Genomic DNA, 72089 nt, shown 5'->3' on the forward strand with positions numbered 1-72089 from the left:
GCCCACGCACAGGGCGGCCCGGGACGCGAACCGCAGACCGCCCGGGGAGGAGGCCGGAGAGCAGCAGGAGCCAGCGGCTCCGGCCAGTCCTCGCGGGACCACGAGGTTTCGCCACGGGGAACGCTCCAGGGGCTCGCGGTGGCACTGCCGGCCCTGGCCAGGGCGCCCAGTGCCTCTCCCCAGGAAGCCTGCAACACAGGACAGCTCTCCAGCCTGGCCCTGGGCTTCCTCTCCAGCCGGAGGCTCCGCCCGCCGCCTCCTCACCAGCTACAGACGGAGGAAAACTCAGGACTCAAGGACTCAGAAGGCGGGGAGAGGAAGAGGCCGGACAGAGGGGAGGAGGGACGCGGCCGGGGGCCAGTTAGAGGGGAGGAGGGACGCGGCCGGGGGCTGGGTGGACGCAGCGGTGGGTTTTATTCCATGCGTCCACACCAGCGTGTGCAGCCGGGTCCCGAGGAAGCTGTGCTGTGCACACTTGATGGTTTCAGGGTGGAAGAGAAAGCTGAACAAAGCCCACCAGGCCGGGAGCCCGGCGTTTCCTCCTGCTCTCATTTTAGTCTGTGGTTCTTGGCTCGTGTGTGTGTGTGTGTGTGTGTGTGTGTGTGTGTGTGTGTGTGTGTGTGTGTGTGTGCGTGTGTGTGTGTGTGCGTGTGCATGTGCGTGTGTGTGTGTCTCTCGTTTACTCTGTGGTTTTTGGCTCGTGTGTGTGTGTGTGTGTGCATGTGTGTGTGTGTGCGTGTGTGTGCGTGTGTGTGTGCGTGTGCATGTGCGTGTGTGTGTCTCTCGTTTACTCTGTGGTTTTTGGCTCGTGTGTGTGTGTGTGTGTGCATGTGTGTGTGTGTGCGTGTGTGTGTGCGTGTGTGTGTGCGTGTGTGTGTGCGTGTGTGTGTGCGTGTGCATGTGCGTGTGTGTGTCTCTCGTTTACTCTGTGGTTTTTGGCTCGTGTGTGTGTGTGTGTGTGTGTGTGTCTGTCTGTCTGCCTGTCTGTCTGTCGGTGCTCACCCTCCGGCTCTCTTTTACTCTGTGGTTCTTGGCTTGTGCGTGTCAGTACTCACCCTCACACTCAGTTATCAGATAAGTGAAACCACGGAAGGAATTTCTACGCTTTTCACGTGAGCCCCGCGGCCGTGGCACAGGGTCGCAGTCCCTTGAGCTGGGAACGCGGTGGAGGGGAGCGTGTGTGAAGGGCAGGGAGCGTCTGTGGACTCGCCACACGACCCATCTGTGACTGACACACGCAGACTCACAAAGCAGAGACAGGCAGCAGCCGGAGCACGCGGCCGGGCTGCATGAAGGCCCAGCTGCCTCCCAGCGGCTGTGGGAGCAAACGCGTCCAGCCCACCCTCCCCCGCCCCCCCCCCGCCCACCCCCCGCCCCCTGCCCCCCCGCCCGCCCCCCGCCCGCCCCCCCCCCGCCCACCCCCCGCCCCCCGCCCAGCAGGCTGAGCACCACCACACCACACCGCAGCGGAAACCAAACCGATCTCTATTTTTATAATTCAAAAGAAATTATACTAACAGGGCTTCAAGCCATGAAACATTATAGTTCATAATGACCAATTTTAGCATGTTTTATAATCCATCAAAACGGGAGTATTACCTCAGGGTACAATTTATTTTTCCCTTATCATAAAACTCTGCCACACATAGAACAGTCCTATAAATAAAAAGACGGGTCCCCACCCAGCAGGGAAGCAACGGCGTCCACGCTCCTTCCCACACCCCGTCCTTTGCTCTGTGGACCGCTGAAGATACCAGAGCCTCCGGCAGTCATGAGAAATGCACGCACTGAGCAAATCTGGCCACACAAGTAACAAGTAAAGTGATCCGATTCAGTGGTTTATGTAATACAAGAGTCTAAGCGAACTTAATCTGGAATATCAACGCCAAAGAACCATGCTCTAGAAAGCAAGCAAGGGCATGTTTACCGCTTTTCTATCTAGGTTTGTGTCATCTGTATTCAATTCATCTTCAAAGAAGTAAAGGCACAATGCCTGTAGCTTTGTAAAAGAACGTTCCTGGTCTTTCTTCTCTGGTGCTCTGCAGAAGTATGTGAACAATCCAGCTCTCTGGGTACAACCAGCGGCGTCATGCACAAGAGGGAGGAGGCCAGGGCCAGGACAACACTCACACTCTAGTAAAAACCATCTCACCAATAAGCAAGCAGCACCAATACTCCCCTTTAAAAACAAATTCCCAGGGGAACTAACAGGAAAAACAAAACAGAACCCGGTTCACACTGGGGTCATGTGATGAGATTAATCAGGATGCCACTGGCTCATAAATGAACCGAGAAGGAGTGAGACAAAAAGGTTGAAATTGCAGCATGAGGAAGCGCTGTGCGGGTGACTCAGTGGCTCAGACACGTCAGATGCTGACTGACCACTGGGGGAGGAAATCGTGCCGAGAAGGGGGGATGGGCACTGGAAACAGCCATCAGCTCCGTTCTGGCCATCTGCTATTGTCTCAGTGATGAATTAGGACAATACAAATAAAATATTAATTCTGTATTTTCACATATTTTGAACATCATGTTCAATATATATGTCCTTTATCTCACTGAAATGAGTAGAGATTGCTTATAGTATTTTATCCATGTGGGTTAAGCAATTTCTTCTCTTTCTGAAGCAAATATAAGTTTGGACAGATAGAGGAATTATTTGTTCCATAGAACATGATCTTGCCCACATAGTAGTTCATGTACATTCTTGTCCCTAAACCTTTGGTGCAAACTTCCTGTTGAGGCCGAGGCTTAGACGTGAAGTATACTAGCATATTTACAGTTATTGCATGTGTTATTTAGAAACTGTTCCTTTTAAATATACTTTAAGTATGCTTACTAGGATACTTGGCAAAATTGCTATGAACAAATAAAAAGGACCAAAATATTTTAATTCCTACACTCAAATTACTTTTACTCTTTTAGTTATAATAGTAAGTGCTTGTGCTGAGTCAGTGAGGGGACATTCACACGCAGGAGCGATGTCTTATAAAGAAGAGAGCAGGAGTGGCGCTTCATGCCTGTAACCTCGGGGACCAGGAGGTTGATGCCGGAAGATAGAGTTCACGGTCAGCCAGAGCAGAGATGGCCAGGCCCTATCTCAAAAACACAAACAAAGAAAAGCAAAAGGGCTGGGGTAGAGCTCAAGGTGTAGCGTTCACCTAGCAAATAGGAGGTCCTAGGAGAAGGAGGATGAAGAAGAGGAGAAGAAAGAGGAAGAGAAGGAAAGGAAAAGAAGGAGAAGGAAAGAGGGAGGCAGGCAGGGAGGCAGGGAGGGAGGCAGGGAGGGAGGGAGGCAGGGAGGGAGGCAGGGAGGGAGGCAGGGAGGGAGGCAGGGAGGCAGGGAAGGAGGGAGGCAGGGAGGGAGGGAGGCAGGGAGGGAGGCAGGGAGGGAGGCAGGGAGGGAGGCAGGGAGGGAGGGAGGGAGGCAGGGAGGGAGGCAGGGAGGGAGGCAGGGAGGGAGGCAGGGAGAGAGGGAGGGAGGGAAGCAGGCAGGGAGGGAGGCAGGGAGGGAGAGAGGGAGAGAGGCAGGGAGGGAGGCAGGGAGGGAGGCAGGGAGGGAGGCAGGGAGGGAGGGAGGCAGAGAGGGAGGGAGGCAGGGAGGGAGGGAGGGAGGGAGGCAGGGAGGGAGGCAGGGAGGGAGGCAGGGAGGGAGGCAGGGAGAGAGGCAGGGAGGGAGGGAGGCAGGGAGAGAGGGAGGGAGGGAGGGAGGCAGGGAGGCAGGGAGAGAGGCAGGGAGGGAGGGAGGCAGGGAGAGAGGGAGGCAGGGAGGGAGGCAGGGAGAGAGGCAGGGAGGGAGGGAGGCAGGGAGGGAGGGAGGGAGGGAGGGAGGCAGGGAGGCAGGGAGGCAGGGAGAGAGGCAGGGAGGGAGGGAGGCAGGGAGGGAGGGAGGGAGGCAGGGAGGCAGGGAGGCAGGGAGAGAGGCAGGGAGGGAGAGAGGCAGGGAGAGAGGGAGGCAGGGAGGGAGGCAGGGAGGGAGGCAGGCAGGGAGGGAGGGAGGCAGGGAGAGAGGCAGGGAGGGAGGGAGGCAGGGAGGGAGGGAGGGAGGGAGGGAGGGAATCTTCCAACCTTGCACAGTAGACACACGTAAGACCGCTTACAATGGGAAGCTATATAAGCATTGGGACTGTGATTGGCACTGATTGTGACTGTGGTTTCTGGGGCTACAGATCAAACCTAGGATCTCATGAACACACGCAGTGGTCTACCTGCTCTATCGCTGCGCGCATCGTCTTTATGTTGGAAGTATTAACATTCCTGATAGCGTCTCTACAGGTTCATCTTTGCTCTCCACCTAGTATCAATAAATGTCTCAGAGAGATCAACGTGATCATCCATTGACAGCACTAGCATGGCAGTCAGAACATGGATACACCCTCTTTCTCTCCCTCTCCCTCTCCTTTTCTCTCTCTCAATCTATGCTCTTCCAGACATCATAAACAAGCAATATTATAGCAACAACAAAATACTCAAAGTAATAAAAAAGTAAAAACATTTAAATGTTATCAATTTTGGACAACTTAAGGCCAAATCATAATTAGAGATCCGCCTTTATAATGTAGAACCCTTCACATGAAATGAAGGACAGAAGTGTGAGTTTCTCCTCATAAAACCAGAAATGCATCTGAAAGTATCCAACACTGCAACATACCTATTGTTATCAGTGGCAATATTTATGTAAAATAAATTCTTTTTTCCTTTAGGTCATTATATTCAAATAATAAGCACATTTTTAAATGTTAAAGTTAAAAAATAATTACACCATTTTTTTAAAAGCACATGTAACCAGGCTTTTTGTAAAAAAAAAAAAATGCTTGTTAATTCTAAATGTGAAAGAGGTGTTATTTTGTAATAAAGGTCATTCAAGGATTACAGGCTTGCCTTAAGATGCAAAGATTTCTTTCAAGACCCACTCGAAGGTTTTAATTATTTCTTCCTGAAAGCACTGGATATGGACTTCTCTCAAGTGGCTCTTGTATGGTATCAGAGCGAGAGAAAGCCTTCAAATCAGTGGCTCTGACATACTTACGTTATTTGTACTCTTCAGGGGAGAGCACTTGTGTTTCTAGTAGGTTTGCAACCCTCAGGGCCTCTCCGGATGAGCTGACATTTGGTAGGGAAGCTGGGTTGGAAGGTAAACAATCGTCCTTGAAGCCTCAAAACCTCACCTACGCTACAATCTCCCACCACTTTAACAAGCTTATTCAATTACTGAATTCTATGTTCTCATATGTGAAATCAAAACAGTCCTTCCCATAAGAAATGGCAGCTAAAATGATTGGATGAGTTCCTATATGTGAAGGCATTTTTAATTCATATGAAGCTTCCAAAGGGCACTGCAAATGTGATTGTAATAGGGCAAAAGGGTTATCTCAGAGCGTCTTGCAGGTTTTAAATAAGTTTAGATGTGTGAGGGGTTTCTAGTCATTCGTGAACACATTCGAGCAACAAATGACACAGAGAACCTGCAGTGTGTCGCATGATAGTCAAGTCAGGAAAGCAATTTCTTGAACATCCAAATGGAAGAGGAGCAAACACATACCAAAAATCATTTGCCAAATGGACATGTTGCTCTAGAAACCCCTAACATGGCTGAGAACTTCACAGAGCCATGATGGAGCTGGGCCACACAGGGACAAGGAGCAAGAAGGAGAGAGAGGAGACGGGGGCAGAAAGGACACAGAGGCCACGCAAAGCTGAGGCATCGTGGGACAGAACACCGGATAAATAAGCAGAAACTCGTTTGCAAATCATCTTCCTTGTCACAAAAATGATTTTCAGCTCCACCTTGACGTGACCCGTCCTTGCTGAATTATTAAATGTAGATTAGTGGTTTTAGTAGTGGCACGGTGTGTGGCAGGAAGGGTCACCCGCGTAGAGAGAAAACAGAGCTTCACAATCAGTGAAGCGGCAGATGCAATAAGCAAAGGGAAGCATTATCGGGATCCAGGCCACAGTACCAGCGCTGAGTCAGGGAGACAGGAGAGCAGAAGACAAATCAGCAAGAACCAGAGGGACGGAGCAAAGAGCAAAGTCAAGGGTGGTGTGACCCTGGAAGTGGAGACAAGCAAGCACGGGGAAGACCTCTGCGGTGCGGGGAGAGCACCAGCACACACACCTCCTCGGGGCTGTGGACAGGCTGCCTGGATTTCTCCTGCCTGCCCAGGACAGACAGGCATGCCCAGATTCAAGAACATTCTGCAGGTCCCTCGGCTCTGTGCTGTTCCCAGGGCCTTTCCACATCAGCCCCCCACCCTCAGTTGCACGGATGCCCACGTCCCACGCAGCTTGCATTCGAGTGAAGACCTCAAAGACCCTCTCTTTGTAAATGAAGTTTAAAACTAAAGATTCGTCTTCCTGCAAAAGAAGTCATCCGAGAAATACCACCTCTGCCCCGCTGTTACCCTCGAAGCCAGAGTTGTTCTGTGACTGCCCGGCACACAGTTCTGCCCTGGAAGGGATTCTACTTAGTGCCTTGACTCTTGGCAAAAAAAAAAAAAAAAGAACTTCCGTTTAGAATCTGATCTTTACAAACCTCTGCCACTTAGCCAGCAGCGTGAGTTTTCCTATTCTTTCCAGCTTTAACCTCTTTGAGTTTTAAAACTGAAAAAGTTTATATTATAAATCAAGGGAGCAATAATATTATTTTATCAAGAGTAGGTTTCTTTTAAAAAGAAAAACTCATGAGTAGCTTCTGACTCAGGAGAACTACACAAACCAACAATGTCAAGGATAGTTATTGCAGCATGTTAGTTTAAAGGCTTGATAAAATGATCAGTACTTAAGTCCATACTAAGTAGTGATTGGCTAAATGATTAACGAGCAGATGTCGGTGTCGCACTGCAACTGGTTATCTTTATTTGTTCAGTAATCCATTGTGGGCCCATGTGGCAGTACATAGACACAACTGAAACATCGTTGTGGTGTTGGCTGTGGTTGTTGCTGATGTACATGAAGCCCGGCTCCGTCCTGAGTACATGCAGTGTTAGGCACCATCTGTGGTGCCCACCTAACAGCTATTCTGCGTGCACACCCGTGGACTGACACAGCTACTGGAATGTTCCATGCTGCTCTTATGCAGGCCGCCCTGAATCCTGATCGTCACAGCTATGCATGCTCTCACAGTGCTTCCTGGGGGAGGGGGAGGGGCATGATTGCCTGAACGCTGGCCACGTGTCACCTGGGCAGGCATAGCTGAGCTGGCACACCTGCGCTCACACACCTGGGCTGGCATGCTGAGCTGACACAACTGTGCTGCCACACCTATGCTCACACACCTGTGCTGTCACACCTGAGCTGACACACCTGAGCTGAGACACCTGTACTCACACACCTGCGCTGACATACCTGTGCTCACACCTGTGCTGGCACACCTGAGCTGACACACCTGGGCTGGCACACCTGTGCTCACACCTGTGCTGGCACACCTGCACTCACACACCTGCGCTGACACACCTGTGCTCACACCTACGCTGACACACCTGAGCTGGCATAGCTGAGCTGGCACATCTGTGCTCACACACCTGGGCTGTCACACCTGTGTTGGCACACCTGCGCTCACACACCTGGGCTGGCATGCTGAGCTGACACAACTGTGCTGTCACACCTGAGCTGGCACACCTGTGCTTGCACACCTGGGCTGGCACACCTGCGCTCACACACCTGAGCTGGCAGACCTGTGCTCACACACCTGGGCTGGCACACCTGGGCTGGCACACCTGAGCTCACACACCTGAGCTGACACACCTGAGCTCACACACCTGGCTGACACACCTGGGCTGGCACACCTGTGCTCACACACCTGAGCTGACACACTTGCGCTGACACACCTGGGCTGACACACCTGTGCTGTCACACCTGAGCTGGCACACCTGTGCTTGCACACCTGGGCTGGCACACCTGGGCTGGCATACCTGAACTCACACACCTGGGCTGGCACACCTGTGCTCACACACCTGTGCTCACACACCTGAGCTCACACACCTGTGCTCACACACCTGAGCTCACACACCTGGGCTGGCAAACCTGCGCTCATACACCTGTGCTCACACACCTGTGCTCACACACCTGGGCTGGCACACCTGCGCTCACACACCTGAGCTGACACACCTGGGCTGGCACACCTGTGCTCACACACCTGAGCTGACACACCTGGGCTGGCACACCTGTGCTCACACACCTGGACTCACACCTGGGCTGGCACACCTGGGCTGGCACACCTGGGCTGGCACACCAGTGCTCATACACCTGTGCTCACACACCTGTGCTCACACACCTGTGCTCACACACCTGGGCTGGCACACCTGTGCTCACACACCTGTGCTCACACACCTGGGCTGGCACACCTGGGCTGGCACACCTGTGCTCACACACCTGCGCTCATACACCTGTGCTCACACACCTGGGCTGGCACACCTAGGCTGGCATACCTGGGCTGGCACACCTGTGCTCACACACCTGGGCTGGCACACCTGTGCTCACACACCTGGGCTGGCACACCTGCGCTCACACACCTGCGCTCACACACCTGTGCTCACACACCTGTGCTCGCACACCTGGGCTGGCACACCTGTGCTCACACACCTGTGCTCACACACCTGGGCTGGCACACCTGGGCTGGCACACCTGTGCTCGCACACCTGGGCTGGCACACCTGGGCTGGCACACCTGTGCTCACACACCTGGGCTGGCACACCTGGGCTGGCACACCAGTGCTCATACACCTGTGCTCACACACCTGGGCTGGCACACCTGGGCTCACACACCTGTGCTCACACACCTGGGCTGGCACACCTGGGCTCACACACCTGTGCTCACACACCTGAGCTGACACACCTGGGCTGGCACACCTGTGCTCACACACCTGGGCTGGCACACCTGGGCTGGCACACCTGTGCTCGCACACCTGGACTCACACCTGGGCTGGCACACCTGGGCTGGCACACCTGTGCTCGCACACCTGGGCCGGCACACCTGTGCTCACACACCTGGACTCACACACCTGGGCTGGCACATCTAGGCTGGCACACCTGTGCTCACACACCTGAGCTGACACACCTGGGCTGGCACACCTGCGCTCACACACCTGGGCTGGCACACCTGTGCTCACATACCTGCGCTGACACACCTGCGCTGACACACCTGGGCTGGCATAGCTGAGCTGGCACACCTGCACTGGCACACCTGAGCTCACACACCTGCACTGGCACACCTGAGCTCACACACCTGCGCTGACACACCTGCACTAACACACCTGGGCTGACACACCTGGGCTATCACACCTGGGCTTACACACCTGCGCTGACACACCTGCACTCACACACCTGCGCTGACACACCTGAGCTGGCACACCTGGGCTGGCATAGCTGAGCTGGCACACCTGAGCTGGCACACCTGGGCTGGCACACCTGAGCTGACACACCTGAGCTGGCACACCTGGGCTGGCACACCTGCGTTCACACAGTGTGCTCGTGGGGCCCCTGGCTGGCTCTCTGGTGGGCACCAGAGAGGAAGGGCAGCCCCCAGAGCTGCCCACAGTGGAGGCAGGAGGAGACGGCGCTCAGGACTCTGGGTGGTGTTTCATGGAGCCTCAGGACTCAGTGGGTGGTGTTTCACGGAGCCTCAGGACTCTGGGTGGTGTTTCACGGAGCCTCAGGACTCTGGGTGGTGTTTCACGGAGCCTCAGGACTCTGGGTGGTGTTTCACGGAACATCAGGACTCAGTGGGCGGTGTTTCACGGAGCCTCTGGACTCAGTGGGCGGTGTTTCATGGAGCCTCAGGACTCTGGGTGGTGTTTCATGGAGCCTCAGGACTCAGTGGGCGGTGTTTCACGGAGCCTCGGGACTCAGTGGACGGTGTTTCACGGAGCCTCAGGACTCAGTGGATGGTGTTTCACGGAGCCTCGGGACTCAGTGGGCGGTGTTTCACGGAGCCTCAGGACTCAGTGGATGGTGTTTCACGGAGCCTCGGGACTCAGTGGATGGTGTTTCACGGGAGCTGGAGGCGCACCGGTTGCCAAGGCCACGCCTGCAGTCCACACTCACTCCACAGTAGGTCACTGTGATGGGGGCCACACACAGCTCCAGCCCTTCCAGGGACCCAAGCCAGGGAAGACGCCGAGATTCTAACAAGCAGCATCAGTTAACTCCAGTAACTCTAGTTACCAACACATTTCAGGTCTACTATCTGCACTTTGTGCCTAATGGATGCCCCAAATAAAGTAAGAATTCACACAGAATTCTTTGGACATTTCTTACCTAATTACTTCTTAAGAGCCCATAACAATAGCTCCTGGTCAAAAGGGTCTGCGAAAATTTAACAAGGATTTCATTTTACTCACCCCAAATGACTCTGCCTTTTGGTCAGAGGAACCCTGGCTCGGGAACCCTGGCATGCCGGACCTACTTGGGAACTGTGCCCAGGAGTCATTTGATGTTTCAGTCTGCTGGGCCTGAGGGTGCGTAGGGCCATCTCTTCTAATTTCCTTTTCTGTTGATAGTTTAATAAGAATGTCTGTGCCCCTCTGCTATCTCTGTCTATAAATTGTTTGTGGTTTTATATTTGTGGCCTGCTTAAAAAGGAACAGTTGGACTCAAATTACATCTGAAAGCTCAACATTGGGCCAAAAATTCAATTATGTAAATGAGAAGATAAATGCCAGAGAGAAGCGAGGGAGCGAGCTCCCCTCCCCCTCCGAGTCCCCGGCCCAGCAGGGATGGAGCCAGGGCACCAACAGCAGGAGGATGGGAGAGAGTTCCCCCAGGTGTGGGCAGGAGTTGACATCGCCGCCATCTTGCCCATGCTGGCTCTGCAGCTGTCCTCTGAGTCCTGGAGCTGCAAGCGCGTGCTGCTGTCCGCGGGCCCGGCTTCCCAGCGGCCCTGGCTTCCCAGCGGCCCGGCTTCCCTGCGGGCTTCCCAGCGGCCCGGCTTCCCTGCGGGCTTCCCAGCGGCCCGGCCCTCCCTCCCTGAGTGCAGAGCTCTTCTGCTGAGCCAAGCAAACAGGGCAGAAAGCAAAGTCCCCAGAGTGGAGAGTGCGGGCAGCGGGACAGTGCCTCGCGTGGTCAAACAGGCTGTTGGGAGCTGTGAGTAAAAGCCTACTTTCTGCTGAAAAAGATTCCCAGGAAGTTGGTTTTGGGTGGACTCTAAGAAGAGAGTTTTCTTTTATCGTTAACTCTGGCTTCTGTGGAATTCTGTGTGGTTCACGGTCTGCTTTCAGGAAGGGAAACAAGGAGCAGCAGCCCAGGCATCCGGTCAGCTCGCCGCGCTGGCTGCGGCGTTTCTTGCGTGTGGAGCATGCTACGCTCTTACGCTCCGGCCAGGAGGACCCGGCTGCCCGTGAAGCAGCAGACCGCTGGCCCTGCAAAACCCTGCCAGCCTGCAGCCTACAGAACAGGTAAGACCCGAGGGCCGCGGGTGGGGTGCACGGGCAGAGCGCTGGCCCCGCCAGCATGGCAGCCTGCGCTCGGTCTTCGACCTCTCCACAAAGAGTAACAGCGGGTAAGTGGAGGCAGAGCGTGGCAGAGAGAAGAGCAATGAAGTGCAAGGTGTGCTTGCAAAGGAGAAGTCAACTGTGCTTCCTGACAGAATGGAACGCTTTGCGGGCCAGGGCCACAGGAGGGCGCGGAGGAGAGGAGGCTGGCTGGGAGGAGGACGCAGGGGAGGAGGCTGGCTGGGAGGAGGACGCCATCCGGCCATCCGCAGCGGTGCGCGCGGGTCACTGCGCGGCGGCTGCACAGAGAGCACTCGGCCCAGCACAGAGAGCACTCGGCCCAGCACGGAGAGCACTCAGCCCAGCACGGAGAGCACTCGGCCCAGCACGGAGAGCACTCTGCCCAGCACGGAGAGCACTCTGCCCAGCACGGAGAGCACTCAGCCCAGCACGGAGAGCACTCGGCCCAGCACAGAGAGCACTCGGCCCAGCACAGAGAGCACTCGGCCCAGCACGGAGAGCACTCGGTCCAGCACGGAGAGCACTCAGCCCAGCACGGAGAGCACTCAGCCCAGCACGGAGAGCACTCAGTCCAGCACGGAGAGCACTCGGCCCAGCACGGAGAGCACTCGGCCCAGCACGGAGAGCACTCGGTCCAGCACGGAGAGCACTCGGCCCAGCACGGAGAGCACTCGGCCCAGCACGGAGAGCACTCGGTCCAGCACGGAGAGCACTCGGCCCAGCACGGAGAGCACTCTGCCCAGCACGGAGAGCACTCAGTCCAGCACGGAGAGCACTCGGTCCAGCACGGAGAGCACTCGGCCCAGCATGGAGAGCACTCGGTCCAGCACGGAGAGCACTCGGCCCAGCACGGAGAGCACTCGGCCCAGCACGGAGAGCACTCGGTCCAGCACGGAGAGCACTCGGCCCAGCACGGAGAGCACTCGGTCCAACACGGAGAGCACTCGGCCCAGCACGGAGAGCACTCAGCCCAGCACGGAGAGCACTCGGCCCAGCACGGAGAGCACTCAGCCCAGCACGGAGAGCACTCAGCCCAGCTTCTGCTGACAGAACATTGGCTCCTCCCACGCCATCGAGGCTCCTGGCCTCGGTCACCTGAAGGGCTGTGTGCCTCTGTCCGTCCGTCGGTCTGTCCTGCCCACCCCGCACACGCTCTGCCGTCTCCTGCAGCGGGCGCATCCCACGCCGCTCAGCTTCGCTCAGGCAGGCTCTGTGTTCACACGGTCTTCAGGCAGCTGTGCAGACCCCGCTAAAGGTCATTTATTCAACGGAAGCCTGGAGCACGCAGTGAGCGGTGAGCAGACATCTGACTCGAAGGTTTAGAGTCCAGCATGGTGCACACACATGCACACACGCATGCACACGCATGCACACACACATATACACCTGTGCAGTGTTCAGAAACACTGCATGTGCAGATGATCTCTCTTTGTAAATTGACAGCTTCATCCTGAGTAAGGCAAGCCTTAGATAGTCAGTGTTCGACCACAGATCCTCCATCCTCAGATCAATGATGACGCCCTTTAGAAAACACAACCCTAGGTAAAACTGGATAAATAAGGAGCCCAGCAGCAGGGCGCTTCCATTTTTCTTTCACTCAACTTTGCTAAATGGAATTTTTTAATCTAAAAATAACTGGGGTAATAGGCAGCAAAAAACCTAATGGTCTATAAAGACATGCTCCGAGTGCACTCTAGAACAATTATTGAAATCATTCACATATGCTTGTTCATATACTGAGGCTGAAGCGCGTCACCCCAGCGGGGGAGCGGAGAGGGAGCCGGGCACTGACTGACCCGCAGCCGCTCCACACTCGGCGTGGCCAGCCCTCCCGGGGAAGGGGACCAGCCTGAGAGCCACCAGGAGGAGGAGCTGCGTCCCAGGAGCCATCCATTTGATCTATGCTCAGAGACAGGAAGAAGGCTGTGGTCTCTCCGTTACTGATCTGCTGGCTGGGCTATTTAATGTGCCATACTTAACGCGTGGCCGTGGGAATGAACAGAGATGGTTCGCCTGGCTGTGCACGTGCACCGCAGCCCAGGGGCAGCACCGCGGGGCGCGGCCCTCGGAGGAGAGCCGTGGCGGTGGCTGGGCCTGGCCGGGCGCCGTGGGCTCCTCGGGGCTGCTACGCAAGGGCTTCACACCACCACGCGCACAGTAAACACGGGTGGACCGCGTTACAAGCGTGGGACTAGCGGGACATGGAGGGACGGGCCCCTCGTCCTGAGGAGTAAACACTCAGCCACCGCGTCCAACCGCTCAGCATCAGCGTCCGTGGTGAAACTCCTCTCCACAGATCCCAAACTCCCACGCGGTGCCGGGGCCCGCACCGCACCCTCGCAGGACTCCCCTGCCTAGCGGCACAGCTAAGCCCGCTGCCGGGGCCGGCCTCAGCTCCCAGGCTGGGCCGGGCGGGGCCAGCTCACGACCGGCCAAGCTGCAGGTGCGAGTCCTGTGCTGTGATCCCACGGTCACCACTCCACACAGCCCCTGGGCTATCTATCTCAGGACCTCCACACAGCCCCCTGGGCTATCTCAGGACCTCCATGCAGATGGCACTGTCTGAGGACTTCTTTGCAGCTCTGGGCCAGCTCAGTTTCCCCCTGGAGCTGGCCTGGTCTTGGCAGGTGGAGCCTACTCAAGGCTGGGACTTTATTTATTTTTAAGTGAGGACTATTAATTTTTTAAGAAACTGTCTAGAAAATAAACCTTCCCTGTCCGTGGTGAATTTTACTTTTCAGGAGCCAGTAAATGACTCAGAAGAAGGTTGATTCCAGAAGAAAGTTCAGGAAGGATTATAAGCTTCCTGTGAGTTCTGGGCGTGCAGGTTGAGGGCATTCAGGGCGTGGGTGGCATTGGGGACTATGGTTTAAATAACTCTTCCTTGAATAACACATTCTTAAATCGCACACACCAATGACTCATTGATCTGCTAAGCAATGTTTATAATTATTTAATGTAAAAATAAGACCTACTGCATGGGGCCAGGTTGTGGTCTTCCATTTTTATAGACCTTTGGGCACACATCGTAGCGATCTGTGACCAAACCTTGCCATCTAGTGATCAACACTTCAAACTGCAGGCAAAAGATCCTATAGGATTTTGCATTGAACAAAGTATCATAGGTCTGAGACACATGGTTACCAAGGACACTCACAGAAAGCAAACTAGCGTCCCTCCTCCTGAGGACTCTTCTGAGATAAGACAGATGCAGTCACACACCGTAAGAAGTGCTATGATCATTTTTATTAGGTCCTAGTTGTTAAACCTACGAAGTCTGGAGGCCGGTGGGGCGGGGGTGCGGTGGGGGGAAGGCCCTGAGGCCGGCGGGGGGGTGGGGGTGCGGTGGGGGGAAGGCCCTGAGGCCGGCGGGGGGGGGGGGGTGCCGTGGGGGGAGGGCCCCGAGGCCGGGGGGGGGGCGGGGGGAGGGGGAAGGCCCCGAGGCTGGTAGGGTAGTGCGGGGGGGGGGGGGGGGAAGGCCCCGAGGCCGGCAGGGGGGGGGGTGCGGTGGGGGGAAGGCCCCGAGGCCGGGGGGGGGGAAGGCCCCGAGGCCGGGGGGGGGGGGGAAGGCCCCGAGGCCGGGGGGGGGGGGGGAAGGCCCCGAGGCCGGTGGGGCAGTGGGGGGGGGGGAAGGCCCCGGGACACCCACGCCGCCGCCCCTGTGCTTTCAGACGGCTCTGCCGCTCTGGGGTCTTAGCAGAACCTAAAGAAGCTGACTTGTCACTTCACATCGGAAACGTGAAAGACGGCTTCCTACGCCCGGACGGGCCTCACCCGAGTGTGTCAGTGCGCACTCGTTGGAAGGACCAGACTTCTAGGCCTGTCTCCGTGGCTTGTGGGATCCTCGCACAGGCCACGCCCGGGCTGTGCAGCACGCCCGTGTGCACATCTTCCCTAGGTGAATCAGAGGGTTAAAGACCTAAACGCCCATCTTAAGGAGAAAGAAACCCGTGGTCCCTACCTACTGTTCAGCACTGCCGCTTGAGCCCTGCCGACCCGAGGCTGGAGATGGACGGAGGCGGTCGGTCAGGACTCCAGACAGAAGGAGCATGGAGCTGTTTGCTTCGGACCCCAGGCTCTGTCTGGGGCGGTGCCGTACAAGGGCACACGCGTGGGGAGTGTGTAACTCACCCATCCTACCCCGAAGGTGAGCACGCCTCCAGCAACGCCTAAGTAATCATCAGCGGAATCAGATGTCCAGATGGTTCCAGAAGGGAGGGTGGACTGTCACGCCCAAACCGTGTCCCCGCCTCCAGCTCAATCGCCGGACTGTCCACGTGACACGGTGCCTGTGGAACAACACGTGTCCTGAACACCAACTCTGCCAGATTCCACGCCAGCTCTTCCCCACGCCACGGCTGATTTTGTCCTTGAAAGACGCGAAGGGAAGGAGCGTGGGGTTTGCAGCCGCTCCCTTTAGACAGAGAACAACCTGAGAGGACGGCCACCTGCTTTCCGCGGGGGTCCCAGCCTGCAGCGGAGCCTTCCTTCCCCCGCCCGGCATTCCCACGCCCGGCATTCCCACGCCCGGCATTCCCACGCCCGGCATTCCCACGCCCCCGGCATTCTCTCGCAGGGAGGGCCTCTGCGGGAAGGGCGGGCTGTGGAAACTCGGAAGCTCCGTCCAGCGCTGATGCTCCCGCCTAGAACCCTGAGGGACTTGCAGTGGGAGTCGCTGGGTTGTTACTTCGGCTTTCACGGCTAGAAGGATGGCGCCGCCATGTACGTCCAGCAGCTGTGAGACGTCACGGCTCCGTTTGTGACAGGCCAACGGCGAGCGAGCGAGCTCCCTGTGCGACACGCACAAGTGTCAGCGGACGGTGGCACTGCACACTCCAGTGTGGCCTGGAAATGCCGCGTAGCACAGAGCACGCTGCTGACCCGGGGTAGAAGGGATTTCCCAAGAAGGCGCATGACATTGCAGGAAGACCGAGCCAGCCAAACCAGGCTGGAAGCGTGGAACGCGAGGAGGAAGGGGAAGCGGGGGTCTCGGAGGCAGGGAGGCGGCGGCGCGGGGTCAGGCTCTCAGACGCGCCTCCATCCCCGACCAAAAGACGTTTCCATGCGTGGGACGCAGCTCCAAATTCCCTAACCGCATCCCTCCCTTCCCTCCCCCGCACCCCGGCCCGGCCTGTCCTCAAGTCTGGGTGGCTGGAAGAGATCCATGTTACTCACGGCCACTCCTGCCGTGCAAGGAGGCCACTCGGGTCACCGCCAGATTCTGAGGCCTTTGTTTTGGACATTTGAGATCACTGAAAGTTGATTTGGTAGCTCACTCACTCTCCTCCCCCTCCTCCTCCCCTCTCTCTCTCTCTTTCTCTCTTTCTCTCTCTCTCTCTCTCTCTCTCTCTCTCTCTCTCTCTCTCTCTCTCTCTCTGCATGTATACAAGTCTCTGTGCATCTCCAGTTAGTGTCTCACTCAAAAGAAGTATCTGCCTTATTCAAACCTGATCATTGAACACATTTGACATAAGATTTAGAAACGCTCCTTTGACCAACAGAAAAAAGACTCCACCCACTTACTGACACCCAATTAAGCCACTGAATTTGGCTACCACAGGTACATTATGAAAAGTGAATGTAATACTCTGTGAATGAAGCAACGATTTACTGTAGCACAATTTGAGCCAGAAGCAAATAAGGGAAATGACTAATACCGGAATAATTTGCTGCATATACAAATAGCAGAGTAATTGGCCCTGAGACTGGAGAAAAACGAACATAAAAGTCTTTCTAACACTCCTAATTGTGAAAACTATGGCTTTGTGGCTGAAAAAAAGGAAACATAATTCAACCTTCCTGTCGACTGCGGGCAGCGGACTGGAAGTGAGCCACACGCCGCACACGCCATGCAAAAGGAGCTAGCACACATGCACTTACTGGGCTTTAACTTATTTCTGATATTTACAAAGAAAATTCTCACTCATCTCTTATTTACAAAGGAAGTTTAACAAAACATTGTAAAGTGTCCTCCAGAAAATATGACTGTGTGTGGACGCTGGCACATCCTGTGTGTATTAGTAATAGAAACCATTCCAGCTCCCGAGTGGTGGACGCAGAGGCGTGGCGGGTTCCAGGCCAGGCCAAGACGGAGACACGAGTTCAAAAGCAAAAACCCGAGCAGGAGGTGTGGCTCAGCGGTGGAGTGAATAACCTGCGATGGGGATGTCTCAAAATAGTCCATTCCCTGATTTGTCTCTTGAAACCAACCAAGAGCTTTTGTTCCCTTTCCTCCTGGTTTACGTTAACAGAGTAATAATGAATAATAATGAAATAATGCTTCATCCGCATCCAGAGCATATGACTGAAACACCCCTCTGCTTCCTTTCTAAACTTTAACCCCCTACTCTGAAATGACAGAAAGCATAGCTGAACTCCCGCAGGAGAGAAATCCTCCTTGTTGAGCACTGTGGCATCACAGTGCCAGGTACCCGCCACCGCGGCAAGGCCTCGTCTTCTGCAGAGCAATAAACGGAGGTGTGAGCGGCACAGATAGGAGCAGGCTCAGCATGATTTCAAGTGTAAGAACAAAACCTAGGGGCAAATCACCTTGAAAATGCCGACACGGCCACCATAATCCTTGCCAGTTATCGGGCCATGAAAGTAGAGTGTGTGCATTAAGAACCGGAACTATAATTGGGGTTTCAGTCGCCGTGGCTTAGTAAATGCTAGTGGAAGAGGAGAGGAGAGAGCAGGGGCCTGTGATCACCCTCAAAGCCTGAGGCGTGCAATGAGGGGCCTCAGGGAGGGGCACGCGCTTCAAGGACTTCCTGCTTTAACTCATGTCCTGAGCAGCTCCTGTTCCAACCACATTCATGAGGTTAAATGGATGCACCAGAAGTGGTGCTGTGGCTCAAGTGGTAGAGCACTAGCCTTGAGCAAAAGAGCTGAGGGACAGCGCCCAGACCCTGAGGTCAAGCCCCAGGACCGACAAAAATAAATAAATAAATAAATAATGGATTCACTTTAGTGAAATAGTAACAGTAGTAATAATAATAGATTCCCTGGCATTTGACAAGTTGAAATTATATTTTCTCTAGGGCAGGAAGATTTAAACTACTTTTCAGACACCAAGTAGAAGATAGAAGGAGATTTGCAAATAAAAGCTTCAAGAGATGAATAGTATCTCCATCTATTAATCTCACTAAGATGACATTGGTGATATAATAACAGTAGAAAGTAGAAGGGAATTAGAGTCACATTAGATATATCTGGAATAAATTAAGATGAATATGTGTATATTCAGTCAGAAAAACACAACACTCCCAAAGATATATAGGCTTATAAATATAGACCTGAAATAGAGAGCAAAGGAGAGACACGCGAAGAGCTCAGACACCCGGGGCTGGGGGCAGGGCGCGAGGCTGCCCACAGCGCGAGTGAGCACGTGCGTCACGGAACCGGCTGAGAGGAGGAGGAGGCCACCGGACCCAGACGTAACCAATGGAGACAATAACCAAAACTGCTGCCAGTGTAGGATCCAGTTCATCATCGCGAGGAGTAAGTGGCAGACGTGAGCACACAGCGGTGCTCATGGGAGGGGAGACGGTAGACCTTAAAGCTGAGTAATGTATGCACGCGCATCGTTAAAGCCGGCGTTTACTAAGGATTTACACCTCGCGTCAGGCGGCCTGCTACACGCCTGACAGATAACTTCTCGCTTAGTTCTAATAACAACTGCATTATGAAGATGCTCTCCGTCTTGTGTATGAGTAAACTATGGGTTAGAGGGCCACCTCCCAGGCGAGGGGGACAGCACGCCACACTTTCTAGTTTCTTCCTTCAGAGCCAGCATTATCATGGTGCGCGGCCTCGTGTACACGGACTCGTGTGCGTGTCCCAGTGTGCGTGTCATGTGTGTGTCCCCATGTGCGTGTCCAGTGAGCATGTCCCTGTGTGCGTGTCCCTGTGTGTGTGACCCTGTGTGTGTCCCTGAGTGTGTGTCCCCGTATGCGTGTCCAGTGTGTGTGTCCAGTGTGCGTGTCCAGTGTGTGTCCCCGTGTGTATGTTCCTGTGTGTGTGTTCCTGTGTGTCCCTGTGTGTGTGTCCCCGTGTGCGTGTCCCAGTGTGTGTCCCTGTGTGCGTGTGTCTGTGTGTGTGTCCCTGTTTGTGTGTCCCTGTGTGTGTGCCCTGTGTGTGTGTCCCTGTGTGTGTGCCCTGTGTGTGTGTCTCTGTGTGTGTGCCCTGTGTGTGTGCCCTGTGTGTGTGTCCCTGTATGTGTGTCCCTGTGTGTGTGTCTCTGTGTGTGTGCCCTGTGTGTGTGCCCTGTGTGTGTGTCCCTGTATGTGTGTCCCTGTGTGCATGTCCCTGTATGCATGTCCCTGTGTGCGTGTCCCTGTGTGTGTGCCCGTGTGCATACCTGTGTGCATGTCCCTGTGTGTGTGTCCCTGTATGTGTGTCCCTGTGTGAGTGTGTCCCCGTGTGCACACCTGTGTGTGTGTCCCTGTGTGTGTGTCCCTGTGTGCATATCTGTGTGCGTGTCTGTGTGCGCATGTCCCTGTGTGTGCTTGTCCTGTGTGTGCATGTCCCTGTGTGTGTCCCTGTGTGCGTGTCCCTGTGTGCGTGTCCCTGTATGTGTCCCTGTGTGCATACCTGTGTGCATGTCCCTGTGTGTCCCTGTGTGCATGTCCCCATGTGTGTGTGTCCCTGTGTGTGTGCGTGTCCCTGTGTGCATACCTGTGTGCATGTCCCCGTGTGCGTGTCCCTGTGTGTGTGTCCCTGTGTGTGTGTCCATGTGCATCCCTGTGTGTGTGCGTGTCCCTGTGTGTGCATCCCTGTGTGTGCGTGTCCCTGTGTGCATGTCCCTGTGTGCGTGTCCCTGTGTGTGTGTCCCTGTGTACGTGTCCCTGTGTACATCCCTGTGTGCGTGTCCCTGTGTGCGTGTCCCTGTGTGCATGTCCCTGTGTGCGTGTCCCTGTGTGCGTGTCCCTGTGTGTGTATCCCTGTGTACATCCCTGTGTGTGTGTCCCTGTGTGTGTGCGTGTCCCTGTGTGTGTGCGTGTCCCTGTGTGTGTGCGTGTCCCTGAGTGCATGGCCTGGGTGAGGCCATGGAAGGCATGAAGACGAGACGTTGGTGTCACGGGTGGTTAAAGGGATTCTCAGAGCATGGACGCACGTGCTAAAGGCCAACAACACTGGAAAAGGAAAAGCAATGATTGTGTAAAGAGGAAGAGGGAAGAGGCAAGACCGGACCAGGAGCCGCACGGGCAGGAAGAGGGTGGTCAGGGTGATTAGCCATTGCCCCATGTGAATGGCAGAGGACGGCGCTCGGCCAGAGTGCAGTGCAGGCCTGGCTGGACAGCGTGAGCGGCATTTGGTCCACAGGGTGGAGTCAGGTCCACGGCAAGGAGGAGGAGCTGCAAGTTCAAAGCCAGCCCGTGGCGCTGACCTCTGCTTGTCTCTGTTGGTCAGTGGTCTGGCTGCCATCCAGCCCTGCAGACTTACCGCCTGGCCTCGGCCTCCATCCTCAGCGCTGCAATATTTTCCAAATCATGAAATCCTCTAGATGATGCCTACCCACATTCTCCCTGCTCTAGCACAGAGAAACTTGGTTTTTACCTGGTGGTTTTCCAGGAAAGGTGGGTTTACAAACGTCCTTGTCACAGTGTCGCAGGTGCCCTGGTTAACGTGCCCGGTCCCAGGGGATCCCCTGTGCGCATCACAATGAAGGAGAGACGCCAGGCGTGCAGAGCCCAGGGCCAACTGTCCACGCTGCGTGCCACGGCGGCAGGAGTGGGGCTCCCGCGCTGCCTTTGTGTTTTAAAGGTCGCAGGCCGGGACAGCAGCGAGCGGTGATTACTCAGCATCACTGTCGCGTGAAGTGCTGATGACAGCGCGGTGTAAAAATAAAGCGGGCCAGAGACAAAGCACCTCCGCCGCAAAAAGAGCAAGACGGTGCTGCGCCTTGACGCCGTCGCCCTCCGATCTTTCCAGAGCAACACGTTTCTCCTTTATTTCCTCGGTGTGTCATCCAATAATCGCCCAGGGAGCTCGTGGCCCTGTCACAAGTGCTGAGCCGAACGGTGCTGAGCAGAGCCGGGTAGCGAGGAGAGATAACGTACGTTTGTAGGCGTGAAGACAGGCGTTGCAGAACACCGCTGCTCCCTAGGAGCCCAGTGACCAAGGATGCTTCCCTCAGCTTTGCTTCTGAAAGCTGGAAACGTGGGTGCGGGCTGGGCAGGCGGGGGTCAGAGCCGGATGCGGGGGAGGCACTGGGCAGGCAGAGGTCAGAGCCTCTGCCCCTGACGGGGTGGGCAGCCAGGGGCAGTACTAAGAATGACCAACATACAAACTCTGAGGTCCTGGAAACATTTATCCTCGGTTGTTACTAGCTGCTACACAGCCAAATTGTTGCCTTCCAAAGGCCAGGCTGAAGATGTAATTCACAGGGAGACATGGAGGAAAATGTGGGCTGAGGGTTGTTTATTTAAATGTACCCTTCATTTTGTAAAAAGACACTTTAACACTCACTTTAAAATTCTGCCTGTGACTACCCTAATCTCCTAACCACATCTTAATAGCCCTGCATTTGTTTTCCGAATATTTATCTTCTTTTAATAAGTCAGTCCTCAAGAGCCCTGGCATCTAATTGTGTGTTCACACATATCTGTTACATCAACGCTTAAGACCATGCCGCCCATTAGAAAAGGCTGCTTGTTCCAACTTCCGTCACAAGCATCTGTAACTCAGGAATTCAAGAAGCAGAACAGAGGCCCCAAAGCACCAAAACGCAGGGTGAATGCCCTCCGGCCAGTGACTCCCGACACAGCCTTGAACCGCCCCACAAAAGCTCCAAGGCCCGAGCCCTGGTCTCGGATCTTTTTTAATTGCTCTTTTATCCCTCTTCTATCAACAGGAATTCATTATCTACCCACTAAGTAAAAGTAAATAATTGTACAAAATAAACAGGGAGATAATTAATTGGTATAATAAACACTAAGTGCTTGTTTTAACTCACTGACATAACAAGTGAAGCCAGCCTCTGCCCAGTTTGTTTGTTTTCCTTCCTCAGTCAGGAAAGCGAGGCACAGACAGGAGGCACAGACACGGAGGGGCCGATCCCAGCAAAGCAGCCAGGTAAACACAAGGCTGAGCGCCACCCTGAGCCCCACAACCTGAGCCCCACAACCTGAGCCCCACAGCCTGAGCCCCACAGCCTGAGCTCCACAGCCTGAGCTCCACCCTGAGCTCCACAGCCTGAGCTCCACAGCCTGAGCTCCACACCCTGAGCTCCACCCTGAGCACCACAACCTGAGCTCCACAGCCTGAGCCCCACAGCCTGAGCTCCACCCTGAGCTCCACAGCCTGAGCCCCACAGCCTGAGCTCCACCCTGAGCTCCACCCTGAGCTCCACCCTGAGCTCCACAGCCTGAGCCCCACAGCCTGAGCTCCACAGCCTGAGCTCCACAGCCTGAGCCCCACAGCCTGAGCTCCACCCTGAGCTCCACCCTGAGCTCCACCCTGAGCTCCACAGCCTGAGCTCCACCCTGAGCTCCACAGCCTGAGCCCCACAGCCTGAACTCCACCCTGAGCTGCACAGCCTGAGCCACACAGCCTGAGCTCCACCCTGAGCTGCACAGCCTGAGCAACACAGCCTGAGCCACACAGCCTGAGCTCCACAGCCTGAGCCCCACAGCCTGAGCTCCACCCTGAGCACCACAGCCTGAGCCCCACAGCCTGAGCTCCACAGCCTGAGCTCCACCCTGAGCTCCACAGCCTGAGCTCCACAGCCTGAGCCCCACAGCCTGAGCCCCACAGCCTGAGCTCCACAGCCTGAGCTCCACCCTGAGCTCCACAGCCTGAGCTCCACAGCCTGAGCCCCACAGCCTGAGCCCCACAGCCTGAGCTCCACAGCCTGAGCCCCACAGCCTGAGCTCCACAGCCTGAGCTCCACCCTGAGCCCCACAACCTGAGCTCCACAGCCTGAGCTCCACCCTGAGCTCCACAGCCTGAGCTCCACCCTGAGCTCCACAGCCTGAGCTCCACAGCCTGAGCCCCACAGCCTGAGCTCCACCCTGAGCCCCACAGCCTGAGCTCCACAGCCTGAGCCCCACAGCCTGAGCTCCACAGCCTGAGCTCCACCCTGAGCTCCACAGCCTGAGCTCCACCCTGAGCCCCACAGCCTGAGCCCCACAGCCTGAGCTCCACAGCCTGAGCCCCACAGCCTGAGCCCCACAGCCTGAGCTCCACCCTGAGCTCCACAGCCTGAGCTCCACACCCTGATCACTGGGTCATGATAGGAGGCACTGCATCTTGCTTTTCACTCCTCAGTAACTGGCTGGGAAGATCCCTTATCTGAGATGGAGAAGGAATGAACTTGAGAAAACTGGATTGGAAGATGGGTACTGTCACTTGCCCTATGTTAAGCTCCAGTCCAAGCTAGTCTTCATTGATGTTTTCTGTACACCCGCTGATACAAAACGAGAAGGCCCCATATCCTGTTACACTAAAAATAAATAAAAATAAAAGTGATGCTTGAATTTTCGGTTTGGCGTCTGAAGACGTGAGTGGCACACTAAGGCCTCCTCTGAGCGTCGCGGTGAGGTTTGGATAAAGACCGCACGGCCCAGGGAGGAGTTACCACGGGAGCTGCTGACATTTCCACAAGAGCCACAGGGTGGAAGGAATTTTACTCTCCGGAAGGAGCACTGCTTCCAGAGCCGAAGGGAAAGGCAGGGTCATTAATACCGCGTCACTTGCTAATTTCATATTCTGGAAAAATAGCCACATAACGCAGCTGCCTTCTCCAGCCGGGCTCTAGCTTCTGGGAGTGCAGTGTCCCTTGTTCGTTAATAATTTACTGATATAACCCATTAGAACAGAAGGAAATGTTTAATTTTTCCCTCAAAATATAATTAATCTTTACAGAGTTTTAATACCTATATATTCTTTTACAACCACATTAGTTCAAAGGAGCTTGTGCTTGGGACTACAGAAAAAAGAATTTTTGCTACCATGAAAAGAATTCTGCTACCTACACACACACATACCTACGCCATACACAGTTTCCTTTAAAGAAAGCCAGTGCATTCCAATGAGAATGAGGAAAGCATTTACAACTACAACCATGCATTTAACACGATACAAACACACCAATGTGTAGAACTGCCTGATTATCTACTTATTAAACAATCTGGAAAGTCCGTGGTTATAAGGAACCTTTCTGTGGTTCGTTTTGTTTTTCAATACATTCAGAGCAGCTTGGGGGTTGCTGAGTAACTGCCAAGAGGCAAAGCTGCTCTTTGCCGACTCCGGGGTCCTGGAACTGTCTCGTCTGGGGCGGGGCCGGGACGAATGCTAAGCATCACAAGTGAGGCGCGACACGTATGATGACACATGCCACACCAGAGTGACACTCACAACCAGACACGCGAGGTAAGAAGGCATCCTGACAAGGGTGTCGAGCACAGACACGTCCACATCAAACGAGACACAACCCACAATGACAGTACGGAAAGAAAAGCCTGAGGAGACACGACGCGAAGGTCTCAGAATGAAACCTCCAGCTTTCAAGGGAGATTGAACAGAAGACAGGGCTGATGAGCCCCGAGCCTCGGCGGGCGATGCGGCGGTGGCAGGAAAGAAAGTGACTGGTGTCACCAGACACAGGACGAAGAACGCCATCTCCCCGCGGTGTCAGAGGTCAGCTCAGAAGGCCGAGCATCCCCCCGCGGTGTCAGAGGTCAGCTCAGAAGGCCGAGCATCCCCCCGCGGTGTCAGAGGTCAGCTCAGAAGGCCGAGCATCCCCCCGCGGTGTCAGAGGTCAGCTCAGAAGGCCGAGCATCCCCCCGCGGTGTCAGAGGTCAGCTCAGAAGGCCGAGCATCCCCCCGCGGTGTCAGAGGTCAGCTGAGACGGCCGAGCATCGGGGAGAAGCAGTGCCCTGCCTGCTAGGGTGTGGGAAGTGATGTGCCCAGACTGATGGCATTGGCATGTGTGTGCTAGACTGATGACGTGTGTGCTGCTAGACTGATGGCATGTGTGTCTAGACTGATGGCATGTGTGTCTAGACTGATGGCATGTGTGTCTAGACTGATGGCATGTGTCTCTAGACTGATGGCATGTGTGTCTAGACTGATGGCATGTGTCTCTAGACTGATGGTGTGTGTGCTGCTAGACTGATGGCATGTGTGTCTAGACTGATGGTGTGTGTCTCTAGACTGATGGCATGTGTGTCTAGACTGATGGTGTGTGTCTCTAGACTGATGGCATGTGTCTCTAGACTGATGGAGTGTCTCTAGACTGATGGCGTGTGTCTCTAGACTGATGGCGTGTGTGTCTCTAGACTGATGGCGTATGTGCCGCTAGACTGATGGTGTGTGTGCTCTGGGGACTCCTCACTGGCCCTCTCCCTGTGCTCAGGAAATCCCGCCTGGGTACATGCTCCTCACCAGTGCTCAAATACCACGTCCCAACCATTAGCACCAGTTCTGTGCCTCTAAAGCCTGGGCCTAAGACAGGAGCAGACATCCTGTCCTGTGGCCCGGGCCGGGTTCCCCTGCTTATCTCCAGGGGAGCAGCACATCCATGGTCATCGACTGGAAAGGCTGCCATCTTGAGAAACAAGCCACAGTCCTCCAGATCATCACTAGGCTGGGCTGGACCTCTACCTGCTCTCACACAAAAACTGAGAGGTCAGCAGAGACTGAAGGGAAAACAAAGATACATTTTCTAGAACTCTGCTTCATCTTCAGGGAATTCCTTAACACCAGTCCTTCATGGCAGAAACTCTGGCAAGGCCAGGTCTCCATCCACCAGCGGTGAAGTCAGTGATTGGTTGTGGCTTCAGGTGGCAGGTTCAAGCACGGCTTGATCCAAGAGAGGCGAAGATCTAGGTTCTTCAGCCTCCTCAGTGAAAGCAGGTAGAAGGTTCTGGTGTGCTGTTTTAGTCGTATTCATTTATGTAGAATGGCTGGCCAGCTAGCAGAAGAATTCTTTATCCAATTCATCAGACTAATTGCCTTTCTCATTAGCACATGCATGCATGTGCGAGCGCATACACACACACACACACACACACACACACACACACACACACCCCACTAATTGACTTGGTTCCACTGTGCATCTCTCTCTCCATACCCAGCCTGCCATCATCTTCACAATGAACAACTGAACTTCGATGAGACATCTGAAGGACGAGAATGTAGAGAAGAGCCCTCTTCCTCTGATGATCACCAAGCCCGGCCTAGGCAGGCAGTGTCCTTCACAGCCCGTGCGTCTCTGCCGTATCCACGTGGCCTTGAGTGAGGGGAGCCACCACACCTCTGGTCGCTGGGCTTAAGCCAAGCACAGGCCCTCCCATCGCTGGGGGGAATTCCCTTCGGCATCTCCCCAACAATTACTGTGTGATCTGTGATTCCCTGCACGTCTCCTCAAGGCTATTCTAAAACCTACAGGCAACATGGAGCTCAAAATCATAATTAAGAATACTTCACAGTGTTTAATTATGATGATGTAAATATTGGCTTATTTGTAGCTTGGAACACACCCTGCAGTGGATAACTACTTCCATCAAGCTGGAATGCTCTCATTCCTCGATTTACGTCAGTATTGGGCCAACATCAAACATGTGGTCTGTAGCCAGTGGATCAAACATCAGCTTCAAAATCGTGTCCAGGTCTGGTTGTTTGACTTCCTGAAATTTGGGGGAAAACCACATAAAAATTGAATCCCCAATGCAAATCTTTGTGAGTGAAAAACAACTTCTGTTGCAACACTGGGCAGCAGGCTGAGCAGCAATGCTTAGACTTCCGTTGGGTTGGGGAGCGAGCGTGTAGACCCCGGCCTCTGTACAGTCAGCTCAGGGTGCCACTGGCCAAACTTGAGTGTTAGATGACCGAATGTGAAAGACGACATGAAGACTCACACGGAGGACGGAGCTACCTTTGAGAGAGAGCCGGTGCGGCCTGCCCGCTCTGACTACCCGGCCCCTACAGCCCAGCCCCGCCCCTACAGCCCAGCCCCGCCCCTACAGCCCCGCCCCGCCCTACAACCCAGCCCCGCCCCTACATCCCAGCCCCGCCCCTACAGCCCAGCCCCGCCCCTACAGCCCCGCCCCGCCCTACACCCCAGCCCCGCCCCTACAGCCCCGCCCTACAGCCCAGCCCCGCCCCTACAGCCCCGCCCTACAGCCCAGCCCCGCCCCTACAACCCAGCCCCGCCCTACACCCCAGCCCCGCCCCTACACCCCAGCCCCGCCCCTACAGCCCAGCCCCGCCCTACAGCCCAGCCCCGCCCCTACACCCCAGCCCCGCCCCTACAGCCCAGCCCCGCCTCTACACCCCAGCCCCGCCCTACACCCCAGCCCCGCCCCTACACCCCAGCCCCGCCCCTACAGCCCAGCCCCGCCCCTACAACCCAGCCCCGCCCTACAACCCAGCCCCGCCCCTACAGCCCAGCCCCGCCCCTACAGCCCAGCCCCGCCCCTACACCCAGCCCCGCCCCTACAACCCAGCCCCGCCCCTACACCCAGCCCCGCCCCTACAACCCAGCCCCGCCCCTACACCCCAGCCCCGCCCCTACAGCCCAGCCCAGCCCCTACAGCCCAGCCCCGCCCCTACACCCCAGCCACCGGATCTGTTCTGTTACCTCTCTGCTTGTTATCTGTAAAAATAACGCCAAGAAAGCTACTCCCTAAACAGAGCTGTGTCCATTTCCCTAAAAGCATGTGTAATAGAAATCCATAAAGAGAGTCTGGGCTAAGTTAGCCAGGCACTCAACGCCCTAGGACAGTGTGTGCGTGTGTCCCTGTATGTGGGCATGCATGTATGTGCATGTGTGCATGCGTGAGTGCATGTGTTAATTCTATTGAGGCCATTATTAAAACAAAAACACTAAGAAAATGCTAAAGGGAAGATATTTGGAGAAGCTTATTAGAGAAAGTGAATAGAAAACAATTTTGGAAGAAAATTAGAAAGATGAGGTTTTTGAAGGCGCAGAAGGGCCTGAAGTGGCAGCGGGTGGCGTGGTGGCGGTTGGGGGATCAGGCTGCCTCTGCCTGCGTGTGCGTGTCAGGGAACAGCCCACGAACAGCAGCAGCACTGAGGCCTCGGGGCACGCGCTGCAGAGCTGGATTTTAGACCTAATTAAAAGCTACGTGGTTTCCTGGGGAGAGACAAACTGATTATAATTTTGGGGAAAGACTATCATTGCTTTAATGAGGATGGCTAATAAAGAAGAGGAAGTGTCAGGCTGTGATCTGATCAGCAGCAGGACTCAAAAACAGGACTGAAAATGGAGGCTGTGATCTGATCAGCAGCAGGACTCAAAAACAGGACTGAAAATGGAGGCTATGAGCTGATCAGCAGCAGGACTCAAAAACAGGACTGAACATGGAGGCGCTAGAGTTGCCAGGAAATTAATACAATTATACTGAAGATTCCAAATGCTCAGTCGCGGTAAGGATAGAACCGAAGAAAAAGGACCAGGGTACATTTCTACACTTGCTTGTAATACACCCGCGTGGCTAAATCGTTACTGTAGTTTCTCGTGTATTATCCTAAGACTCGGGGGAGCGAGCTGCTCAGACAGCGTCAGCCCACAGCAGGACCTCTCCCTGCCTACGTGCTGGGCAGAGCGCTATCCCTGGAGGACGGGTGGGTGGACGCCAGGCCCAGCAGACGCGTCTGCTGCACCGCGGACGTCCCTTGTGTAACTCGGCTGACTGACCAAACCCATGGTACACACCTTACCTAACAACTGTCGGCCTGCCATTGATTTTGTGTCACTTAAAAACCAGGAACTCGAAGTTAAAAGAACCGTGTTGCAGGTTGACACCTCAGACGCCCTCACCCCGCTCTGCAACGGACATGACTAAGAGATTAACAAGTCCTTGCTCAGCCATACCTTTATGTCTTATGAACACAGTGTTCTAACTTTGCATCAGCACATTTGGGTCCTTTTCAATTATCGGTAACCTGTATTCATAGAGCAATGCACGTCTTTGAATATCTGGTCTATAAGGTACAAAAGAACCTGTTCTTTCTGTGATACATTGTGTCTAGATAATGCTAAGGATTTTCAAGGGAGGGAAAAAGTATCTAGTGCCAGCATCAGCACGCAATGCTTCACGTTTTATCTTCCTTGATCCTTTCTTGAGTTCTAAGAGTAAAAATAACTACTCTTTTTCTCAACTGACGGAATGAGGGTAGTGCTGGCCAGGGAGCGTCAGACCGGCTCTGAATCCCGGGATGTCTCCGTGGCATCTCCCCTGGGAGCCAAGTCCCAGCGGCGTTCGTGGTCCTCCTAGCGTGGTCAGAGTCATGTAACCCGGCGCTTGTTCATGTACACAGCAATGGCGAAACCCAAGTCCTGAGGGCTTACGCGCTCTGACAGCAAGCCCGTGTGAGAAAGCAGGAGAAAGTTACTATTTGGGAGATATGAGATACTTCCTACAAAAGATGCCTTGGTGGAAGAGTAAGACTTTAAGCCTAGCAATAGAGATAAGGACTTTCTTACTAGATAGAGCAGGAAAGGTAGAAACAACCATTGACTGTACACATTCCAGAAGCTCAATCCAACCTAGATTGATACATGTCACAGACAGAGCGCTGGATCTCAAGGGACCACGGATCCCGGGTAGACCGGTGATTTACATACACACTGCTGCTTGGTATTTTCAACTCCTCCCTGTGTTCACAGCTATTCTGAGAGCAATTCAAGCTTCTGATTTCCATTTCTATGCCTGGACACCCAGTGAACTGCAGCATTGAGAACCTCAAACTACCTTACCAAAATGACATCATTCTTATTAACCGCGCCATTTGGGTGCTTGTAAGAAAACACTTGACAAGAAACACCCAAGGAGAGCTGAGTGTGGTTAAATGTTGACTTGCTTGATGATGGTGAGGAAGGTCTCTAAGCTGGAAAACTAAAAGCATTCTGTTCCATTTCTCAGGATCAGTTTTGTTTTTCAGAACATACTCCTTGGTGTGCAGTTTTTTTTCTTGAAACTAGATCATGAGGAGAACTCGGGAAGGGAAAGGCACGGGTCTTGAAGGACGACTCTGTCTTGTCCACAGCTTAGTTGCTCGCAGCCTTAGAGAGCTTCTGTTCCTGACTTTAACCGCGCTGGGCTCAGTTCACAAACACCAAATTCCAGCACATCACTGCTTTTATAGAAAAATGACTAACAAACGCGTGTTGCCCGTCCATTCATTGAAAATACGAATCCCAGGCACCAGTATTCTCAAACGCGTTATGAGAGCAAGTCTGGTGATGTGAGTGAGTGCCTGAGATAATAGAGAACTCACGCTGCCCGGCAGGCATGCAGCTCTTGTTCTTTTCCAGTCCTGCGGTTGGCACTCACCTGAGCCTCTCTGTGCGCAAGGCGAGCGCTCTACCGCTTGATCCACAGCACCACTTCCAGATTCTTATGAGTGTTTGTTTGTTCGTTCATTTGTTTGCATACATAAGAGCCTCACAGGCTTTCCTGCCTGGACTGGCTTTGAACTGTGATCTTCAGATCTCACCCCGCTGAGTAGCTGGGACAGAGGCGTGTGACCCACCCGTGGCCTCATCAAAGTCATATTTTTTAATAAAGAGCCTAATGAATGCCGTGAAGCTCTGAAGGCTAGAGTCTGACGCGTTATTCCTAGGCAAACATGACAGACGTCACCGACGTTCCGTGCCTCCCTTCAGTCCTGGAGGGCGCAGCTGCTGGGGACAGGGTTCTCGGTGCGCGTGGAGCGCCATGCTGGGCTTCCATCACCCACGCAGGGCCTTGCCACACCTGTGCGTCACACAGCACACTCTGTAGATGCTTCTGACCCAAGAAATGTGGTAAGCACGGCTCCATCCCGGCCCTTCCACCAGGACTGTCTCCAGTTCACACTGGTGAGAGATGCAGGTTTAATTCACTCCAGAGAAGAGTTCTGCACTGGGGAGTAGCCATGCGGGTTGGGGTACACATGTGTGGAGATGTCACAATGAAACACCCCTCTATTAAAAATGAGTATCAACTCAAATTTAAAGGAAATACACCTGCTGATCAACCAGGCGGATAAACGGAAAGAAATCACAAGATATAGTTTTGTGTCACATACAGCTGGGGGTGGATAAGCACTCTTGATCCATCCCCAGGGTCTGAAGTACATTTTGGAGACCAGGAAGTTGGTACAAGCTGAGCATAAACTGTGGGTTTGGTTGTAGAGGGAAAGGCACAGAGCAAGTGCCCCGGGCCTCCGCAGGTCACAGGCTGTGAGATGCTCCCAGAGCCCCATGACAGAAAGAACTCTCTAATATCCAAGTGGAAATTAACTGGAAGACCCGATGCACTCATTAATCTGTCACGAACATTCCTGCAATACCTTCTCCCAGTTTCACACACGAGTGAAGATAAAGGTTCAGTTCGCACTGTGACAGGTTCTACAGGAGGGCACTGGAGTACTGCCCGGTGAATTAGAGATGAGAACAAAGATGAGAGTCTATGCGGCTACTCACAAAGCCCCAACACAAAGCCAGCGCAGTCCTCAGACTTTTAATTAAACCACTGAAAATAGTTCCACCTCTGTAATGTGCTGCGTTCCTCTGAACTTATTACACAGCATTTCGTCATTTAATTACCACAGCAGCTCTGAGCCCTGAACAAGATTTATAATACCACAGATTGGGTGACAGATAATGGCAGAAGCTAAAGATAATAAATAATTATTGGTACCATCTGGACCCTGTGAAAACATCCTTTTAAAAAGTGCATTTCAGAGTCATACAAAAATAGAATTTGTGTAAAGAAAACAAGAATGTTACATTTAAATTAGATGGGAGCAAAGATACTAATTAGGAATTCACAGGGGAAATATAGATCTAATTTAGAAGCAATTGACACAAAATTATTCATAAAACAGGATGCTTCTTCAGATTCGCATCCACTCTGGCGGAGCAGGGTGCGCCCTCCGCAAGTCTTCATGTCAGGGATAACAAATGCCACGCACTGTGCCACGGGGTCATCCTGACAGCGCCCATCTCTCAGCAGAGCAATCCTACCACTGCAGGCACTGTGCGCAATGAACGCAATGTAAAATGCAGTGATTATCTATGCGTTCAGGATGCTTGTTCTCTGTAAGATGTTAGCCAGACAAAAACGCTAGTAGGTGGCTTCGTGGAGATAGTAGGCTCCACCCTTCCATACCAACAACTTCTCCCCCTGAGGGAGAGCACAGCTCAGAATACCTGCAGCTCTCTAACTCTGAGCGCACGGCGGGCTCACAGTTTGATCCTCTAACTGAGGTACGTCGAGAAGGAGGCTCAGAGTTCGAGGCCAGCCCAGGCAGTGCTCAACCACGGTGCGTGCAGTGGCTCACCTCTGTCACCCCACAGCAGAGGGACACACGGCAGAAGGACAGCAGCCCAGGCCTGGACTCACAGGCAGGCCTGACCAGCCAACTCACCAGGCACGGGGGTCCTGGCCAGGCAGTGTACGCATCCTCCATCCACCCCCACACTCCCACCGTCTGCCCCACCCCCGCCACCCCCATGGCCTTCGGTGGTGCTCACGGCTTGGCGTGGACACCAGGCTGAGGTGCAGCGCAGGACAGGAACGGGGCAGGTCTGGGACCCAGCGTGGAGAAGGCTGGACACACCAGAGCCTGGCCATGAGGCCCCCCCACAGGCGCTGATCACAACCCACAGCACAAGAAGAACATGGCGACGGATGAGACATCCCTGCACCCCAAGGCAACATGGACCGAGAAGCCCTAGCCCTGGGCTGAGCCCCCAGAGCTGGTCACATCACCCACGTCCAAGGCCCTTACAGGTCATCCAGTCCATCAGACCATCAGACCATCAGACCGTCAGACCATCAGTCCGTCAGACCGTCAGACCATCAGACCATCAGTCCGTCAGACCATCAGACCATCAGACCATCAGTCCGTCAGACCATCAGTCCGTCAGACCATCAGTCCGTCAGACCATCAGTCCGTCAGACCATCAGACCATCAGACCATCAGACCATCAGACCATCAGACCATCCAGACCATCAGACCATCAGATCATCCAGATCATCAGACCATCAGACCATCAGACCATCAGACCATCCAGACCATCAGACCATCAGTCCATCAGACCATCAGACCATCAGACCATCAGTTCATCAGTTCATCAGTTCATCAGACCATCAGACCATCAGTCCATCAGACCATCAGACAATCAGACGATCCAGACCATAAGACCATCAGTCCATCCAGACCATCAGACCATCCAGATCATCAGACCATCAGTCCATCAGACCATCCAGACCATACAGACCATCACACCATCAGAACATCCAGACCACCAGACCATCCAGACCATCAGACCATCAGACCATACAGACCATCAGACCATCAGACCATACAGACCATCAGACCATCCAGACCATCAGATCATCAGTCCATCAGATTATCAGAAAATAGAGACCATCAGACCATCAGACCATCCAGACCATCAGACCATCAGTCCATCAGACCAACAGATAATCAGACGATCCAGACCATCAGACCATCATACCATCCAGACCATCAGACCATCCAGACCATCAGACCATTCAGACCATCCAGACCATCCAGACCATCAGACCATCAGACCATCCAGACCATCAGACCATCAGACTATCGAGACCATCAGTCCATCAGTCCATCAGACTATCAGATTATCAAGACCATCAGTCCATCAGTCCATTAGACTATCAGATTATCGAGACCATCAGACCATCCAGACCATCAGACCATCACTCCATCAGACCATCAGACCATCAGTCCATCAGACCATCAGACCATCCAGACCATCAGACAATCACTCCATCATACCATCCGTCCATCAGACCAACAGACCATCAAACCATCAGATCATCAGTCCATCAGACCATCAGACAATCAGACCATCCAGACCATAAGACCATCAAACCATCCAGACCATCAGACCATCCAGACTATCAGACTATCACTCCATCAGACCATCCGTCCATTAGACCATCAGACCATCAGACCATCAGTCCATCAGACCATCAGACCATCCAGACTATCAGACCATCCTGACCATCAGACCATCAGATCATCCAGACCATCGGACCATCAGACCATCAGACCATCCAGACCATCAGACCATCCAGACCATAAGACTATCCAGACCATCAGATCATCAGTCCATCAGATTATCAGACTATTGAGACCATCAGACCATGAGACCATCAGACCATCCAGACCATCAGACCATCAGTCCATCAGACCATCAGATTATCGAGACCATCAGGCCATCAGGCCATCTGTCCATCAGACCATCCAGACCATCAGATCATCAGACCATCAGTCCATCAGACCATCCAGACCATCAGACCATTAGTCCATCAGACTATCAGACCATCACTCCATCAGACCATCCAGACCATCAGACCATCAGACCATCAGACCATCCAGACCATCCAGACCATCCAGACCATCAGACCATCAGACCATCCAGACCATAAGACCATCCAGACCATCAGATCATCAGTCCATCAGATTATCAGAAAATAGAGACCATCAGACCATCAGACCATCCAGACCATCAGATCATCAGTCCATCAGACCATCAGACAATCAGACGATCCAGACCATTAGACCATCAGATCATCCAGACCATCAGACCATCCAGACCATCAGACCATTTAGACTATCAGTCAATCAGATCATCAGATCATCAGACTACTGAGACCATCAGACCATCAGACCATCCAGACCATCAGACCATCAGACCATCAGACCATCAGTCCATCAGACCACCTAGACCATCAAACCATCAGACCATCCAGACCATCCAGACCATCTATCCATCCGGACTATCAGACCATCACTCCATCAGACCATCAGACAATCAGTCCATCAGACCATCAGTCCATCAGACCATCCAGACCAGCCAGACCATCTGACCATCAGACCATCAGACTATCGAGACCATCAGACCATCAGTCCATCAGACCATCAGACCATCTGACCATTAGACCATCAGACCATCAGACCTTCAGACCATCTAGACCATCAGACCATCAGACCATCAGACACTCAGTCAATCAGACAATCCAGACCATCAGACCTTTAGACCTTCAGACCATCCAGACCATCAGACCATCCAGACCATCTATCCATCAGACTATAAGACCATCCAGACCATCAGACCATCAGACCATCCAGACTATCAGACCATCACTCCATCAGACCATCCATCCATCAGACCATCAGTCCATCAGACCAGCCAGACCATCTGACCATCAGACCATCAGACTATTGAGACCATCAGACCATCAGTCCATCAGACCATCAGACCATCTGACCATCAGACCATCAGACCATCAGACCATCAGACACTCAGACAATCAGACAATCCAGACCATCAGACCTTCAGACCTTCAGACCATCCAGACCATCAGACCATCCAGACCTTCAGACCATCAGACCATCCAGATTATCAGACCCTCAGACCTTCAGACCATCAGACCGTTAGACTCTCAGACCATCCAGACCTTCAGACCATCAGACCCTCAGACCATCCAGCCATCTGGCAGCCGCAGCCCCAGCTGTCCCTGGCACGTCCAGCCCTTCTCCCCTGTCCGTCCCCGGCATCCCCGGTCCCTCTTGGTGCTGAAGGACAGAGGGAACAGATAAACTTCTGCCTTCCTAATTGCTGTTCCTGTCCCTCCTTGCCCGGCACCCACACTGTAAGGGACGTGTCTGCGCTGTCCCCAGACTTCCAGGCCCAGGGCGTCCTTGATGAGCCGGTGTCATTTCTTAATTTTATTAAATTTTGATGCTGTGCATCTATTATTCATCATCCTTGCATATATATGAATCGCATTGGTGGCATACCAAAAATGCAGCAGGAATCTCAAAAAGGAGAGTTTCCACACAAAACTCCAGCCACAGGGTGACACAAGGATTTTCTAATGGAGACAACACTGGCTAAAGAAAATAAAAAAGCTTAGCTGGGTTTTCAGCTCTATGGTAGAGCACTCGTCCAGCTGTCCTGGGCCCTGTGGTCAACTTTCCAAACCCCCAACCAAACACAAACTGCTGCTCTTCCCAGAGCAGTGAGGTGAAGTGGACCCGCATCTTCAGCAGACATCTGGTTGTATTCACCGCAATGAGAGAATCTGAGTGTCCAACCAAAACGTTCATTCTGGAACACAGTCTCTTCTTCCATGGACATTAACACTTTCCGCTGGCCGAGAGGGATCCATGTCTTTCAGGGTGTGAGAAAACATGTCTGTATTTGGAAGATCGTCATAATTCATGACGTGGTCTCTCCCAAGTCATCAGCATCAGTGTTGTAGAACTACGTATGGGGGGAAGATTTAGTCAAAGGATCCATGGCTCTTAATATGTGAGAAATCTGAAAGATTGCTGACATGGCTTCAGATTCTTCCTTTTAACGGCCTTCTAGGAAACAACTACCTGGAACTATTAGTCAGTATCAAAATTAAACATCTGAATTTCTACATCAACCAATGAGAGACATTAGACGCGGAACTAGATGTGGCATCCATGGCTCCCTATCAAGCAGGATGTTAAATACGCTTTCAGAAGAAAACATCGCCCCTCTTCCCACTAAGTTTTTGCTTGGGAAAATAGTAGTTTTTATCAAGGCATTTATGTTGCATGGGGTATGCTTATTACTATTACGTTTTATCAGTTTCTAGTTACAGCATTAAGATTTCTCCATCTTAATTTCGGACATAGCACTTGTTGGCTGAGGGGACCCACACTTAGAAAGCTCTTTGCAGTGTGCTGTGGTGCTGGGCCAATCAACCCGTCCCCTGCATGTGCTCTGCCGCTAAGCCACATCCCCAATTCTGCGTACGCCACAGACTTTAAGAAGGTAAAGGGGTTCAACGTCTAAACTACTCAAGAACCATCACCGTGGGATACAGATCAGAACCTAGAACTAAAGGGATACCTGTGTGTGTATGTACGTACGTATGTATATGTGTGTGTGTATATGTATATATGATGAATCAAACAGCATTTTGAGGATATGATAATTTAACAATAATGATATCTACCTCCCAGAGCAAAGCCCAGCAAGTATTAAAGAAGACAACATAAAACAAGTCTGTCTACCTATACATCTTCATCCATACGGACCAACAAAGCACAAAAATCAGACAATGTAGGAAGTAGGGAAAATTTGCATAACCAGAACCGAAAAGGGAGAGGTCTTAACCTGCTGGGGGTGTGTTGAATTTCTCTCTCCTCTGGAGCTGGCGTGCGCTCCTGGAGTGGGGTGTTTGTGACGGCACCAGGAGGTAACCCCACGGCTCTCGGCCCCGGAGCCCTGCCTGACGCTGCCTCCCTACAGGCCTGGAACCTACGGGAACCGCCAGAACTGAGAGAGGATGACTCCGAGCCACAGACACAGCGGCATTAATTACACACGCATCGGGTGACCACAAATTATCATTTAGCTTCAGTCTAACTCCATTCAGGGGAGCGTAAGTAATCGATCCCAGCTTGAATGATGTCCTTCGGAATAAAGGCAACTGAGGGAGACACAGTACATAAGTTGATGTTTATAAACACAAAATTGAAGGGGATGCTCATAGTTCAGAGGGAGATTTTTGCCTGTGTGTCCTGGATTCGTTTTTACAGTGCCCTATTGACTGTATGCCTAGAATCTAAAGCATGACATTTTGATGTTGAATGATTGAAGAAAGAACAAAGCTCATCTTTGCTTACCTTAACGTGTGGACTATTTCTGGAACGTCTGCAGTGACCTTTCCAGGTAAGTGTTTAACAGGAGCTCTGTCTCAGTGTTTCGGCTCTTTGAGAATTAGCAAGTTCTGAGTTCAGGCAGTGAGGGAAGGAGGGAGGCTCTCTGGGCTGCAGCCGGGGACCCCAGGCAAAGCACCTTCTCCAGGTTGTATGTTTAGTGCTTCCCAACTAACTCTGTGTGAGGCTTCCACCTTAAATACAACCCGTGTTTTCAGATATGTAATGCCAAAACACAGACGGAAAGCAAAGTGGATATGCTTTTCACCCCTCAAGAGGACGAATGTTGGTTTTCTACTTGGATCTACAGGTACGCTGCATTTCAGCAGTTTTTGTTGTTTATTGTCTAGTTCCCACAGGAGCACCTTCTAATTGCTTGAATGTATATACAGAAATATAATTAAATTTTGGAGGTAGACCCTGCATGCAGGAAATGCGCTCTTCACTTGCTAACCATGACCTTTGGCTGCAGACTGGGTTGGGACGCTGGCAGTACTCGGGTTTGAACCCAAGGCCTAATGCAGCCAGGCAGGCACTTCCACAGGAAAGGACTGAGTCAGGACTTCACCCCATGCATGCTTATTGTTTGGAAATGGTCTCATGCTTTCTGTCCAGGGCCACCTTGGACTGTGGTCCCCTTGATACCTACCTCCCGAGCAGCTGGGTTTACAAGCACGCACCACTGTGCCCGTGAACAGCTCATTTTATTTCTTCTTCTCTGGTCCTTCTAACTTTATCTTACTAGTCTTCCTTGGTTTTGGGGACGAAACTCAAAACTCCAGTAAAACACCAAATACAGAGTTAATTACCAACCCTTGTTTTATTCACATTTCTGGAGAAGAGATTTCATTATTTTCCCTTTATGGGATATTCATTACCATATTAAGAACATGGTAAGCACCACTGAAATCACTCTGAGAGACACGGCACCAGCCACACTAGGCTCACTTGGAAAAGGGGCACAGAAGACATGCCTAATTATTTTCATATAGGTGCAGCTCAGAAAACCATCAATCATCTCTCTCACATCTTTGATTACAGCCCAATTTGTCTAAAGCATCCATTTAATTTCTAAATCAATGCTATTCAGGGTTCTTGGTTTTCAGGAGAGACTTGCCTTGATTTGTAAGCTAATCAGAGTATAGGTAATCACCATCTTTCTGTTTGGATGTGACTCGGCCCCATTCCATGACTGCACACCAACCGCAAAGCTTGAATGACACTTTGCCAAACTGTCAAATTCCACATGCTGACAACAAGATTTCTACACACGAAGTAGTCTGTATTCTACTAAGGAATACTTTCAAAGCTTATCTTCTTGTGAAAATACTGCAGCACTGAGATAATTTATTCAGCCTTAATGCCCACTACACCTTACCAGCGTTTCTCTTGCTCTTATTGGATATAGATGACCAATAGAGCAATGCGCTTCTGTTCACTTCAGCAGACAGAATGACTCACAACAGCCCCCAAAAGACCATCATAATGACCTAAAATAGTCTTTCTTTACCACTTTTATTTACACCCATCCATGGAGCTTTGATTTATAATAGTTCCTGAGAGAATAATTACCCACTGCAGGACTTTGTGTCAATCTACACACAAAAATGGATTTTTATTCACATGCACTATTGTTCCATGGAGAAACCATGAAAAAAGCCAAACTTTCATTCTGAAGGGAGAGAAAGCAAGTCCTACACAAAATGAGCGAAGTGGTACTGTGAGAAAAAATTATTTGGTAAAGCTCTGTACTTATTCTCCGCTTCCAAACTTTCACTGTGAGCAACAGAGTCGCGCACTAAGTGCAGAGACCTTTGAGTGTGGAAGAGATGTCGCCAGTTCACAGCGGCCCACGAGGAGGGAACAGGAACACTCAACCCATGCGCGCTCAGACGGCTGTGCCAGGGCCGTCTGCGGGGACAGCGTGACTTATTACATGCTTCAGCTACCCATGCTGCTCCCTCTGGAAAGCCTCTATCCCAACAGTCTCCTGTGACTGAACGTGTTTACAGCAGAACGAACACTCAGACAGACCCCAAGAACACAGCATGGTGGATACGTGTCCACTCTTACAGGTTGGATCTTAACAATACGCTTATTTTTCTGAAGGAAAATGACATATTTGGCAAATGCTGGCAGGGTATAATAAGCTCACAGGCGACTGAGTCAAGTTTTCAAACTCCAATTCAGACTTGAACGCATTAATTCAGTCAGCCGTTCTGAAAAGCCCGACTTCTTCAAAACACAACAAAATCAGGTAAACTTAGAAAGAGAGTAACATTTGTGTGTAATTGATGTTTCGAGAACACCCCTTGTTTTAAAGGTAACAATCTCCAGTTTGGGGACTTAAGTAATAAAAAAGCAGCTTTTTCCACTCACTGCGGTCCTGGCCCCAACCCCAGAGCTGTCCACGGAGGTCCTCGGCCCCAGACCTCAACTCCCTGGCTTACTTCACACGGGTGCACCCTCCACCACTGCTCCCACCTACAACCCCACCACAATGTGTGAATTTCAACCGAGAAAACAGCTTTCTAAACTTCACCCTTCTTCACCCTGGTGTGGAGATCTGATGTGTAGGAAAACAATTATGAACACTAAAATTTAATTTTCACAGAATTTTCATATGGTATAAGATAATTTTTTTAATTGCAAGAATAACAACATAGTGATTAGCACCAGTGGTTCACCTCTATAATCCTAACTGCTCAGGAGGCTGAGATCTGACGATGGTAGTTTGAAGCCAGCCTGAGCAGACAAATCTGAGAGAATCATCTCCAACTAGCATGGCTCAGGTGAGCTGTCATCTGAGAGAGAGAAAGGAGAGAGAGAGAGAGAGAGAGAGAGAGAGAGAGAGAGAGAGAGAGAGAGAGAGAGAGTTGGGAGCAGAGCTCTGAGTTCAAGCCCCAATACCAGCGCACAGGCACAATGAAAACTGTATTATGTTGGGGACATGGGGGAGAGTGTAAAAGGTTTCACAAACAAAAAAAATCACAATTCATCTTAAAAGATCCTATTTCTCTACCAGAGCAAGCAAGGCAGTACCTTACAATCAGAGAAAATAATCTAAGAAAATGTATTAGAAAGTTATTTTTTAAAAAATACTGTGTTGGGGAATTTTTAAATATTCCTGCACATAAAAGAACTGTAAAAAGAGGGAGGTATGAAAGATAATATTGAACTTGATTTTCGAGCGCTGGTTTTTAAAGCCGTGCCAAAGAGTTTGTATGGTTCTGTTAGTTTAAGTCAGGTTTACAGTATAAAAACAGTAAATATGAATAGGGAGAGAGAAAGTCTTCCTTCCCCAAATATCTGCTCTGGTGAGCAAAAATTCATAAAGCTCAGAGCCTGCCTGTAGGCAGTAATAAAACAGAACAAAAATACCACTAAGACCTCATTATAGCCACTGCAGCAGCCTGAGCCTTATTTCATGGAACTAAAATGCAGCATTACAGAGTCGCCAGGACGGTTTAGAAGGCTGCCCCTTTTAATTCCATTTAATGCTTTTCTAACTATTTCAAAAATTGAACCAGCCGATCGATTCGCGATAGCAATCACGATACTTCATAATATGAGCCCATGGGCTCTGCATTAAACACCGCCACCCGTGCCCCATAAATAAAATTGCTGCGGTTAAAAGATATTTAGTTTCCTGCAGCAACAGAGAGCCTGCTTTCTCGTTTCTCCCTATTTTACTGAGCCTCTCTATTTGTGTTCTAAATATTTTAACAGCGCTCCAAGTGAACATGTCTGAGATATTTACCGAGGCCTCTGTGCATGGGTTTCCTCCTCTCCCCCTCTGTGTGGGCAGCTAACAAGTCATCCCGGACGGAAGCCTGGCCCTGCCTGGTGCGTCACCGAGGCCTGAAGACCTGGTTGCTAAGCAGGCCTTTGTGCCCAGTGGCCTTTCTTCTCCCACCCAGAGAGGAAAGGCAGGGACTTTGCCTTCATTCCTGTTCCACGCGGCAAGTTCTGCTGAAGTAACCATTCTAACACACAAAGTATAACACACTCCTTTGCCTAAAATCGCTCCGTACTCTGGGCCACTTCAAGAGCAGCATTACACAAAAAGAGGACTGAAAGGGACGGCTTCCAGAAAATTAACTTGATACATTCTCTGACCGTTTTAGACCATAAGAGAGAAAACGGAGAAATAAGATGCCCGTGGTGATGAGGAGGAGGTTAAAATGATTTGAAGAGACCCAGAGGACGCAGCTGAGCAGACTGGGGAGGGCTGGCGGAAGAGGCTTGCTCTCCGAGGAGCTGGAGGGGCTGCGGCCCTCAAAGGCAGTGCCTGGAAGACAGGAAGCAGCTTTGGCGGGGGCAGGGGAGCCGTTCCAAGGTCTGTCGGCAGCGGTGGATCTCCACGTGTCCTTCCGGAACGCCTCACTACTGACGGAGAAGATGCCAGAGTCCGGTCAGCCCACAGATTGTGCAGCAGGTGCCGCTCCTGGTATCTGGGTGTGCAGGACCCACCGGCCGTCGCTGGGCTCAGACTGCTCACAACTCTGCACAACTTCACTCAAAAGAACAAGCAGGCGGGGCTGGGAAGGTGGCTCAGTGGTAGAGCGCTAGCCTTGCATGCCTGAGGCCCTGGGTTCGATTCCTCAGCACCACATAAGCAAAAAGAAAAAAGCCGGAAGTGGCGCTGTGACTCAGAGTGCTAGCCTTGAGCTGAAGAGCTGAGGGACGGCACCCAGGCCCAGAGTTCAGGCCCCACGACCGGACCCCCCCCCAAAAAAAAAAGAACAAGCAGGTGTCAGCGATCAAGAGCTGACCTGGAACTTGTTTCCCCTGTGCCACGGGGAAAGAATTCTTAAGCGTGTCATAAGGGAATATCAATTCATTTTTCAAAGAAGCACAGATGACAGATGCTGGAGTCTGGATTAGATTTCAACCAAAGGAGCAACTGAGCCATCTGCCAATATGTTACTATGTATATGGGTATTACAGACGCATACGTGTGCATATATACAGACATGCTGTGTGTGTTCACATGTGTGTGAACGTGTGTCAGGAGCTGGCCACCGGTGTGTGCGTGTGAGAGAGCCTACCGTCCAGGGCTGGCACCCACTCTGAGAACGAGGCTCTGCCAACAAAAGCAGGGAGACTCCTTGCTCCTCTGCAGGGCGCCGGTGTCTGATTTGCATGGAGGAGTGATTCTGTGTTGCTGTGGGCCTAAAGAAGCAGTCCTTAATCATCTGTTCTGAAGCCACCTCCTGCAGAGCTACCCCAGCGGTGACGGTGATCCGGTGGTCTGCTGTGTAGTTCACATCCCCGCCCCATCCCGGCAGCCTCCTCGGGACAATGTGAGAAACAAGAGAAAAGGGACTCTCTGTGTGGGATGCGTTGCCACCACGCCCCGCTGCAAAACACGAAACACCCTTGTTCCTGTCTCCAGGCGAGTTCTCCTCTTCTCTGCCCACACGTAGCGGTCGCTGGGACCTCGGGAAGAGCCATTGCACGGCTGGCTGCGGTTTGGGCGTGCGTCAACCTGACAGGCCGCTCTGGAGCCATTCTGTTCTAGATCATTCTAGAGGAGAAGTTCCCTTCACAGGGAGCTCACTGTTGGAAACAACTCTGTTAGTTTGAGTGATTTTATTGGTTTCCTTTAGGGTGAAGAACTGGTATTAATGGTTGTAATTTCATAGAAAAATTACTGAAAGACTCCACTGATTTGTAAATGAGGCATTAGACCGAATTTCCCTTCCCAAAGCACAGCTACCTTTCCCTAAAATACACAGTATGGATGCAGAGAAATGAGCATGAAGGGGTGCTTGGTGCAATCTGAAGGACCCTGCAGAAAAACACAGCTCAATCGACACAAACTGAGAGTAACTGTGTTCTGGGGGCGGTTTCCTCCCAGTTCGCCTCGGGTGTGGAGTGGACTTGCAGCCTTGGGGGGTCACTGGCCCCCCGGCTGCTCCCCCCCTGCACCCCGTCCCTTGCGGCCTTGGGGGGTCACTGGCCCCCCCGGCTGCTCCCCCCCACCCCGTCCCACACGCCCTGCTCTCTCACGCGGCCACCTTCTCTTTCTCCTGGAAAGGATTTGTGTGGTGGCGCGTTCCCACCTCCGTCCCCCACACGGCGAGCCACACGTTCCTCCCACCCAACGCAGTGGCCCGCATGGCTTTGGGTATTTTATGACAACAAAAAGAGACCAAGGAGGAAGTGGCTGTCTGTCCTCCACACGGGTCAGATGAGGGCGTGACCGCGGTGTCCTGGCCACGCTGCGGGGCCCGGCTCCCCCCTCCCCCCCGCCCCACCGCCGTCAGGGTCTTCTGCACAATGACTCTATAAGCATGGAAGCCGTCCGTCTACTTAACTCCTGGCAATGGCTCCTGTTCGTAATTAAAGCCATAAATCTGGGCGGGCCCTGGCTTTAGCAGGAAGCGGTGAGCGACTTTGGTCCCAGGCTTCCGGCTGATGGTATCTGGGTCTGTCTCCATCTTGCAGAAATCCCTTGCACGGGATCCAACCAGTCTTCCCCCCGCTCCCCACTGCAGCCTGTGGGCGTCAGAAGAGGCCCACCGAGGCTGTGCCCACGGGTGGGAGCTGTCTGAAGGCCGCTCCCCTCCCCCGCTGTGCCGGGTCCCATGCTGATCAAGGCCGCTTCCCTCCCCCCCCCCCCCCCCCCCCCCGCAGTGCCCGGGTCCCATGCTGATCAAGGCCGCTCCCATCCCCCCCGCAGTGCCCGGGTCCCATGCTGATCAAGGCCGCTCCCATCCCCCCCGCAGTGCCCGGGTCCCATGCTTAGCTCCTATGCAATTACCATCTCCCCTGTCTGCCCCGGTTTCAGAGGAAGAAGGGGAATCGGATGTCTGCAAACCCCCCCAGGCTTGTGCATCACGTTGACCCTCCACAGTCTATGACCGCCAAGCACAGCCAGGCAGAGCCCTCCTCATAGAGCTCCATGTTTCTTTGTTATTTTGAAAGCCCCCATTGTACAAAGCCTTAAGGAAGTCATCGACTCCTCCAGGGAAGGGTTTTGTGTTTCCCCTTTACTTGACACTCTGGTGACTTACTGTAGACCTAAGTTCCAAGTGGGAGAGGTGAGCTCTGCACTCCTGTGCAAACGGAAAGGTCGGTCATTCTGAGATGACAGAGGCCGGCGATCCGAACAAGGCCGCCGGAGCCTGGCTCTCTCGGGAGCAGCGGGGTCAGGCCTACAACTCGATGAATTGAGTTGGGCCAACAAGGGCCCTGTGAGCCGAGAGCGCTTGCCACTCAGTCACAGGTGTTTGCCACACAATCCATCACGTATTTTGTTACTGCCTTCACGGTGTTTGCATGAAATATGGATTTGCCTTTCCAGCTCTACTAATCCATGATGACTCTACCTAGTGCTGCAGGTCTTTTAAATGCACAGGATCAAAAGGTAAAACTTCAGGCATAGTAACTCACACATGTAATCTCAGCTGCTCGGAAGACAGAGATTGGAAAGAAGGTTCCAGGTCACACAGTGGGAAAGTTAGTAAGACCCCATCTCAACCAATAAGACAGGCATGGTCAGTCCTACCAACGGTGTGGGATGACAAGGTAGGATGATCCTAATCTAAGGACAACTCTGGCAAAAACGTGAGAGCCAACCTGAAAGACAGCTGAGCAAAAGGAGCTAAGAGACAGCTCCAGTGGAGAGCCTGTGCAGAAAGAACAAAGCCCCGAGTTCAAGTCCCAACGCCGCTGGAAACTAAAACATGACGGTCTCTCATTGCCTCACTGTGTCCCAGCCAAATACAAAAAACAATGATCATCTCTAAGTTTCTATTTTCATAGATTATAGACTGATCGTCTGAGCAAAGTCTCAAAGAAAAGTCCATCCTGCTTAGAATCTCATAGCTATAAGGAAAACACAGATCTTCCAACACTCAGGTTCTTTTATAAGTCAGTTTTGTTGTTAATTAAACAAAGTACACGCTTCATTCATATGTGTGTAGCCACCATTCGACATGCTGCAGTTTGCACAAGACTTTCTGCAGGGAGGGAAAGAGTGGGCATGCGTCAGATAATACAGAGGCCATGGTCGAAGCCGCCGGTCTGCACCACAGCCGGCGGCCAAATCCTACGGCACATTACATTTTGCCTCACTGGAAAAATATACAGCCATGGATTTCCAACCAGAGAATTTCAGAAGAATTATCATCACGCACGCAGAACTTTTTTTATGTTGTCGTAAAGCTAAAGGAAGTCAATTAGGTCTAGTGCTTCATTACCGGCTCCCACAAATCACCTTTATAGCCAGCCCCTCATCCAGTGTGACACTACAGAACGCCATTTGGAAGGATGTGTTTTGACACCCTGATATTATAGCACCGCAGAAGCGTGGGGGTAATTAATTTTTACTTGTACTGCGATGAATCCAAGCAAAACTCTAAAAGCCATTCGGCAAATCACTGACTCTGGAGGGGAGGCCACGCTTGCAGGGGGCTGGGTGTATATTGCTGGTCTGATCAAAGTGCTAATGAAACGGCTACATGGCAGAAACTACTGGACTATTAAGAGAAAGCTACAGGCATAAATGAGGGCCTCGCTCAGCCTCTGCAGAAATTGGAGCCTTCTGCTTTTCTTTGATTGTCGATTAATTTCTCTCGAAGGAGCCCAGGTGGCAGTAGTCCGGCAAAGCAGTGAAGCACGTTTTCTCTTCTACAAATTAGTCAGGCGAAGGTCTCCCTGTGGTCTTGCTGCTGGGGCTCATGTCCCTGTGGTTTGTGATTGTCCGGGGAGTCCTCAGGAGGAAGGCCTGGGCTGGTGCTGGGCAGCGCGGTTATGGTGCTGGGCAGCGCGGTTATGGTGCTGGGCAGCGCGGTTATGGTGCTGGGCAGAGCGGTTATGGTGCTGGGCAGCACGGTTATGGTGCTGGGCAGCGCGGTTATGGTGCTGGGCAGCGCTGGCTGAGCCACAGCCGCACAGTGTTCATCCACGTGTGAAATAAACGGCGCGGCAAACCAGAAACTCAGCAGAGGCTTACCTGGCTGTGCGTCCCGGTGGAACCCCGGCTGGCACGGTCGCCCGTGACTCTGCCACGGCATCCTCACCGGCACCGGCACACACACCGCCTGAGGTATTGTGTCCTCCCTTCAAACCCTGCACTCCACCAAAGGAAGTTTGGCCCAAACCAACCCCCCCGGTAGATGGTTGGTAAGTCTGGCACAGAAATCGCCTCTGCCATACCCCAGTTTGGTGTAAGTTTAACCTAATAAACATAACCTAACCTTCATGTGTACTCTTGTAGCTAAGCAAGGAACAAAGTCTCAGCCAGTGACACCAGTTCACAGGTTGTTGGCTGATGGGATTGTTTCCCCATGAATGCTTTCTCCTGTGCCTGCCTCCTCCCTGGCCGTCGGCGGAACAGTTCCGGGATATGGGACATGGGGAATCACCTTGGTCTGTAATTTGCCCCTGACGAAGGTGATATCCTGGCACAGTGCACACCAGGCACTAGGCTGGCGGCAGGCTCTCCTTCCTTCTGGGTCATTCCTGGGGATTGAACTCAGGCGGGGAGGTGCTAGGCAGGTGCTCCACCACTGGACCACACCCACACCCCGTGACGCGCTTCTGGCCCGGTTACCTTCACCTCGAAGGGCTGGTCGCTGCGTGAATGCGATTCTGGCTCACGCCGCCCGGGCAGAGCCTTCGCCAAGGGTTGGTGAACGCTGGCATTCACCGTTTCCATCCCTGACACCCACCCACGTGTCTCTATCTTGAATTTTTTTTAAATAATGGCTGCCTTTTAGTTATCTTTTAGTTTCAAAGAACCACATGTTAATATTCTCTCGCTCTGGGGATTTGGTGGAAGGGAAAGCAAGTTGCTCTGCCCTCCCTTGGTCCTGGAGCCATGTTGAAGGACATTGGCAGCGGGAGGCGCTGGCAGGCTGTTCCTAATCAAAACAGCAATAAAAGTAGCTTAAAGTCCAACGCAGGACTTGAAGTGTGAGGCGGTGATGGGGGATAAAGGACTTAAGCAGAAAAGGAGAAGCGCAGCCGGGCTCCGAGGTAGTGAGGAATATTCCTCTGCAGATGAGCGAGAGCACCTGAGAAATAAATCTATCGTTCCTCAAGTGTGTCCATAAAGAAAGCAAAGACGCCCAGAAGGAGAAACGGGGAAATGACTCCCGTGTGGCTGGGAAGGTTGTTTTAAAAAGCCTTCATTGTGCCCGAGACAGGTGAGAACCACATCCACAGCCACCCAGACCGCACGGCTCGGGCCTCCAGCCGAACGACTCCGTGTGGAGAGAAAAGGCAGCCTTGTGACTTTGTGGAGAGGAAATCTCAAACAGCATCTCAAACCACCAGGTCCCTCTGCTTCGGCCAGGATGCCTTCCGCCCACCGTCCCCGGGAGAAGGGCCCACCTGGTCCTCTCATCCACGTTGGCACCGCACATCAACCGCAGAGCTCAGAACCAAGAACCGGTGCCACGTGATTCTGCTCTTTGAAGGAACCACCATAGCCTCCTGCCTTTCCCTTCAGATGCTGAACAACTTAAGCCCACAGCTCACCCGGGGAAACCTTTCCCAGGTCTACAACTGGAGAAGTCACGCTTCTTTCATCGACAGATTGGTCTATGGATATCCTAAACCTCATACTTTTAATTCTGTCTTCTATTTTGTCTGTTAAATCTCAGCGTCAGACTTGCAGTTGTACAGAAATGCGTGGGGTCTGTGCTTGCCTGACACCTGTCCTGCCCATTTGCTTCTTTTCAGCCTTTAGCTTCCGAATCACCACCAGCTGTAAGGGCCACGTGTCCCTCAAATAAAATTAATACAGACATGTATATGTGTGTGTCTCCTATTGGAGTGACACACAAAATAATAATTAAAGCAGTTTCCCCCAAAATGTGATTAAGCCTCATGGAAATAGTAATATAACTGATAAATTATCAGCTTTCCTCTCAGCCCAACACTCGGGTCACACCAATAATATACAATTGGTACAATACCAATGTTCTTGTTCAATTTATATTTCAACACCTTGAAAGTGAAGGCTTTATCTTTAACAATGCAAAAAGAATGTTTTCCTCATGATATAACTAATGAGCCACCGAAGGAGGTGTGAGTACAACTAGGAAAAGATATTAAATAACAACTGACAGAGTCCTGTGATAAATTGCTAGATTTTGACATCTAAAGGATTCTTTATCCTGGACAATTAAGCTTATTCAAATTCCATAATGGGCTGTGTCAGTCAACATCATACGTAAAACACTAACGGTACACAGGAAGCTTCTTCTCATACAAATGTCTAAGACCCTGCAATTATACCTCATTAAGTCTTGTCACCCCAGTTGGAAGCTCCATTCATAATATTTAGCATAAAATTAAAAGTAGTAAATTATTTCCAAAGTATGATTGAACTTTTTTTTTTTTTGGTCATTTGTGAGGCTTGAACTCTGGACCTAGGTGCTGTCCCTCAACTCCTCAGCTCAAGGTGAGCACCCTACCACTTGAGCCACAGCACCACTTCCAGTTTTCTGGTGGTTTATTGGGGATAAAAGTCTCAAGGACTTTCCTGCCCAGGCTGGCTTTGAACCTCGATCCTCAGATCTCAGCCTCCTGAGTAGCGAGTATGGCAGGTATGAGCCACAGACACCCAGCTTTGTTGAACTTTTTATCTAAGAAATATTTAAATCTGCACACAGTAGGTAGGGTTTTAACATTAAAAGACATGGATCAATAAAACAATGAAAACTGTTTCATTTTTCAAGTGTAGAACACGTGAGCCAGATAGATTTAATGTGCTTCTTTATATACTTGGGGTGAAAAGTAAACCTAAAAGATACATCTACAATGTTATCTACAATAGCTTGTCAAAGCTGTTTAACTCACCCAGAATTTTTCCTAGTGACAAATGTTGTCATTAAATATAAGAAATTCAGGAAATACACAGAGCTAAAAAGCTGGGAGGTCTCTGATATTTTACTTTATCTACAAACTGGCAAGAGAACATGCCACGGGCCCACAGCTACGGCCAGCTCCATCAGAGGTCAGCTCCATCAGAGGTCAGCTCCATCAGAGGCCAGCTCCATCAGAGGCCAGCTCCATCAGAGGTCAGCTCCATCAGAGGCCAGCTCCATCAGAGGCCAGCCCTGCGGGCAGCTCCATCAGAGGCCAGCTCCATCAGAGGCCAGCTCCATCAGAGGCCAGCCCTGCGGGCAGCTCCATCAGAGGCCAGCTCCATCAGAGGCCAGCTCCATCAGAGGCCAGCCCTGCGGGCAGCTCCATCAGAGGCCAGCTCCATCAGAGGCCAGCTCCATCAGAGGCCAGCTCCATCAGAGGTCAGCTCCATCAGAGGCCAGCTCCATCAGAGGCCAGCTCCATCAGAGGCCAGCCCTGCGGGCAGCTCCATCAGAGGCCAGCTCCATCAAGGCCAGCCCTGCGGGCAGCTCCATCAGAGGCCAGCTCCATCAGAGGCCAGCTCCATCAGAGGCCAGCTCCATCAGAGGCCAGCTCCATCAGAGGCCAGCCCTGCGGGCAGCTCCATCAGAGGTCAGCTCCATCAGAGGCCAGCTCCATCAGAGGCCAGCTCCATCAGAGGCCAGCCCTGCGGGCAGCTCCATCAGAGGCCAGCTCCATCAGAGGCCAGCTCCATCAGAGGCCAGCTCCATCAGAGGTCAGCTCCATCAGAGGCCAGCTCCATCAGAGGCCAGCTCCATCAGAGGCCAGCCCTGCGGGCAGCTCCATCAGAGGCCAGCTCCATCAAGGCCAGCCCTGCCGGATGTCAGCATTCTTCAGTTCCCCCCGGCCAACATAAAGACAGACGGAAAAGTCCACACATGCATCAGGTTCCTAGCAAGAGTGGGGCTGAGCTCGGGAGCCCAGACCTGGGCTGAGGATCTTTGCCCAGTGAGGAGCAGGCTTATCGCAGTCTAAACGACCTTCTGCTGCAGAAAAGGACTGCTCTCCCTCTTCAGTGATGTTCACCATGCAATACCCTTGAACTGCTGTCCAGAGCAAAGGCAGTGGACACAGCAGCTGTTCTTGTGCGACAGGTAAACACGTGACCTCCAGCAGAGCCGTCAGTCCCCACACCCGGTGCGCACCGCGCGGCAGAGCGCTGAGGCCGGCCCCTGCCTCACCGTGCCCTGTGGCCTTGACCACCAGCTTGCCTCTCCTGCCCTCGTGCGGTTCCTACAAATACACTCAGCCTCAAGCCATCACATAAAAGTAAAATATAGCTGCCTTGAAGTTCCAGTAAAGCCTTTGATGGAATCGGTCTCCAAAGTTCTCAATAGAATGGGAGTCATTTTAACAGAAGCTTTTCCCATAAGTCTTACATTTCCCTGACACAGATGTTGGAGGAAAACAAGAAGAAAGGGATGAGGAAAGAAAGAGTAGGAAGGAAAAAAGAAAAGAAGCGAGAGAAAGAGGGAAGAGAAGATGAGGAGAGAAGGAGCAAGGAAGAAGAGTGGGTAGACAGGGCAAGAAGAGAGAGGAAAGGAGGGCGAGAGGGGGGAGAGGAGGGACCAGGGGAAGAGGGAGAAAGAGAGGAGGAAGGAGGGAGGGCGAGAGGGGGGAGAGGAGGGGCCAGGGGAAGAGGGAGAAAGGGGGGGCAGGGAGGGAGGGCGAGAGGGAGGAGAGGAGGGGCCAGGGGAAGAGGGAGAAAGAGAGGAGGAAGGAGGGAGGGCGGGAGATAGGGAGGGGAGAGGGAGGAAAGGAGAGGAGGGATGAGCGGAAGAGGGAGAAAGAGAGGAGGAAGGGGGCAGGGAGGAGAAAGGGAGGGAGGGACGGAGGAAGGGAGGGAGGGAAGGAGGGAGGGAGGAAGGGAGGGAGGGAGGAAGGGAGGGAGGGAGGAGAGGAGGGACCGAGGGGAAGAGGGAGAAAGAGAGGAAGAAGGGGACAGGGAGGGAGGGAGGGAGAGAGGGAGGGAGGGAGGAAGGGAGGGAGGGAGGGAGGGAGGCAGGGAGGGAGGGATCCTTCTATTTTCCATCTAAATAGAAATTTCTTACCAGCTTTTTCTGTTGGCTTGTTTTAGCTACCTTACATGTTGACGAGTGAACTGCTCCAAATCAAATCATATTTTAATTAACTCACGGGATGATGACAGAACTTTTAAAGATACAAATCAGATACAATACTGGCACTTATAAATCCATTCTACAAAATGTTCAGGGTGTCTAAACACCCATGTTCAGGGAATACTCTTTCAATTCAAATCTCTCCCAATAATAGAATAAGAATATAAGAACCATAACTCACACACATTGTTGTTATGGCAACAAAGCAAAACAATCAGCTCAAAGACCTGCTCAGTAAACCGGCGGCTCCACACAGTGAGGATTGTTCCCAGAGACATGGCTACAGGGCGTGAGCCAGAAAAGACACACACAAGAATACTAACAACACTCTGCAATCGTCAAAACCTGGAAACAACTGGAATGCCTCCCCAGAAGAGGGGGTAGATAAATTCCCATATGGTCACTTGGTAAAAATGTATATGGCAAGCAAAAAGAATAAACTACAGCTAAATACAAGAACAAATGCAGCTCCCATTCCTAACGATGAGTGAAATACACCATAGGTTAGGAGACTACTATGAGATCCCATTCCCATCATATAAAGACCTGGTGGAAGGAAAACCACTATTTATAAAGCAGAAAGACGTCTTGCCTGTTAGGGATGGGAAGACCAGTATCTTACAGGAATGGGCATGGGGCCCATCAGAAGTCAGTTTCGTCAGAGAAGCGTGATTGTATACCTGACAGACAACATCGATCCCTCAGACATTCTACAGAACTCAGGGTTGTGGCAAAGGGGGTTTTCCGAGAGGATGGTGGCCGTCTCCCGGGGCACGTCAGGCAGGGGCTCCAATGCCCTCACACTGAAGGCCAGGGGTGCTGTCTACCTAGATTTTGTTCCACAGCACCTCAGACAGTGACTGACACATCCAGTTTGTCAAATGGATGAATAAACTTAACGCAGGATGAGACAAAATGAAGAAGTACATTGAACAAAAACATTTCCCAGAGCAACTTTCATCCCAAGCCAAAAAATCCCACCTCTGTCTGTCTTCAACACCCTGCTTCCATCCAGGGAATGCGAATCGAATGTCGAGTTCCTTGATTGGCGCTCACAGCTGCCAGTGGTGATGCATTTCGCAGAATGAACGCTGGGCGAAGCTCCACCCGGGTGTACTGGTCTCACGCCCTGGAGCACGTGTGTGCAGAAGGGTTGGGAAGGGCAGCCAAGGGCTACAGTGTGCGGCCTTTTCCCTCCCCACCGTCCCCTTCCCTGCCCCAGTACTGGGGTGTGAGCTCAGGTCCTTGGTAGCTAGTTGGAAATGGGCCTCTGGCTTGAGTTAACCATGATCTTCGGATGCTAACCTGCTAGGTAGGTAGGGGCACAGACCGGGGCCACCGGCTCCCATTGTTCTCTGAGTCACACAGAATAGAGATATTTTGACTTATTTTACTTCCCAGTATGGTATTTGAGTCATTTTATGACAGTCTGTACATTCTTTAACTTCCAAAATTAAAACCTAATTAATTAAAAACACACATACAGGCACCTTCCAAGTAATCTCTCATTACCACTGAGTTTTAACATTCACAGAGATTTACTGAGTGCAAAAGTTCTAACAGCCCTAATAAAAGCAGTGCTTGACATTAACAGCCATCTACTTTATTTTAGTGCTTAATTTACCATCTGTTCCATTCAAGCTCATCTCCTTACAATTCAGTATATGTTTTGATAGCTAAGAATCCAAATATGTAACCAAAATGCACCATAAATGAGATGTCCAAACACAAACGATATTTGCTCAAATGACATGTCGTGTAATCTGACATCTTCTCAGGCTGTCTGCTTGGCTTTCATTTGGAAATAAAGAAACCCGATTTTTAAGGGAGCAAGAAGCCATTTTTATCTGCTCAGAATGGAAACAGGGGTTGCTAAAGCGCCGTGCCTGAGTCTGCCCCCAGCACTAAGCGATGCTTTTGTGATGCTGAAATGGAGGTTGATTTTAAAAAGTAACGTTGGTTTCTACTGCACACAGAGAAGGGGTCTGGGGCTGGCATGCTAGGTGCTCTTGTGACGGGCCGCACTGGTCCTCTGCACCGTGAAGGTCAACGAAGGGCATGGCGGGAGGAGGGGCATAGGACGCAGTCTGAACACCTGACTGCAGCCAGGCAGAGCTGGGAAGAGGTGGACGGGCGTGGGAGGCTCCGGGAGGGGACAGGAGCAGGACCTGGGACGCAGCTGCCCCCATTGCGCCTGTTTCCATTTGGGGATTGTCCTCCGCCTGGGCACCGAAGGCATGCCTGTGCCTGCCCTGGCTGCCGTCCTGCCGTCCTGCCGTCCTGCCGTCCGTCCTTCCGTCGTCCGTCAGGAGCAGCGGCTGGGAGCGGTCTGCTCTGCAGTGGCTGTGTATGGGAAAGTGGATTCCCGCCAGGCCGCAGGCCATGCAGCCGCACCTCGGCACGGGTCACATCCCCGTGAGCCAGAACTCGCAAAAGCATATTTGACCATTTTTAACGCATCAAATGAAGACATTAATAATAAAAAATTTCCAGAAATATGCTCTTTAATTCATGAGTCGTATTAACTATTAATATCAAGAGGATAGGGGAAGGTTACAGATTCCGGCTGAAGTGTGTCCTGCGGGGTTGATGGCCTGACCTGAGCACCGGCCCCCCACCCCCCCTGACCTGAGCACAGGCCCCCCCACGCCCCCCTGACCTGAGCACAGGCCCCCCACCCCCCCTGACCTGAGCACCGGCCCCCCCACTCCCCCCTGACCTGAGCACAGGCCCCCCACCCCCCCCGACCTGAGCACTGGCCCCCCACTCCCCCCTGACCTGAGCACAGGCCCCCCACTCCCCTGACCTGAGCACAGGCCCCCCACCACCCCCTGACCTGAGCACCGGCCCCCCACCCCCCCCGACCTGAGCACTGGCCCCCCACTCCCCTGACCTGAGCACAGGCCCCCCAACCCCCCCCTGACCTGAGCACCGGCCCCCCACCCCCCCTGACCTGAGCACCGGCCCCCCACTCCCCTGACCTGAGCACAGGCCCCCCACTCCCCCCCTGACCTGAGCACCGGCCCCCCACCCCCCCCGACCTGAGCACCGACCCCCACTCCCCTGACCTGAGCACAGGCCCCCCACCCCCCCCTGACCTGAGCACTGGCCCCCCATCCCCCCTGACCTGAGCACCGGCCCCCCCACCCCCCCCTGACCTGAGCACCGGCCCCCCCACCCCCCCCTGACCTGAGCACAGGCCCCCCACCCCCCCCGACCTGAGCACCAGCCCCCCACCCCCCTGACCTGAGCACAGGCCCCCCACTCCCCTGACCTGAGCACAGGCCCCCCACTCCCCTGACCTGAACACAGGCCCCCTACCCCCCCTGACCTGAGCACAGGCCCCCCACCCCCCCCGACCTGAGCACAGGCCCCCCACCCCCCCCGACCTGAGCACAGGCCCCCCACCCCCCCCTGACCTGAGCACAGGCCCCCCACTCCCCTGACCTGAGCACAGGCCCCCCACCCCCCCCTGACCTGAGCACAGGCCCCCCACTCTCCTGACCTGAGCACAGGCCCCCCACTCCCCTGACCTGAGCACAGGCCCCCCACCCCCCCCTGACCTGAGCACAGGCCCCCCACCCCCCCTGACCTGAGCACAGGCCCCCCACTCCCCCCTGACCTGAGCACAGGCCCCCCACTCCCCTGACCTGAGCACCGGCCCCCCACCCCCCCTGACCTGAGCACCGGCCCCCCACCCCCCTGACCTGAGCACCGGCCCCCCACTCCCCTGACCTGAGCACCAGCCCCCCACTCCCCTGACCAGAGCACAGGCCCCCCACCCCCCTGACCTGAGCACAGGCCCCCCACTCCCCTGACCTGAGCACCGGCCCCCCCCGACCTGAGCACAGGCCCCCCACCCCCCCCGACCTGAGCACAGGCCCCCCACTCCCCTGACCTGAGCACCGGCCCTCCACGCCCCCCTGACCTGAGCACAGGCCCCCCACTCCCCTGACCTGAGCACAGGCCCCCCACTCCCCTGACCTGAGCACAGGCCCCCCACCCCCCCCGACCTGAGCACAGGCCCCCCACCCCCCCCTGACCTGAGCACAGGCCCCCCACTCCCCTGACCTGAGCACAGGCCCCCCACTCCCCTGACCTGAGCACAGGCCCCCCACCCCCCTGACCTGAGCACAGGCCCCCCACTCCCCTGACCTGAGCACAGGCCCCCCACCCCCCTGACCTGAGCACAGGCCCCCCACTCCCCTGACCTGAGCACAGGCCCCCCACCCCCCCCTGACCTGAGCACAGGCCCCCCACTCCCCTGACCTGAGCACAGGCCCCCCACCCCCCCTGACCTGAGCACTGGCCCTCCACCCCCCTGACCTGAGCACTGCCCCCCCACCCCCCCCGACCTGAGCACAGGCCCTCCACCCCCCCCGACCTTAGCACAGGCCCCCCACTCCCCCCTGACCTGAGCACTGGCCCTCCACCCCCCTGACCTGAGCACCGGCCCTCCACGCCCCCCGACCTGAGCACAGGCCCCCCACTCCCCCCTGACCTGAGCACAGGCCCCCACTCCCCTGACCTGAGCACCGGCCCCCCACCCCCCCCTGACCTGAGCACAGGCCCCCCACTCCCCTGACCTGAGCACAGGCCCCCCACCCCCCTGACCTGAGCACAGGCCCCCCACTCCCCTGACCTGAGCACAGGCCCCCCACCCCCCCCTGACCTGAGCACAGGCCCCCCACCCCCCCTGACCTGAGCACCGGCCCCCCACTCCCCTGACCTGAGCACAGGCCCCCCACTCCCCTGACCTGAGCACTGGCCCCCCACTCCCCTGACCTGAGCACAGGCCCCCCAGCCCCCCCTGACCTGAGCACAGGCCCCCCACTCCCCTGACCTGAGCACAGGCCCCCCACTCCCCTGACCTGAGCACAGGCCCCCCAGCCCCCTGACCTGAGCACAGGCCCCCCACCCCCCCGACCTGAGCACAGGCCCCCCACTCCCCTGACCTGAGCACAGGCCCCCCACTCCCCTGACCTGAGCACCGGCCCCCCACCCCCCCTGACCTGAGCACAGGCCCCCCACTCCCCTGACCTGAGCACAGGCCCCCCACCCCCCTGACCTGAGCACAGGCCCCCCACTCCCCTGACCTGAGCACAGGCCCCCCACCCCCCCTGACCTGAGCACAGGCCCCCCACCCCCCCCTGACCTGAGCACAGGCCCCCCACTCCCCCCTGACCTGAGCACCGGCCCCCCACTCCCCTGACCTGAGCACAGGCCCCCCACTCCCCTGACCTGAGCACAGGCCCCCCACTCCCCTGACCTGAGCACAGGCCCCCCACCCCCCCTGACCTGAGCACTGGCCCCCCACCCCCCCTGACCTGAGCACAGGCCCTCCACCCGCCTGACCTCCCCAGGCACCGACAACGCAGGACGGCCTGCTGCCCTGCCAAGGCCGCCCTTTCCTGTCCCCAGCCACCAACAAGTGAGCAGGCCAGAGGCCACAGCCCGGAAAGCTCTGCCTGTGCGCAGGGCCTGGGCTGTTCTCCTGGACCAAGAGTGTGGTGTCACCCTCCTCCCAGCCATCCTCCCCATCACCCTCCTCCCAGCCACCGTCCTCCCTGCCCATCCTCCCAGCACCACCTGGGTCTGGGGGATCTCGCTCCAGACAACATCCATCCACACGCCACTTCTCCGTGTCAGACACATTTCTGTTTTAAAGTGGAAACACAGACCGTCAGCAAGTTGCCCGTGAAAGGTGCAGCGCGGTGTGTACAGTGGCACGCGTGCGTTTGTGTTGTGATCTGCGTGCGTTCCAGGCACCTGGCAGTAGAATCTGAGGTCCTTCCTCCGCCTGCCCTCGGACCTTGTTCCACCGAGAATGGAGCCCAGCCAGCGGCGGCTCCACAGACAAGAGAAAATGCCGACGGCAGGCTACAGGGATGTCAACCGAGAAGAAACCAAAGAAGGTTCTACCAACTTAACCCCATGTGCGGTGAGATGCTCTGCCACGGTGCTTTTCCTTCCTGATCTGACTAAGGTGCTGGGTTTACAACGGCTTTTGGTTTTCAAGCATTAATTGTTCATAAAGGCACCACCAGCACAATTGAAAAGAACCCAGCTCATGCGACCCAGTTCTAGTATTTTCCTCCATGTGGACAATCTACCGTGTTTTTTGTGGAAAAGAGTTCCTTGAGAGAGAACAGGCCGCTTTCTGAGCAGTGGTGCCAGGAGGTCTGCGGCCCGCAGCCCAGGCCGGCAGGAAGCCCGAACTCAGCGGCCGTCCCCACGCCCTGAACGCGGCCGTCCCCACGCCCTGAACGCGGCCGTACCCACGCCCTGAATACGGCCGTCCCCACGCCCTGAATGAACATGTTCCATCAGTCAGCCCCTTCCCCCCCCCTCAACAAAAGCCACCTCATCAATGTGTACAAGGCGCTAAAACAGACTTTTTATACAGTGGAGTACACATCCTCACATACACCTGTGTATATACATGCATGTATACGTTTATACATACTATATGCACTCCTATACACCCATGTGTATATATGTGCATTTGCACATGTATGCATATAGATTAGCACCACTACCCACCACTGGACACAGCTGTCTTCCTAGGAGATGCTGCGTGCTTCTGGGCATGTAGGACTAGCCCTCCCGAATCACGGAGTCAAAGATAAATCAGGGATGAGCGAGGGCGGGAACAGCCCATGTCTCCCCCAGCCCGAGGCTGGAGGAGCCTGTGCCCCGTCTCCGACGCTGCCCTGACGGTTCTCGCGTCCTCTTTACTTCTGGATCATTGTTACTTTTAAAGAGGAAAATAACAACATGTCTACTATTTTTACAAGCTCAAGCCTATTTTATCCTCGGGGTGATTCTCGCTTATTAGTGAGATTTCTCTTTCTCTTTCCAGCACCCCGTGTAAGGTGCGTGTGTCGCACCAGGGAAGATGGGTGTGCGACCCAGGACTGCCTGTTGTGTCATCTTCTCTCACGCGCGTCGTGAGTGCTCACTCCTGACCTTGCCAGTCTGTGGAGCGCCAATCTGCACAGTGAAAACAAACTGGCTCCATCTCCCCCCTTCCTGAGCTGTCGATCGGCGCAGGCGTCACCTTAAACGCGTGTTTATTTTGGGCTTGTTGCTCGGCCTGGACCCTGCGCGCTATCCACTCACCGGGCGATTGAAAGCACTCACAGCAGGATCTCGAGATTGGCCTGTGTTTTATGCTCAGTGAGTGAAAATCAATGGCCCGTCTACGGCCATCTCCTCACATCTCATCTATGACTGAATCTCTTCAGCCTGCTTATCAGACATGCAGCCCAGGGACAAATTTATCTTTACACACTTTAGACATGACACCAAAAATAGCCTCTGGGCACTATAGCGTAATGATGAAAGATTGCTCTGCACTGGGCAACGGAAGCATATGGGCTCTTCTTTAAAATACAAAGTGCACTATTCCTAAGGAGAAGCTAGTTGTCCAGTAGCCCTTTCTAAAACAACCCTCACCAAAGGAAATGTCTTCTAGCTTTTCCCCCTAACTTTAGTTTTATGTTTCTACATAAGCATTTATGAGTGTCATTGGAACCATAGTATGCTGCCAGGCTTTATAATTTTGTTATTCTTGTCAAATTAAAAGTATCCCAATTTCTGGCCTTAATAAAATATCTGCTACAAATATGGTAGAAAATGGATTATTAATATTTTAAGTCTATAAATATATTAAATTATTTGCTTCTGAAGAAAACAGCATTATAACTTGAAATAATACAGTCTAGGAAAATTGTTCTTTGCAATCACATATGAAACAAAATTCTTGGGGCTGGGAAGGTGTCTCGGTGGTAGAGCGCTTGCCTTGCATACATGAGGCCCTGGATTCAATTCCTCAGCACCTTATAAGCAAAAAGAAAAAAGCTGGAAGTGGTGCTGTGGCTCAAGTGGTAGAGCGCTAGCCTTGAGCTGAAGAGCTGAGGGACAGCGCCCAGGCCCAGAGTTCAGGCCCCACGACTGGACCCCCCCAAAAAAATTCTTTTCCACATTCAGAAACAGCATTACCCTAATTTAGTTTAAGTCTATGATGTTATTGATATGCACTGCTGTATTAACCCTATAGTATTTTCCATAATTTGAAAACTCCTATAAAGACATTGCTCCTGAGTCTCTCTATGTGCTATGCTGTCCTGCACAAGTGTGTGAGTGTGTGTGTGAGTGTGCGTCCTGTGGCTCCGTCAGTGAACGTTGATTCGGGATCTCCACGCAAGTATTCCCATTTGCTTTTCCTTCCCCAAATCCAATGCCCACAGGTATCTGCACGGATGGTGACCTTGGCGTACAGTTACAGACACAAATGGAGTGGGCTGCCATGCCTAAACAAAGCTTCTTGCCTTAGTTTCCTCGATGTCCTTCAGTCTGACTTAAGGGTATAACTGCAGTGTAAGAGAAACACAGTTGTTTTCTATGGCTGACACTTCACCTATCTCTGGTCACTCGGAGAACTGTTAAATCATTAGCAAGTTTATGAAACTCACTTTGAATTGATAACTTGGTACTTCCCACCCCCCACTTCCTCTTCGCTTCACAATATTGACAAAAGGGTTCTGTGCTAAGTCAGCCTTGGAGCAATATGGTGGGCACCAACGTAGACAAGTGGCAGCTTTGCCCTGGAGTGAGTGGAGAGGCGACCTGGGCAGTACGGATCTGGAGCAGCCAAGGGCATTCCGCTTCAGCTGGCAAAGGGACCTGGGAGGAGCTGGAGAAAGGCCAGGTTCTCCAATAGAAGCTGAACTTCCAGGGCGCTGAGAGATCCAAGTGGGGCAGCAGAGCAGTCCCAGTGTTCACCCGCCGCAGAGCCTGTCGGTCTCACCCTCCAGATGCGCACGGCCCCGCACGCTGTCTGTGCGCCGCGTTCCTCCCTGTAACCTCTCCTCATTTGCTCCAGATCTCAGTGGGAGGCAGACCACGGCAAAACAAGGGCCACACTTGTCATTGTAATCCTCTGATGGTCGTCTCTGGTCTCTTGAACGACCGCGGCATTGAACAACAGCTAAACAAATCGCTGATGAATTAAACCCGAGGTGAGGAATAATTTGTGTAAAAGTAAAAACTGTGTGGGGAAAAAAATGACAGGGAGTGAGGGTACAAAATAAAACCTGGGCTAGGCGTGGTTCTGACGCTAGCGAGAACTACCGAATAGCAGCTCCACCATCTTGGACCATCCTGGCTCTGAAGTCAGCGGTCTCAGGGCCAGAGTGAGCACTGAACGTGCGCAAGGCCCCAAGGCCCCGAGTGGCGCCCAGCACAGAAGACAAAGCAGAACAACAGCCCTTACTAATTTAACTTGCAAAATACATCTAATCGCACCAAGCTTATTTCCTGCATCTGTAATTCACCTGTCCTGGGATTTTTCTCTGTCAGAATTAATCTATGTACCTTTGGTTCAGTGCCTGGCTATACAATGAGCACTCGTCTATGAGAAGTAATATTCCTGGGGAAAAGAAATGCACGCTTGTTTTTCTTGAAAACTAGGAAGTGATGGGAAGTTTTAAGTGGTGCTCTGCAGTGATCACATGAACCCTGTATCATGGATTCACAGAAGACCCTCCCCCACCTCTCCCGACAGACGTTTCCATGATTAACTCTCCACAGTGCAGACACGGCGGGTCTTCTTCCGCAGATGCTGCACAGAGACGTCTTCAGTAATGTTGACTGAGTGCGCGAGTGGGTGGGTGGATGCCTTTCAGAGAAGAAGCCTTTGCCCGCCCAAGGTGCTCACGTCCTGACGTCACTCCTCAGAGATGGGGTGGATTGCCGCTCCATCCTCGTGTGCCAAATAATAGTTCATGAAAAAGATCATTCCAAGGGAGGAGAAAATAATTCATACACAAAGCGACGGAGATGCAGAAAATGACGCCATGACGCAGTGCTGTGCCACTCTGTGCGCGTGTCTCCTCCAGGGCCCCCGGCCTCCGCCCCAGAGCCCCCGGCCAGCCTCTGCTGCCCCAGAGCACCCGGCCCAGCCTCTGCTGCCCCAGAGCACCCGGCCCAGCCTCTGCTGCCCCAGAGCACCCGGCCCAGCCTCTGCTGCCCCAGAGCGCCCGGCCAGCCTCTGCTGCCCCAGAGCCCCCAGCCAGCCTCTGCTGCCCCAGAGCGCCCGGCCAGCCTCTGCCCCAGAGCCCCCAGCCAGCCTCTGCTGCCCCAGAGCGCCCAGCCCAGCCTCTGCCCCAGAGGGCCCCCCCCGCCGCCTCCACCCCAGATCCCCCAGCCTCCACACCAGATACCCTGGCCCAGCCTCCACCCCAGAGCCCCCAGCCTCCACACCAGATACCCTGGCCCAGCCTCCACCCCAGAGCCCCCAGCCTCCACACCAGAAACCCTGGCCCAGCCTCCACCCCAGAGCCTCCCAGCCCAGCCTCCGCCCCAGAGCCCCCAGCCTCCACACTAGAAACCCTGGCCCAGCCTCTGCCCCAGAACCTCCCGGCCCAGCCTCTGCCCCAGAGCGCCCGGCCCAGCTCCACGCCTGTAGGGTCCCAGCCACAGTTTGGCTGTTTGGGTTTCGGTGTGTAATTACCAACCTGTCTATTTATTCAGGACACACGCCTGCCAACAGCTTTCTCCATCATAAGCCAGATCACTTCTTTCCACCATTATGGTTTTCAAAAGCCAAAAAACATTGCTGCCCATGCAGTCTCTCCTCGGGAGCACCATGAACCAGAATGGTCACAGACACACAGACACCACCCAAGCAGTCACAGACACACGGACGCCACCTGAGCAGTCACGGACACACGGATACCACCAGAGCAGTCACGGACACACGGACACCACCCAAGCAGTCACAGACACACGGACACCACCCGAGCAGTCATGGACACACGGACACCACCCGAGCAGTCATGGACACACAGACACCACCCGAGAAGTCACAGACACACGGACACCACCCGAGCAGTCATGGACACACAGACACCACCCGAGCAGTCACGGACACATGGACACCACCCGAGCAGTCACGGACACACAGATACCCCTCCACCACCTGAGCAGCCATGGACACACAGATACCATCCAATCAGCCTCGGACACACAGACACCCCTCCAGCCAGGCTCAGCATAGACTGCAACCTTCAGTCAGCTGCCCAGGCTTTATTCCCCACACACCCCGGGCGGGGCACATGGGTGTCCGCACTTAGACGTGAGGCCACTCAGAATCACAGCCCACAACCCCCATCACTAAGCCACAACCCACGGCCCCACCACTAAGCCACGACCCACGACCCCACCACTAAGCCACGACCCACAACCCCACCACTAAGCCAGCCAGGACCCCACCACTAAGCCACGGCCCAGGACCCTACCACTAAGCCACGGCCCACAGCCCCACCACTAAGCCAGGACCCACGACCCCATCACTAATCCAGCCAGGACCCCACCACTAAGCCACGACCCACACCCCCACCACTAAGCCACGACCCACAACCCCACCACTAAGCCACGACCCACGACCCCACCACTAAGCCAGGACCCACAACCCCACCACTAAGCCACGACCCACGACCCCACCACTAAGCCATGACCCACAACCCCACCACTAAGCCACGACCCACAACCCCACCACTAAGCCAGCCAGGACCCCACCACTAAGCCACGACCCACGACCCCACCACTAAGCCATGACCCACAACCCCACCACTAAGCCACGACCCACGACCCCACCACTAAGCCACGACCCACGACCCCACCACTAAGCCAGGACCCCACCACTAAGCCACGGCCCACGACCCTACCACTAAGCCACGACCCACAACCCCACCACTAAGCCACGACCCACGACCCCACCACTAAGCCAGCCAGGACCCCACCACTAAGCCACGACCCACGACCCCACCACTAAGCCATGACCCACAACCCCACCACTAAGCCACGACCCACGACCCCACCACTAAGCCACGACCCACGACCCCACCACTAAGCCAGGACCCCACCACTAAGCCACGGCCCACGACCCACCACTAAGCCACGACCCACGACCCCACCACTAAGCCACGACCCACGACCCCACCACTAAGCCACGGCCCACGACCCCACCACTAAGCCAGGACCCACGACCCCACCACTAAGCCACGACCCACGACCCCACCACTAAGCCAGGACCCACAATCCCACCACTAAGCCACGACCCACGACCCCACCACTAAGCCACGGCCCACGACCCCACCACTAAGCCAGGACCCCACCACTAAGCCACGGCCCACGACCCCACCACTAAGCCACGACCCACGACCCCACCACTAAGCCACGGCCCACGACCCCACCACTAAGCCAGGACCCACAACCCCACCACTAAGCCACGACCCATGACCCACCACTAAGCCAGCCAGGACCCCACCACTAAGCCACGACCCACAACCCCACCACTAAGCCACGACCCACGACCCCACCACTAAGCCACGACCCACGACCCCACCACTAAGCCAGGACCCACGACCCCACCACTAAGCCAGCCAGGACCCCACCACTAAGCCAGGACCCACAACCCCACCACTAAGCCACGACCCACAACCCCACCACTAAGCCACGACCCACGACCCCACCACTAAGCCAGGACCCCACCACTAAGCCACGACCCACGACCCCACCACTAAGCCACGACCCACGACCCCACCACTAAGCCACGACCCACAACCCCACCACTAAGCCAGCCAGGACCCCACCACTAAGCCACGACCCACGACCCCACCACTAAGCCACGACCCACGACCCCACCACTAAGCCATGACCCACGACCCCACCACTAAGCCAGGACCCACGACCCCACCACTAAGCCAGGACCCACAACCCCACCACTAAGCCACGACCCACGACCCCACCACTAAGCCACGACCCACGACCCCACCACTAAGCCAGGACCCCACCACTAAGCCACGGCCCACGACCCCACCACTAAGCCACGACCCACGACCCCACCACTAAGCCACGACCCACGACCCCACCACTAAGCCACGGCCCACGACCCCACCACTAAGCCACGGCCCACGACCCCACCACTAAGCCACGACCCACAACCCCACCACTAAGCCCCTCTTCTGAGCAGGAAGAAGGTGCTGAGTGCTGTTTGTGAGCCCCTTTCTCATACAATGTTCTTTGTGACCGTGAGATTTTAGAACCCTGGGGCACAGATTTGTCAGTGACATTTGGGTGCATTCAGGGTGTCGGTACTGGAAAGGTGGCTGGGCCATTGGCCCCAGAAGATCTCTACAGGCAGCCGTGAGCTCGCCTTCGGGGCCATCTCCCTGGGGCCAGAGGCCATGGAGGAAGTGTCGGACGGCTTACAGACCTGGCAGCCACTCAGGTGCCAGTACCAGGAAAATAGTCTATGGGCCTCTCACGCCAAAAACCATCATAGCAAAATAATCTCCCAGCAGCAGTATTCTCGCTCAGACAGGCAGGCAGGTCTGCAGCCAGCCATCAATGACAGGAGGTTTGTCTTTGTCTTGGGGTCATTGCCACTTTTCTCCACCAGGTGTGTTCACGCTCCACCTCAACATCAACCCATCACCACGAAAGGTCTCTGCCGCTCGGGAAGCTCACGCTCGAGGCGCGTGCGTCTCCAGACGCTCTCCACTCATTCTCTTCAGCGCTCCATTTCTCATCATTCATCTCCTTCACAGACTAAAAATATCCCAAGTTCTATTCCGTCACCTCTTATCTCTGTCTACAAGCTATTCATAACGTCCTGATCCCACGTCGGCCACTTCATAAACAATTCTAAAGGCATGGGCTTTGATCTACAGGATCAAACGCGGTCCTCTGGCAGTGAGCCACGCGCTGGGAGGCTTATCTGGCCTTGCCAGGCACCAGTGCCTCTTGGCAGATCCCGGGCCTTTCTATCACTCTTTGAATCTTCTGACTGCTTAACTACCAGAGATTGTTACATCTTATCTCCCAATTGAATTGTAATCCTTTTCCAGAAGTATCATTTATTTATACACCATTATAGTCTCCACAATATCTTACAGGCATTAGCGTTCAGCGATGCTGGAGGCAGTGATTTTCTCCTGTAACATACCTCGGCCCAGCGCAGCCCTCATTAAATCTCAACATAAATCCCCACGATCTCCCCCAAAATAGACTGACCGGAAGCCGGGAGAGCCAGCCAAGGCCTCCCTGCAGGGGCCGCATTCTTCAGAAACACTCGGGCGAGGAAAGCCTGAGAAGCAAGTAGACAAGAAATGGACTCGAAGGATTCTTGAAGTCATTTTCAAGTCCCCCACATTTCACCCTTGATCCACTGTCGGTCCCTTTTTGGTGAGCTCCTGTGAGAGGCAGCCGCCGTCTCCATCTCTTTGCTTAGTGTTGTTTTACCGTCAGTCACAGGGCCTCAGTTCTGGGACTCCTTTTAAATACACAGGCTCACCACGCAGCGATTCACGATTCTCAAACCAGAGACCGCACATTCCCCAGGTCGCAAAACGCGTATGACATTATAATGTACTTTCATTTTTCCTTTTAGTAACAGCTGTAAAAATCTAAACCTACTCAAGACATTCACTGACCAGCATGGGAGTCATTAAGCAAATGCGAATTAAGCAAATCTCAGTCTCTCGGTCATGTTATAATTCCCCCAACTGCTCTACCTCTACCCCTAGACCTTCTGGAAAAGTCTGACCTCGGCCGCTTGGGCCCAGTCACAGCAGTGTGTGCTCCGGAGCCTGCAGCCGGGCAATTTCACTCCGCGAGCAAGCAGACTCCGTGAACACAGCCTGGCCTCCACCACTGCCTCGCAAGAGAACTACCGAAACCCCAGCACTCGGAAGGCCACGGCAGGACTGTCACAAGCTCAAGGCCAGACTCCACCACACAACTAACTCATTAATTAATCTATTAAAGTAAAGCCTCCAGTTAGAACACAGACATTTCAGGATGATATAAAAATGCCCACATACATTCTGTTCGTAAGATACACACTTCAAATATAAAGAAAACCACTGTAATAAAGAGAAAAGTAGCATTACTCAGTTAAAATCAGGCAAGAGAGGCTTCAAAGAATATTTCCCAAGTCGAGACTGGCTGATTCATAATGTTGAAAAAGTTACTTCACTGATGAAACACCAATTCTTAGACTAGAAGAACTAACAACTGAAAAGAAAATGAAACAGAATTTAACAAAATGAAGAGAAGAAGGTGGCAGATCAGTGAACAGAGTTGGACAATCTAAGACTGCTTGATCAATGATTAATATTTCGATACCATAATCAATATATACTTAAGGAAAAAGTCAATAACATTGTCTACAAGCCGTTGCCCTCAGCTCATTCACCACATCAGGGCTGTGGGATACATACCCTTTACAAACACACAGGATAGTCGCCACTGTAGGACGTAGAGTGGAACTGTAACAGGTCGGAAGGCTGGATAAGAAGTACTGGAATTCCGTTAGCCAGGAGGCGTGAGTCTGTTCTAGAAGGCTCACAACAACCTACCATGTGTTTTTGGAATAACTACAAGAAACCCCAGGCGCTGTGAAATCTTAAATGTATAAGGAAATAATTCTGATTTAACACTACACATCATCTACTTTTACTGAATTATTGCCCTGTACCATATAAATATGCACATTATTATGTGTCAATTAAAGTTTTAGTAGAAACAAAATTTGGTATTCTGATAAAAATAATAGAATGAATGATAATAATTAATAGAACTAATACATCCTTAACAACTCTCATGGACAGAAAAGAAAATAGGCACAAACTACCTATGTCAAGAATAATAAGCAAAACAGACCTTACATTTACAAATACCATAAAGAATTGTAATGACATACAGTAGGCAAATAAATTTGACAGAGAGGTTAAATGGACAGGTTCCCCAAAACACATGACTTACCCAAACTAAAGCCAGAAGAATCAGACAACCTATAGGATATTGTTATCTGTTAATAAAGAAATTAAGCCACAGTGTAAGCCCTTCCTAAATAGAAAGTGTTTGCTGAGATGGAGCCCTCAGAATCCATCACACATGAAAGCACAAGAATATAAACATCATGACAGGCTTTCAGAAAATTAAGAAGGGGAAACACTTCCCAGCTCCTTTTTTTTTTTTTGTCATGGAGCTTGAACTCTGGGCCTGGGCGCTGTCCTTGTGCTCTTCAGCTCAAGGTGAGCACTCTACCGCTTGAGCCACAGCGCCACTTTCCCAACTCCTTTTGAAACCAGTAACAGCCCAAGGCCAAAACCGGACAGTGACCATGGCGGGAAAGAACGGAGGAGGGAGAGATCCTTATAGACATAGGTGTGGGCAGGAAATACCAGTGAACCAAGGTTGGTTCACATAGCCAGGCAGGGGCTGGTGGCTCATGCCTGTAATCTTACTCAGGAGGCTGAGATCTGAGGATCGTGAGTTGAAGCCATCCTGGGCAGGAAAGTCCTTGACACTCATCTCTAATTAACCACCCAAAAGCCAGAAGTGGAGCTGTGGCTCAAGTGGGAAACGTTAGCCTGGAGAATGAAAGCTCAGGGACAGTGCTCAGCCCTGAATTCAGAACCTGGGACTGGCCAACAACAACAAGATAACAGCAGAAAGCGGAAAGCTAGTTGCAAGAATGCAAGAGAGGTACTACATAATCATCTCCTAAACAAGATAAAAGATTTAGCAAAATCCAACATTGCTTCATGAATTTAAAAAATTTCAGAAAGCTAGGAAGAAAATAAACATCCTCCATTTGATAAGATACTTAAAAAAATAATCTACGGCCAACAGCACACTCAGAGGTAAAACCATAAATGCTTTGTCCCCAAGTCACAAAATAGGGAAGCGTAATTGCACTCAACATCTCTATTTAGTTCAACAGGGCAAAAATTCAAGTAAGACGCATCAAGATTGAGAAGGAAATATAAAATGGTCTGCACACATGAAATAAGTAGATTCATGGACAATCCAAAGGATTATAGTCAAAGGCTTCTAGATCTAGTGTATGGATTCAACCCAGTCTTATGATATCAGGTCAAAAAAAAAACAATTGTATTTGTTTATACTAGCAACAACACTAGAGACTGGAATTTTTTTTTTAAATCAATACATTTTGCAGTAACATGAAAAAATCTAAAATACCTTGCAATAAATTCAACAAAATATATAGAAGGTTGCTATTTAGAAACCTTCAGAACACTGCTAGAAGAAATTGGAAAACCTGAATAAATGAGGAGATATACCACAGCAACGGGCTAGAAGACTCACCATTATAAAAATGTCATCGGTTCCTATTTGATCTATAGAGTCAATATAATTCCTGTCAAAATCATAACAGATTCTTTATAAAAAGTGGCAAGCAGGTACTAAAATTTGTGTAGAAATGTGAAGAATCTACAATAACAAGTTCAGTCCTGAGAGAGAAGTTAGGTGAATGGGCCCTGTGGTCTGCACAGTTATTATGAACCCTAATCCCAGCTCCATACAGGAAAACCACAGAACAGAATGGGATCCACAATGCGTGGGGAAGGCCAGATATTCTTTCTTGATTCAGACATTTCTTTTTTGAAATGTTATTGTAAAGGTGATGTACAGAGGGGTCACAGTAATGAGTACATTTCTTTTCAGTGTTACCCCCTCCCTCATTTTTTCCCTTCCCTCCTTCCTGACTCCCCTCCTCCCAAGCTGTAAAGTTCATTTCCGACATAGTGTCTAGTGAGTATCCCCATTGCATTGGCTCACCCTTTGTCCCGCTGTTTCTGTGGTTCCCTTCCCTTGCCCAAATCAGATAAGCAGATGCAAGACAAAGAGTACTGAAATCAGAAACCATGACCACAGGGAATAAATCAAAAAGAAAAATGAAATACAAAAGAAATAACTGAGCCGGGCGCTGGTGGCTCACGCCTGTAATCCTAGCTACTCAGGAGGCTGAGATCTGAGGATCGCGGTTCAAAGCCAGCCCGGGCAGGAGAGACCGTGAGACTCCTATCTCCAATAAACCACCAGAAAACCGGAAGTGGCGCTGTAGCTCAAGTGGTAGAGCGCTCGCCTTGAGCTGAAGAGCTGAGGGACAGCGCCCAGGCCCAGAGTTCAAGCCCCACGGCCGACAAAAAAAAAAAAAAAAAAAAAAAAAAAGAAATAACTGAAAACAGTACACTAACAAGAAAAAGGGAAAGCAAAGCAACCACAAAAAGCAAAACCTCTTGTATCCATGTGGTGGAGATCATTTAATTATATCTTTTTATATGGTCATATGTACGTAGCTATTGAGCTATTGTAATCCTCTTCTGGGACTATCCTAGGCATATACTAATGATTACTAATGAGAGAGCCTAGTTTCTTTGGGTCTGGCTTATTTCACTTAATAATGATTTTTTTCCAAGTCTTAAGAATTTCTTAAATACAGTGAAAGGAACACTGAAAATAAAAGAAAGAATAAAATCTACATTATAAATATGTCAGAGATCTACTTTTCAAAAGACAAAAGAAAAAAAGAGAAAAATGTTTATAAAGCACATATCAAAAAAAAAGTTTTGCAACTCAGTAATCTGACAGACCAATTGACAAAGAACCAGATGCAGTGGCTCATGAAGACTGAGATGTGAAGATGGCGATTCAAAGCCAGTCTAAGCAGGAAAGCCTACGAGAATCTTATTTCCAATTAGTCACCAAAAAAGCCAGAAGTGGGGCTGTGGCTCAAGTGGTAGAGGGCTAGCCTTAAACAAAAAAGCTCAGGGACAGAGTCCAGGCCCTGAGTTCAAGTCCCAGAACTGGTACACACACACACACACACACACACACACACACACACACACACACACACACACAAAGTTCCACATATGACTAAAGGCAGCTTGATTCAAGCTTAAACTTACATGCACCTAACAACTTAGCTGTACCATGAGCTTGATAGTAAGTCACAGATGGAGAAGACAGAAATCAGTTACAAGGCACAAAAAGTCAATATAGCACAAGAAGTTTAATTCTGTGGATGTGAACAGAATACAACACATGGCATTAGGAAATGTTTGGAAAGTATACCTTTGCATGCATGCTTGGGCAGTTATGAAGAAACTGCATGCTAGGAAGGAAATTGGTTTCAAACATTCTCGAGTAATGCACACACCATAATCCATTTAATTTAAACAGCAAAAAACATAACTAGATACCTGTCCACTCTTGAAGAATTCCACAGAGGGGTCAAAAAAAAGCAAAAGTTGAAAGTATTCTAGCTACACAGCAATGAGATATTATATATAATTACTAAATATTCAACTCCTATTTGCTTAAATGCTTACAGAAGGAGCCCAGTGCTATGTTTCTGGCTATTTCAGATATTTTCCCCATGTTGAAATAACAGTGACAGAACACAGTGCTGGTTTGTTGTCTTTTTACGTAACATGTCTAACTCATTGTGACAAAATCTCCGCAGATTACGTATGTAAAAGAAAAGCACAATCGTCAGAAAAAGTAGGAAGGCTGCTAAGGGCCGCACATTCACTGGAGCCCCAGCGCCGGAGCCGGACGGTCCACCTGCGGCACCTGCCCTCCCGGCTCCAGACCTGAGCACAGCTCTCCAGTGTAACGGCATGTGCACACCCAGACCTGACACACAACCGAGTGTGGAAAGCACTCCCGCGCCACGTGTGCCAGAATGCAGCAGTGCCACAGGTTCCTGCTGGAAAAACACGCACGAGCACGTGGGGAGTCAGTGCTCAGGGAGCTGGGGTGGGGGTGCTGTAATGCACAGAAGACGTGTGCACGTAACTATCCACTCCAAAGCCTCCACATCTCAACTCTACCTAGAACCCGCGGCTGGTTTCCCAGGATGCGTTTGATGTTCCCGCCCGTGCTCAGCGTCCGTGTGGGGAGTTTTATTTTTGGCTGTCTGCAGTCACTTTCTCTTACAAAGGCTTCTTTCTTGGCTCTCATTCAAGGCTTTATGCTCTGACCTGATGTAATTTAATTTACTTTGGTTCCACTATCAGCGTTATTAGACAGGA

The sequence above is a fragment of the Dipodomys merriami genome, unplaced genomic scaffold, assembly GCF_024711535.1.
Source record: "Dipodomys merriami isolate MVZ:Mamm:240054 unplaced genomic scaffold, mDipMer1.0.p SCAF_314, whole genome shotgun sequence".
Lineage (NCBI taxonomy): Eukaryota > Metazoa > Chordata > Mammalia > Rodentia > Heteromyidae > Dipodomys > Dipodomys merriami.